The following is a 72,089-nucleotide window of genomic DNA, read 5'->3' as shown; positions in this document are numbered from 1 at the left end:
TATGCTGGGTTGCTCGTCGAGTGCATCTCTCACTAACCTTACTGAACACTAATGGCAGGAGCTCCCTGGCCGGCAGTGTGAAACATCTGCTTTGTTTCCTGTTTTAAAAGAACGTAATGCTTCCTAGTTTCCTATCCCTTGAGACGTCACCAATTGATTTATTAAATACCTTCATAAGAGGCACACATATAAATTCTTTTGTCTTTTTAAGTAGTTGGTGGAGCAGCCCATCTGGTCCTCATTCATACACTTTTAGTGCTCCCAGCGTTTTGCTAAGCCTCATATCCGAAAGGCATTGGAAATCCATTTCAGTCAGCTGGGGCAGGGGAGCAATATTTTTTTTTTCCTTTTAAACAACAGTCCAGGTTATTGTTCAAAGAGTTGGAAGATATGCAAGAGACCTTTTCCTCAAATACATCATATATATCATAGAGGGGGGTTTACTTACTTAAAGACCTTTTTCCAAATGATCCAAGCCACCATATCATTTTTTTAGTTTATTATTAGAGCTTTTGGCCATAAAGGAGGGTAATAAATATGGGATGCAATAAAGCGTAAGTCCCTCCAGTGTGAGATGTCCATCTCTCTTGTAAAATAATCTTGATGCCCCTACAGTGTCCTGGATCATGGACCACCTGGTCAACAAACAGCAGTGTATGAGGCTCCTGGACTAAGTGTCAGAGATTGTGATGCGTAACATGGGGCTCCTCAGGGAACTGTCCTGCCTCCCTTCCTCTTCACCCATCGACTCAATGGACTTACCAGGTTTTGCCATCTACAGATGCTCTGAGAGGACTCCTCCATCATAGGCAGGTTTACTGGGTCCTTTAAAAATGTATAGCCCAAAGGCAGCTTAAGAATAGAAAATGCCCCAATAAAAAAGAAAAAAATAGCCCAGTATCGACAGTGAGAAGAGGGAGGATTAGGTACTTGTCATTGAAGATATTTGAGAGTAATAGAATGAGTAAATACCACCATTTGAAAACAAAGGGATTGAATGCCAGATGGATGAAAAACATGGTAATAATGTGAAGAATATGGGGGTGAAAAATAGCCTAAAATACTGCATTGTTTTTTAAAAAAAAGTAGCACGCAACCTCTGAAAGCCAAGTTGGATAGGAATACCACAGACCTTGTAACACTGATTATAGGTTGTAGTGATAATCGAGTTGAGTTGAAATACAGAAGACTGGTATGTTTTGGGTCAGGAAGAACCAACTTCAGGTCAATATCAACTAGATAAAAGACTTGGTGGGGATCTTGAGGCATAATAAAGATCCTCTAAGATCAGCCACCATACAGGGGAGGAAGTGAAGTTGGTGCAGAGATATACGTACCTGGGGGTCAATATGAACAGCAAACTGGGCTGGTCAGACAATATAATGTGCTCTGTATAAGAAGGACCCGAGCAGACCGTGCTTCCTGAGGAGACTCGGGTCTTTTGATGTGTGCAGCAAATCACTAAACTTATCAGAAAGGCCATCTCCATCACAAGACTGACTCTGGGCACTCAGGAGGCTGTTGTGGAAAAGAGGATGGTGGCAAAATTGGATGCCATCATTAACAATTCTGGCCATCACCTCCTGGGGGTGCTCTCTTGGATTACGTTTAACCACAGGCTCATCCATTGATGGTGGACGGGTCTTTTATGCCTGGTACAATTTGACACTACTGTTATTTTTTAGCATAATATTAAATGTATGATATTATTTTATGTGCATGTATTCTACGTTTTTTATGTTATTTGCTTTGCTGCAGTATTCATTTGAATTTTCCCTTGGGGATTAATAAAGTATATATAATCTCATCTAAAAACATACCAATAAAATACAAATCATTCTTTTTTAGGTTCTGACCCTATGTCTGAAAAAAAACATTCTATGGCACTTATATGGTGAGGCTATTTTTACTTTTCTCTTTTTGGAAAAGGATATATTATACTGTAAAAGCTTGAAGAGCTTTCTAGAAGCAAATGGGAGAGGTGACACTTCAAAAATGGTTCCTATGATTGCAAACATTTTTTAGAGATAGCTCACTACTCGTTCTTTTGTCCGTTTCAGACCTCATTATCAGGAAATAAATGTAGAGAGTTCTCTAAAAAAGTTGCATTATGTGTCATCTTTTTCTTAATTTTCTTCCTTTTTTAGTCATTCTGGTGTATGTTCAGACTATTGTGTGTGTATATTGTTAGTGCCTTTCATTATCTATCTATCTATCTATCTATCTATCTATCTATCTATCTATCTATCTATCTAATATAGTGCCTTTCAATATCTATCTATCTATCTATCTATCTATCTATCTATCTATCTATCTATCCTTATTTTATATAGTCTATCTATCTATCTATCTATCTATCTATCTATCTATCTATCTATCTATCTATCTAATATAATGCTTTATCAATTGTTAATCAGTAATTGTACATTTATTACTTATTGCATCTTTTCACTTGTGGAAATCAACATTTGTAATCTCTCCAACTAAACTTGCTGAACAAACAGGGCATGATGTTGCCCGATTATCTTTACCTCCTTTGTAAGTCACTATGGATAAAAGTGTCTGCCAAGTAAATAAATGTAAATCTATCTATCTATCTATCTATCTATCTATCTATCTATCTATCTATCTATCTATCTATCTATCTATCTATCTATCCAGTTAATTGTACTATATATAGTGCTTTTCACTATCTATCTATCTATCTATCTATCAAAAAACTTAATGGGGACCGACACTCTGCTGCTGTTCAAAGTTTTAATTAAAAGTCGACTGAAACTTGAATTCATGTATCATAAACTAACGAACAATTTAGAAATGTTCAGCGACATGTGGGGGACACGACAGGTACTGTGTGCTGTGGAGGGGGGTGAACTGGTGATCAACTGGGAATGAAAAGTATTGTTGGGCTTCAACAATATGCTCTAATTAATGTGCGGAGTAGGAGGAGTGTAAAGTGGGGCAGTGGTGGTCTTTGTATTATAATGAGTTGTTAATTTTTTGATTATATTATTTATGTGCGGAGTAAATGGGTGAATGAACTCTTCCTCCTTGTGTCGTCCTTTGTCCTTTTACCTCACTCCTATCTTGGTTCAGAAAAAAAAACTCACCAGCAGGTTGCACTCGTTTCCTACCATCTTTCTGTTTGTTTATTCCTCCCAGGCTCCATTCATTCCTGTTCCAGTTCTCCTCCTCTTCCGACTGGATACCTTCTATCCGATAGTGCCCTTTTGTTTGGGATTTGCTTTCACTTTCGACGCCCTAAATCATTTATCGACTTTGGTTTTCTCCCTCTCTCACTCTCTGCGCACCAGCATTTTGCCATACATTTCTTTTTCCACTTTTTTTTCTTTACATTTCAATATGTTATAGATTTCTTGTCCTCATCAGAATTATGCTGCCAATTCTTTTCTATCGGTTTAGCGTTGTGTTAAAGCTGTCTTCTTGTACCTGTCTGTCTCCCTTCACCGTTCTGCTAAAGTTATCTTTTCTGCTCTTGCAGCGTTCAGCTCTACTCCATGTATCCTTCCTCTCCTCTTTTCACTTCCGTGTATCTCCAGTCTTTCCTTTTTCCTCCAAACCCGTCCCTGTATCTACCTGGCACAGCTTGAGGATTGACCAATAAGGGAGCACTTTCAGGTATTAGGCCAGGCTTTATGCCCCTGCTCTGTTTAGCTTTACTACTCACAACAACACTTTTTTTTTGGTTATGGGATTACCTTTATTGACAAAATACTTTCTGCCCTGTGTGTTTTTTTTTTCTCTTAAAATCTACCCTGGTTACATATCTATCTATCCTTAAGGCACCTTCATCCTCAGGTTTCTGAATTGCAGTAAGTGCCAGCAGTAGTTGTTTTGTTACATGCAGCTCATCATTACTGACATCAGACCACACGTGCATGCTGTAATTTTTAGTCTGTGCTGCTCCATTAGTTGCTGTGCAATCAGCCTTCATTACACTTATGAACAAACTAAAATTCTGTAAGGGATCATCTGTATCTATTACATCTGTCTTGCACTCTGCAGATCCAGTGATCAACAACTTTGAATGTTTTTCATCATAACATCCGTCAGTGTCTCCTATCTATGCTTCAGTACAACTAGAAGATATCATGCTGTCATTGGCTATTTGTGATGATCGTTCATTGTTATCACGTGATAAATCGCTTTCTTCTTCATGCCCTTTAGGCTCCGACAGCCCGTATTCAGCCCACTTCACTTCCCCGAGTGTTGTTCCAACAGTTGCCCTCCATCATTAGCTGCTGTTCACTGGAGAAGAGTAAACTCGGGAATGAGAGTGCGCAAGCGACTAACTGTGGACAAGTCACCTCAGCAATGGCGGTAAAGAGGTTAAGCAGGACTCGAGCATTCAGTCTAGTGGTAATTGGATTTCTTTGAATAAACAAAGAACACATTTTTTTTTTCATATTTTTTGACTAAATTCAGCCATGCTTTTGTATTTATAATATAATACCACAGCAGTGGCCATAATCTCACACACACTGTTTAAGGACTTCACACACGTCTGTTAGTGTGCAGCACTCGTGCTGATGAGGAACGTGACATGTGCTGTGAAAGCGTTGACAGTTCTGAACATTTACAAAGCCAGCCTTACGACTTTTTACTGGAACCTTGTCCTTCATACTTTTTTAATGAGGTTTGCTTTGCCGCTATTGCATATGGGTATGTATTTTTGTTTTATCTCTCCATTTCCTTTATGCTTTAGTATTGGTGTGTTTTTTTACATTTTTTGTTTCCAAAGAAGACCTCCATGCAGGTCCAGACAAGCAAAGCAGGCCCTTGGGGGCTTTAATATAGGCCTTCTTTAATGGGTTAATTTCTTGCCATTTAGGTTAGTTATGTCTCACCCAGGGTTCATCCCCTGACTGGGTTTCAAACTCCTATTATATATTCATTTTTTGATTCTTTCTATGTTAATTTCACTTTTGTTGATTATGTGCATTATTTTGTTGCTTTTACTTATATACGTAAGCCAATTTGCTCGACCTTGCTCTGGATTTCTCTACTGGGACCTTTTTTTGCACGGATTGCCTTTTCTTTAAGGCAACTCCATTTTGTCTTTGGTGCTCTATGGAGCTTACTTTTATTTCAGAGAAGTTTTTATTTTGTAAAGTTATGACAGTTTTTGTCTCTAGTGGATATTTTTGGAAGGGCTTTTTACTTGCTTTGGGACTACCAAGTCACAACCCCAGTGCTGGTATAGGCTGGCACCCACATTTGTGCCATCTAGTATTTCTTCATTTATTATGTTTCTTACCTGGCTCATGTTTATTTTCTATGTTGTTGTTTTTGAATTATTTTCAGTCACGTGTTTTTGTTTGTTTTCATTGTAATATTCGTTAATATTGTATTTAAGATGTTAATGGTCCCAAGTTTACAATAGCCTCATTTTGGGACTTCCCCAGGTGTTGCATCATGAATGAGTTTCATCGCTGGATCTTGGACTTGGTTGACACCTTAAATACTTGGGGATAAGTCATTTCCACCATGAACTAAGGAAGACACTTAGATAAGCAGCGAAATGTATATAAAAGAAATTTTGATGTCAAGGTGACCAAAAAAAACATAACCCTCTATCTAATGACTTAAGTATTTTGCTTCTATTTTATAATTATTTTAAGTCAACTTGTGGACCCCTGGATGTATACTGGGGCTGCAAACACCCTGGTTGAGGACCACCAGGTTAGGACACTTGGTTTTAAACCATAAGGACGCTGTTCAGTTTCTGTGTTCCCCTGAGAGAGTCAGTTCACCTGCCTGTGCCTCGTAAGTCACATTGGGTGGATAATTTGTGTTTTATATGAAATACTGTAAAGCTCCATATTATAATACATTCTGAGGGCACACATTGGTTGGATATGTAAGTAAGAATTTCCCTGAGTTGTGAACAAGCGACAATGCGACTGCTACACTGTAAAAAATATCAGTAAATTTAACAGTAAAAATGCTGTCAGCGGTGAAAGTAAAACATCTTTTCTGAAAAGAAGGAAAGTTACCTTATCTTCTACTGAAAATTACCTGTATATCTTAAACAATACATTTCATTATTTTTTACAGCCAAGTTCTGTAAAATCAATATTTTTTCTGCCTTCAAAATATGCTAAATATTGTTTACGGAAACATTATGTTTACACTGAAAATAATTGCTGTTAATTTTATGGTGTAAAACTGTTAAACAGCGAAGGTTAAACAACTGTAAAATGTAAAACGGTAAAGTGCTCTTTCAGTAACATCAAAGTTACGATATTATATAATATAATAATATTAGAGCATATAATATTAGATTAGACACCCTTCCTTTTATCATTGCAGAACAGTTTAAATACCTCGGGGTAAACATCACAAGTAAACATAAAGCTCTTTATCAACAAAATTTCGTCGTCTGTATGGAAAAAATTAAACAAGACTTGCATAGATGGTCAACCCTTCATCTCACACTAGCTGGAAGAATTAACACTGTTAAGATGAATATTCTTCCTAAGCTCCTTTTTTATTTCAAAACATACCAATATACATTAATAAATCGTTCTATAAGCAATTAGATTCAACAATAACCTCATTTATTTGGAATTCTAAACATCCACGCATCAAAAGAGCGACCCTACAAAGACAAAAGGCAGAAGGCGGCATGGCTCTACCTAACTTCCAGTTTTATTACTGGGCGGCAAATATACAGTCGATAAGAACCTGGACACAAATAGAAGAACATACACAGGCATGGACCGCAATAGAAGTAAAATCCTGCAGTACTTCTTTGTATTCCTTGCTTTGTGCTCCAATAAACACACGTTATCGGCAATACACTAATAACCCAATTGTGCTCCACTCACTTAGAATCTGGAACCAATGTAGAAAGCATTTTAAGACGGAGAAGCTTCTTTCTGTGGCACCCTGCAAAAGAACCACCTCTTTCAACCCTCACAAACATATGCAGTTTTTAATATCTGGAAAAATTTGGAATTAACTTGCTTAGAGACCTTTATATAGACAACGTCTTTGCATCCTATGAACAATTACGTTCCAAATTTAACATTCCAGCTACAAATTTCTTTCACTATCTTCAAATCAGGAACTTTGTTAAACAGAACCTTCCAGATTTTCCTCATCTTGCACCCTCATCCACGCTGGAAAAATTATTGCTCAATTTCAAGGAGTTAGACTCCATCTCTACAATATATAAAATCCTTTTACAATCCCTTCCTTTCAAAGATCCAAGAGGACACTGGGAAAATGACCTCTCAATTAATATATCAGAAAAGGAGTGGAAAGTAGCAATGCAGAGAATTCACTCAGCTCCATATGCAAAGCATACAATTATACAACTCAAAATTATATATCGAGCACATCTGTCTCGACTAAAACTCTCCAAAATGTTTCCAGGGCATGATCCAACCTGCGAACGTTGCAACCAAGCCCCAGCCTCACTAGGTCACATGTTCTGGGCCTGCTCCAAATTAACATTATTCTGGACAAAAATTTTAATTACCTCTCAGACAGTCTTGGACTCACAATCCCTCCTAACCCATTAACAGCTGTGTTTGGGGTTCTTCCAGAGGGTCTTAAAGTGGAGAAAGACAAACAAACTGTGATTGCATTCACTACACTGTTGGCACGCAGACTTATTCTGATAAACTGGAAGAACCCAAACTCTCCTCTTTTAAGTCAGTGGGAAACTGATGTGTTATATTATTTAAAATTGGAAAAATCAAATACTCAGTTAGAGGATCTGTGCAGACTTTTTTCAAAACATGGCAGGATCTAATCAGTAATATTTTGAAATGATTTTATAAAGCACAGAGAATTTGTTGATTTAGGTATTTTTAAAAGCCTTAAATTTTACACCGCTTTGGCTTGCTCTCTCTCTCAAGGGTGGGGATCGATCTGTTCTTAGCATAATTCTTTTTTTTTGTAAAAACTTGATTGCTATGTATTGATTGTAATAAAATTAATAAATAAATAAATAAATAAATAAATAAAAAAAAAAGTTACGATATTTGCATAAGGAAACGCCCCCTTTTTACCATATTGTTCCTGGTGAACCGCATACCTGTGCACAGTAGGGAAAAAAACTTAAAGTTAACAGACTTATTTTTCCCTGCGTGTTGAAGGTTTTTTGAGATTATGGAAGCTGTATTATGGTGGATTGTAAACTGGCACATCTGCAGGACACCATACACCACAAAAGCAAATGTTACTTCTTCACCAGATAATGTGCCATACCTTCCTTAAACTTTTAATCCTTTTTAGTGTAGGTAATTAAATGGTCCAACGTGTTTGTTATTGGTTGTTGTTGCTTTATTGATGCAGACTATGTACTGGTGTTTTATCCTGACATTTTTTAATGGTTTAATGATTGGTCTATTTATACAGTGCATGGATTTCAGGTTAAACATTCATTAAATATTCATTTCTGTTGTAACGTGTTGTAAAGAAAAAAGTTATCACTCTATTATAAAAAAAAAATCCTGGAAAGGAAAAGCAGGGCGACGGTACGTGATCTTTTCGGAAGTTCTTTGAAGACACTTAAAAGACCCGCGAGACGCAAACAGTATCAAATAACACTCACTCGTGTAAAGGCACGTAGCACACACAGATCCTGTGCTCTCAGCACATATAAAGCGTATATGGACAATGTGTTCCAGATGAAACGTTAACGAAAGAAGAGGAAAGAGCAGCGTGGAGAAAAGAGATCCAAAAGTGTTGGAGAGCAAAAAAGACAGATAAGAGATTATAAAAAGCAGTGGAATTCAAAAGGCTCAAACAAACGATGGCACGATACACATGCAGAGAAAGGTAAAGAATATGAAAGCAGTAAAATTCGAAAGTATTGTAGTGTCCCAGCCAGGTTGAAGCCTTTTTTGTTTTAAGTGACTGTTAGGTCCGATTGAGGGAGGGTGGAGTACAGCACAGAAGACTGATAGCAGCATGACGGCACCTCCTTAGCATGTATTCAGCCGCCCCCTTACAACGCGAGCAGCATTATACGTCCTGAGAAAGAGATTTAACAATGCCCGGAGCCGGAAATAAAGGACAAGCATTGTATTTACAACGTCACGCGAGACAAGGCAGTGAGACATCATTTAAAAGAAGTCCACGGACATCTAACCTAGCAGTTGTTGGATTGCTGCTGGCAGACACGCTTCATGTGCTCCCAGCTCTTAAAACAACAAGAGACAAGCAAAACACGCAGCTTGCCAGCAGCAAAAAGCCTGCCGATGATCAGAATGCTTCTCCTTAGCGTGCATTCAGCCAAACTAACCCTCACCCCCTCCCCACCCCCTTCACAACACGAGCGACAGAGATGCGGAGTGGCAAAAGGACGGCTGCTGTACAGGCTTTGAAATGATTGGGCATCGAGACAAGCAGAAGAGGCAGCTCGCCAGCTGCAGAAAGACAGCAGATGATCCAACAGCATCTCCTTAGCATGTATTCAGCCGCCCCCTTACAACGCGAGCAGCATTATACGTCCTGAGAAAGAGATTTAACAATGCCCGGAGCCGGAAATAAAGGACAAGCATTGTATTTACAACGTCACGCGAGACAAGGCAGTGAGACATCATTTAAAAGAAGTCCACGGACATCTAACCTAGCAGTTGTTGGATTGCTGCTGGCAGACACGCTTCATGTGCTCCCAGCTCTTAAAACAACAAGAGACAAGCAAAACACGCAGCTTGCCAGCAGCAAAAAGCCTGCCGATGATCAGAATGCTTCTCCTTAGCGTGCATTCAGCCAAACTAACCCTCACCCCCTCCCCACCCCCTTCACAACACGAGCGACAGAGATGCGGAGTGGCAAAAGGACGGCTGCTGTACAGGCTTTGAAATGATTGGGCATCGAGACAAGCAGAAGAGGCAGCTCGCCAGCTGCAGAAAGACAGCAGATGATCCAACAGCATCTCCTTAGCATGCATTCAGCCGCACCCCCTTCACAACGCGAGCAGCATTATACATCCTGCGAGAAAGATATGTAACCACACCCATGGCCAGAAATAAAGTATTGTTTTTACAAAAGTTTTAAAATTCAAGTGAAAATAATGCATATGTAACAATTCCCATTAAACTAACAATCTTTTTTAATTGTAACCAAACCCGGGGGTGGGCGAGCGAAGCGAGCAGAAGGCAGAGCCCCAGAGTTTACTATAAAGTTATACTGTAGATCTTAACATATTGTCACGTTATTTTTTACAATAAAATTCTGGCAACTACAGCTGCTGTTTTTTTACTGTAAATTTAGCATTTTTTTACAGTGTACTAATGATGTGTCTTGGCATGGTGTATCAGCGGCCTGGCCTTGTAAAAGATGTTCCAACTTAAATGTTAAACCCTTTACCCCCTGACACTGCGGAGTGGTGGCTCTGAGGCTAGGGATCTGCACTGGCAATCGGAAGGTTGCTGGTTCAAATCCCGTAAATGCCAAAAGGGGCTCTGCTCTGTTGGGCCCTTGAGCAAGGACTTTAAGCTACAATTGCTGAGTGCTTCGAGTCTTGAATAAAGCGCTATATAAATGCAAAGAATTATTATTACTGAAGTATTTGTTTAGCACAATGGAGACAGAGATTTGAACAAAAGCCCTTAAAAGATTCACAAAACGCCAGCAGCATGCTCTGACAGGAAAGTATTTCTTTAAAGAGGAGCATTAGTTATCATTCTGCAACATATGTGGTCGGGTGGAGGATCTGTGAAAAGTTGGAACACCAACCGAGTCTTCCTGTTCAATGCCACAAGTCCAAACCCCCCCCAAAAAAACAAACACACCTCAAGGAACCAAAGAAAAATGGCCACTCTGGGACAAAACAGCTAAAATGTTAAGTACTTTGGCTTTATGGAAAGGGTCATTCTTTGGAGCTTCATCCAGAAGTTCGCTCTCAGGAGAGAATGACGCCTCATTCCGGGCAGTTGGGTTACTTTATAGTGGCCCTCGCTGGGCGGTTTCTCTGTGCTGCAGGGAGTGAAGGAGAACGTTAGCAACAGCGCCCCATCTTGTCCTGGCAGGTTATCACACACCTTGATTTAGCCTGTGAGGAGATCCTCCAACACCCATGCGTGACGCTCATCTGTTTCTAAAATCCCAGCTACTTGCTGTGTATACTTATAAAACATCTAACACATGAAAGGTAAAATGTGTAATCAAACAGATAACACAAATCTGTAAAATATACTTACTAATCAAATAAAAAGCAGTGGCATAAGTCAGCATTATCCTCTTTTGTGTAAGGAGTTCAACTGGAAACCACAAAGTGCTTAGCACTGACTCACTGTGTGACTTTAAGGAAGTTGTTTAACTTGCTTGTTCTCAAAAAAGCACACATATCTTATTTGGTGCAAAGGTTCTGGTCTTGTGTACGTAACTGTGGCTGTCTGACAAGACAAATGTGTGAGGTGCCATCTACTTGCAAACTCTAAATGAAACAGAGCTCAGTGGCATGATTACAAACAAAATTGCTGCCCTCTGGAGTTCTGACAAATTAACTTACTGCCTATCAAGGCTTTTTTAAATGCTTTGCACTGAATATAAAATAAATAAATAAATGCTTTGCTCTGGGCATGAAGGAACTCCATCCCTTCTGCTCTCCAGTCAACAATTGATGCCTCCTTCCAGGCAGCTGGGCTTTTATGGTCCTGATACCGGAAGGGGCGGAGTCAGTTACCCTCATTGGGCGGTTTCTCGACACTGTGGAGGTAAAGGAAGATGGCGCAGTTACCAAGAACCAGGATGGTGATCCTCTGACGCATATGTGTGGCAGAAATTAAATAGGATGCAGTCAGTACAGATTAGTTAATTAATATTAATGAGCGAGTAAGCAAGCTTGAGATCAGCAAAATCACGGAAATGTCTGTAAACTTCATTGAACTCGATGTGAAGTGAAATGCATTGAAGTCGATGGGGAAGGAGAAATTGAACTAGGTTTGAGTGGAATAGAATGGTGCAATGGTCTTTTAAATGTTCCTGAGGGATAGGGAAGCATCTGCCAACTATGCTGGGCTGATTATTGTCACCAAAAATGTGACTTGAGCTGCGTGGCAGCATTTCTATTCAAAGTGTGACTCCTTAGAATTAAATATCAGACAGGAAGCATGAATTCACTAAGGCTTGCCCTCCTCAGATTTGATAGCAGGTAGTCCCCTCTCAAACCAAAAAGCACAGTGCAAGATGTTTCTCTGACTCTGCTACCAAAGAAGTGCAACACTAAAGCAGTGGATTCTTCCCTCCTTCCTGTTTGCAGCACTCTAGGTAATACTATTAAAGGGGCTCATGTATTACACGCAGGTCACTTACATGTCCATGCAAAAAGACATTACCTTTACGACAATGACTCATTTCCAGTTTAAATCAGTATTTTGTGTTTAAGTCTTATCACAAGTCACTACTCACATTAGCATTATATTGCTGCATTTGAGTAATTTCTCACGTCCATCTTGGAAAACAGAAAGGAGATGCACCACAAATTTGGAAATTCCTAGTTGCAAATTTGGGCCTGGTCTTTCATATCTGACTTCAGATTATGACATCAATCCAAAATGGTGATGTACACCATGAACAATTACATACAGTAAGACTTTATAGGTTTCATTTGTTTTTATTAGAAGTATTTCTACTAATAATTCTCAATGGGCTCTTTAGGTGTGGGCCTTGTGATGGATGGACTAGTGTCCTGTCCAGGCATGGCTGTTCCTATGTGCCCAAGACTGCTAGAGCTGGATTAATTGAGCTTAAGAATGTTATATATGTTAATACCTTCTGTAGTTTGTCGGAGGCAGAACCTTTAAGTATAGAAGACCCGAACTCTGGAATGATCTGTTTGCCAACATAAGTTCTTTGTTGTCATCCCATCCAAATACAAAAATTGTACATCTTCAGGACCTCAGTGCAAATATACAACATGTAGTGCAACAAGACAATGTGTACACCATTTAGTGCAAGCAGACAAGACAGTGTGCATTAAATTGACACTACGACGGTAGGACAAAGCAGAACAGATCAGTTATAACCGGATCAGTAATGTCTAAACAGATGCAACATCATTTTGTTAAAAAAAGGCACAGTAACCAGATTAACAAATGAACATCAGGAATGTAGCAACATGTGCATTTGATTTAGATAGTTTTCAAAGGTTTAAATAGTGCAGAGTTCACAGTTTAACAGCAAGTAGTGGGTGGTGCTAAGGCATTGAGGAGTCGGACATCATTTTCTGGATGATCTGGCTCGGCTGCTGCGATACTGTCTGCCAAATGATAGGAGCTCAGAAAGCCTGTCTGCTGGGTGTGAGGGTGCCAGTCACAATGTTGGTGGCATGTGCTATAGGTATCTTGTATGGAGAGGAGAGACACATCGATGATGTCCTCAGTTGGCTTGACAATCCTCTATAGTGATTTGCGATCCGTAGCAGTACAGTTCCCATACCACACCGTCATGGAGCAAGTCAGCACACTCTCTCTAACACCTTTGTAAAACATTGTGGTGATGGAGTTGGGGGAGACTTAAAGCTGCTTTTGTGATTTCTTGGTGACAGATGAGCAGTTGAGGCTACAGGGGAGGTCATCCATGATATCAACACTGAGGAACTCGAAATTTGCCACCTTCTCAATGGTGGAGCTATTTTTGTGGAATGGACTATGAACTGGACAGGATTTTCTGAAATCAACAGCCATCTCTTTTATTTTGACGACATTGAGAAGAAGGTTGTTGTCCGCGCACCAGACTGTCAGACGTTTGACCATATTTCTGTTTGCTGACTCATCATTATTACTGATGAGGCCTACCACAGTATAGCCATCAGCAAATCTGATGATGTGATTGGAGCTAAACTGGGCAGGGCAGTCTCGTATCAGCATGGATTGCTTCACTACTGACAAACAGAATGTAAGACTTTCGTATGCACAAAGCCTTAAACTTCATAGAGAGGTTGTGTTCCCTAAATGTACGTTGTCTTGTTTAAATGAAGGCACTGATTATCTCATCTCTGCTGCCTAATTTTCTTAAGTTCATCCACTTTACCTTAACATGCTTGTATCACTGATTGTAGGAACCTTACGAACCTGACAGAAATGCAAAATGTAAAGAAATGAATCCTGATTGGCCACTTTAAGAGGTCCAACTTTCCCCTCATCACATGCTGTTGTTGGCTGCATCATCATTTACACCATCCTGGGTTCAGATCATTTCATTTAGATTTGCTAGCCAGATTATGAGTATATATGCCATTCTAAAGCACAATACTAAAAGATTTAAATTATATTGAACACATTATGGTAGTAGGCAAGACCAAGAATAATGAGTTAGTAACAACATGTTGTGGACACATAGAGCACAGAGGACTATTGTGAGCACCAAAAAAAAAACCAGGAGAAGCAAAGCAATACTAGAATACTTGGAATACTAGAGGAGCCAAAACAAAAATGATTAACCAGAATTCAAAGAGCAAGACAAAATCGAAAGTCAGACACAGAAGAGATGCATAACCCCAAAATCGATAACTTGGGTTAAATCTAACTACCGCTATAAAGGTCAAGAGTTTTTGCATCCATCGATAGCTCATAGCACAATGGCCACCATATTTATATTGGAACTTCCGTAGTGCCAGCGGCGCAAAGATCAAGGTCATGTGACCTTCAAAATGATGCTTCATAAATAAACAAAAGTAAGATATTAACAAAAATCACCTTTTAAATTTCAAGGGGAATTATGAAAATAACACCAGATGTGGATTCCTCATGTGTCAAAAATACATAAATAAGTTGTGTGAATACTACACAGCAACCCTGCTGGAGTTTATTGGGAATGGACCACAAACCAAAAACATCTAGTCAACAGTAGTTGGGTACAGGCCATTGACCAAAGGGGATTATGGAGGCTAAAGAAACTCATGGAGCCCAACAGACTGGCTGCAGGTAATGAACAGCTGGTGCCAAGAGAGATGTATCAGAATGCACTAATTGTCCTAGTTTATTACAAGTTATAAGTGACTTTGGAGATCCAGAATAATGTCACTTCGTGTCAGTGAAAAACAAGAAAATACACATGCAATGTGCTAAGGAGTGCAAAGAATCAGAATCTGGAAGATCTTTAAATCACTGTCTGGTCTAATGGAAGAACCAGATCATGGTGAAAAGCATATGAATCCATGGATCCACTTTGCTGCATATTTACAGTGCTTTTTGATTTTACATCTGAAATGGCATCAAGTGTGTTTTTGAGACACACATTGAGTCATTTGACAGAGTAGAATGACCATGTGGTGCAGCTCCTCAGCAGCAGTACATGCATCTGCCAATAAGCATTTTCAGCATGATAAAACCCCCTGATTTTAGGAGGCAGATTAGAAAGTTCTGAAAGCTTTTTCCAGAATATGAACAATGATTTCAGACGAATAATGTAACCTTATTAGCCATCACATCCATAGGCATTTCAGTGTGTGTGAGATGAAAGGAACAAGCTATTTAGGTACGACAACATGTGTTTCAACTATGAACACACTGGAGTCAACGTGAGCCAACATGCCTTTGCTGGGTCCACTGGTGGAGTTTCAGGCTGGTTTGAGGATCAACAGGAGATCAACTCTGTAATAGGTAGGTATACCTAATAAAGTCATCACTTTGGTAAAGAATAAAGATCAGAAAAAGTCTTAGATGTGGACGTATCAGAAACAATAATCAGCAGAAGACTTCATGAACAGACATACTGAGGCCATACTGCAAGAAATCCACTAGTTAGCCACACAAACAAGATGGCCAGATTACAATTAGTGAGAAAGGACTTAGAAGAGCCTGCAGAATTCTGGGAAAAGGTCTTGTGGATAGACAAGACAAAGATGAACCTCATCAGAGTGATGGCAAGAGCAAAGTGTGGAGATGTAAAGGAACTGCCCAAGAGCCAAAGCAGACCACCTCATCTACTAAATATGGTGCTGGGGGTGTTATCACTTGAGCATGTATGGCTGCCACAGGTCCTGGCACACTTCTCTTCATTGGTGATAGAACTGCTGAGAGCAGTGGCACAATGAATTCTGAGGTCTAGAGAAACATCTTATCTGCTCAAGTTTCAGGAAACGCCGCCAAACTCAATGGACGGCACTTCATCATACAACAAGATGATGATCCAAACATACTGCTGAGACAACGCAGGAGTTTATCAAAGCTAAAAAATATACAGTATACAGTGACTTCAGAAAATATTCAGACCCTTTACATTTTACACATTTTGTTATGTTGCTCCCTTATGGTAAAATTATTTAAATTCATTTTTCCCTCATCAAGCAACGCTCAATACACCAGAATGACAAAGAGAAAACAGAATTTGGAAATGTTTGCAAATTTAATACAAATAAAAAACTGAAGTATTTCATTGACCCTTTCCTCAATACTTAGTTGAAGCCACTTTGACCACAATTCGAACCTGGAGTCTTCTTGTGTCCGATGTGACAGGCATCCCATACTTAGATTTGGGAATTTTCTCCATTATTCTCTGCAGATCCTCTTAGGCTTTGTCAGTTTGGATGGAGACTGTCGAGTGGAGCTATTTTCAGGTGTCTTCAGAGGTGTTCGATTGAGTTTGGGTCCAAGCTCTGACTGGGCCACTCAAGGACATTCCCAGAGTTGTCCCTAAGCCACTTCTGTGTTATTTTCACTTTGTGCCAAGGGACAAGCCTTCTACCCAGTCAGAGGCCCAGAGCGCTCTGGAACAGGTTTTCATTAAGGATAACTCTGTACTTTGTTCAATTCAGCTTTCCCTCAACCCTGTCTAGTCTCCCAGACCCTGCCACTAAACAACAACCCCACAGCATTATGCTGCCACCATCATGATTTACAGATGGAATGGTACGGCACATCTGAGGAGTGGTGCCTGCTTTCCCGCAGATGTGAGGGTTAGAATTTAGGCCAAACAGTTCAATCTTGGATTAATCAGAGCAGAGAATCCAGTAGGTGTCTTTTTGCAATTCCCAAGCAGGCTTTAATGTGTCCACTCTACCACAGAGCCCAGATTAAATTCCAGTCTTTCTGGAAGTTTCTCTCATCTCCACACAGGTTCTTTAGTGCTCAGCTAGAGTGACCATTAGGCTCATGGTTACCTCTCATACCAAGGCGATTTCTTCCTAATTACTCAGTCTGGCTGGGTGATCAGCTCTATGAAGTGTCATGGTTGTTCCAGACTTATTCCATTTAAGAATAATGGAGGTCATTGTGCTCTTTGGAACCTTCACATTTATGACTGACTTGTTCATATCCGTGCCTTAACACAATTCAGCCTCTAAGCATTGCAGGCTATTCCGTCAACCTCATGCCTTAGTTTTTGCTCTGACATACATCTGATATACATGATGCTGTAGGACCTTCCATAGATCAGTGTGTGGTTTCCTAATTGTGTCCAATCAATTGAATTGACCACAGTCACACACATGTGCTTGGGAGACAGCTTCAAGGTTCATATAAAAGTAATTACACTCCTACACTCCTAACCAGGGGTTGGCGCTGTTGCCTAATGCCTTTTCTCTTCCTACATCTGCAGAAGCAATGATTGACAGTTGTGTCCCTAATGATGTCACTTCTGGTCCCAGGTCATTTTAACCTGCCTCTAAACTGAAAAACAGCTCCACCGCTATCTTGGAGCCAGTTGAAAATAGACTCGCGTCAGAAAAGAGAAAACCCTTGTTCTTGTGATTATTTTGCAAACTTCCAATCATACGGGGATTACTATGGTGTCCCAACTCTTCATCTTTTTCTTTTGTTGCTCATACACCACAGAAGGACTCCAAAAAAGGTTTAATAAACATAAAATATCATTAAATAAATAGTTATGGAGAATCATAGCAGTGCATAAGTGGATTTGAGCTTTCGAACTGAAGGCAGAGCTCTTGACCAATGAAAGTTGGGGAGGCAGGTCTTCAGATGTATGGATTTAACAATGTTCTAGCAAGAAGTGCATGTATTTGTATATTTTGAGAATACAAATGGATAACTGACATGTGGATTATGAAACTTGATTATGTAACATGAAATGTTTTCATGGACAGTTAATTATTGTTTGCTGTTGGCCTCCATTGACCACACCGCCATCAACTGTATGAAAACGTTTATGATCTGCATTTTACTTGAAAACTTGAGATTAACATTTTTTTCAGCAATCACTATAAACAGTACAGAGTTAAAACAGATAATAGCATTATTATTTTTGGGTGTCTTGTTCTTTTAACGTTTAATGTTAGGATCAGCTTTCCTTTCTTTATATATTGAAATTAAGAAGTGTTGTTTAGACACACTAGTTTTAATTTGTACACTTATATCTTTAATCCAGATTTATCAATTAAGCCAAGTAACACTTTGTCATTTACTTAATTATGTCAACCACCCTATTAATGTAAAATGTTGGATAAATGATAATTATTTGTGTTGAAATTCAGAAAAAAATGAGACACCTTCCCTGGTGTCTCTCTCAAAATCAACCCCCATAAAGCTGGTGTCAAACCCTACAATAAGTTCAATGATGCTCCTCTCTTTGTGTTTCACTGTTATGTGTCCTTCTTGTTTTGTATTTATTTTTTTTCCATAATATATTTATAGCTATAGCTGGTGTGCTTAATAAAAATAAATGTTATGTGTGCAGGGCTTCAAGTTCTCTATTGGGAAGTGCACTCTATAAAAAGTATATTGAGTGTGACGGGGGCTTGGCGTCCTTACCCAGCTGGGACGCACCTGCACATTATATTCAGCGGGAGCAGCCATGGACATTGCAATACCTCCCCATGAACGCTAGTTGGCTACCTTCCTGGGGTGGAACAGTGCCTCAGGTTTCTGCAGGGCATCCTGGGAATTGGAGTTGGATACAGCGCTGTTGGTTCCCGCAGGTACCGCCAGGGGGCACTGTATTTGGGACTCCTGAGCCCGTGTGGGTAACCAATTCGTCACACCCGGAAGTGCAGCCTGAAATCGGGGATCAAATACCTGGAGCACTTCTGGGTGAACTATAAAAGGGGCCTCCTCCCTCCGTTCATGGGCCAGAGTCAGGTGGAGGAGGACACGGTTGCTAGGAAGGAGTGGTGGTGCCAAAAGAAGAGTGAATAATTGTGTTTATTGTGTGCTTGGGACTGTGTTGTGTCTGTGGGTATGGGGAAGGTGTAGCCCACAGACGAAGTAAATAAAAGTTTATTTAATTTTACACGTGCCTCCTGTTTCTAATCTGTGTTGGGTCGTGCACTATATAGGGCCTACCTTACATGAGTCAATCAGTTCGGAAAAATACAACTAAATGTATCAAATTCCATTTTGTATTACAAATGAGTGGTGGGTACTTGGAGACTCTTAAGATTTAAGAATGTCTACTGCCTTCAGAATTGGCTGCAATGCTTTTTTTGATTAACGGTATGTTTTTAACCTCTCTTGGGCTCAGATTTCTGTGTAAAAATGGTTAACCCAGAGCATCTCTCAGGTTAAAATATTTTGTTCCAATGTAATGTGTTAAGCCCGAATAACGCTTGGGATCAGTATTCTGCTGCCATCTGTGGATAAAATACATCATGCTAAAAAAAATCATGAATACAGTGATCCCTCGCTATATCGCGCTTCGACTTTCGCGGCTTCACTCCATCGCGGATTTTAAATGTAAGCATATCTAAATATATATCACGGATTTTTCGCTGGTTCGCAGATTTCTGCAGACAATGGGTCTTTTAATTTATGGTACATGCTTCCTCAGTTTGTTTGCCCAGTTGATTTCATACAAGGGATGCTATTGGCGGATGGCTGAAAAGCTACCCAATCAGAGCACGTATTACGTATTAAATAAAACTCCTCAATGATATACGATATGCTTCAGTGGTGCTTCGCACACTTCAAAGCTCTAACAGCCCGTATTGATTTTTGATTGTTTGCTTTTCTCTCTCTCTCTCACTCTCTCTGAGATTCTCTGCTCCTGACGGAGGGGGTGTGAGCAGAGGGGCTGTTTGCTTAGAAGATACGGATGCTCCTCTAATACATGCTGAAAGACTACCTTTACATTGATCCCTTCATTGCGGGCGGCTTTATTGCGGTGCTTCGTTTATTTAAAAGCCCAACAGCCCTATTGATTTTTGTTTACTTTTCTCTCTCTCTGATATTCTCTGCTCCTGACGGCACTCCTTTGAAGAGGAAGATATATTTGCATTCTTTTAATTGCGAGAAAGAACTGTCATCTCTGTCTTGTCATGGTTTAACAGTTTAAACTGTTGACTAAAGGGTGTTATTTCATGTCTAGAGGGCTCTAATAATGTTAAAACACGTATTTAGAAGGTTTTAAACAGGTTTTCTATGCTCTAACTGCGAAAATATTCGATTTATAAATAAAGAATCCTATTTCGTGGAAATTCATTTATCTGTCTGGAGCGGATTAACCGCGATAAACAAGGGTTTACTGTATAACTGTGCAGAGAATATTTATAAACAGTGTGGGAGAGTTTATAAGGGCTTAAAATATATAAAAATAACCATACAAACATATGGTTTCTACTTTGTGGATTTTCACCTATCGCGGGGGGTTCTGGAACGCAACCCCCGCGATCGAGGAGGGATTACTGTATTTATATGCATTTTACCACTCTTTGGTAAATTATTAATATTCATTAGTGGGGCAGAGCCTTCAACTAAAACCCACAATGGCGTTTAAAGGAAAAACCGTTAGCCCAGTTTTAGAACAAACAGAAACTGAACCATTAAGCGATAGTGATGACAGTGTGAATTGGTCATAATACGTCAACGCGGATAGTGACACTGATGCATGCAGCACTGTACATCCAAATTACCATGATATGCCTGGTGACTTCAGGCGCGTAACGCTCTAATGGAGTGCAGTATTTACATGGGAAAATGAATGAGATCAAGATGAAGGACAAGGAAGAAGTTAGCTTTCTAAGTACTCCAAGTTGGATTATGAAGGCCAAAAAAGGGGGTGAGATGAAATGTGTCACTTGAGGATTTGTGCCCGTATTCATCGCCATAGAATTACTCCTAGGAATTGTGTTAAATGTGTGACTAGATGAAGAATTTGTCCTAACCAAAAGTAGGACAATGAGAAGTTGTTATGTCACAACCTACACTTACACTCAGCAAGGAGTAAGAGTTCACTTTACACAATGAATGACGTCACGGTTTTACAACACATTGAGCCACAACATGGCTTTCATGAAAGCGCTTTGTGGTTTCCTTAGAAATCATAATAATGTTTTATAGTTTTCCAATACAAACATTAAGTCTTTGCTGCAAAGATAATAATAATAATAATAATATTCAAAGTAGTTGGGCAAGAAGAAGAAGAAGAAGGCTGGGTATTTCACTAAGCTGCATGTAATTGCTGCCATTTTGCCACCATATCAAAAATAATGCTGTAACAAGCACCGAAATGGAAGGAGTGAGGCGCACACACACACAGAATAAGAGTAAAGCCAGTTTATTTAATAATGAATGACCCACAGCTTTACTTACAGAAGAATCACTTTCTGATCATTGGAAACACCTCATAAAGTAACAGTTACTGAAACTAGCCACCGCTCTTCTTGCGCTGTTTCTGAACTTCTGTTCACTCTTCCACTGTTTCCTATCATCTTCCATAATTTTGGTCCTTCTCATTCTCCATGATCCTCCTGCCTCATCATCTGCAAGGATCTATTTTTCTGCTGCCCATGGAGAATCTGCCGGCCTTCTTAAACCTTCCTGGGCTTGTAAAGTGTAATCTGAATGTTTCAGGGGTTCCTGGAATGAAGAGCTCAAAGTACCTGTGTGACATTTCAGTAATTTGCCCATCCTTCTCCACATATCTTCAGGGTAATATGCTGGCTAATTCCATATAATTTGTATCCATGACCACTGGTGTGTTGATATTGTGTCATCACTTGGAGTTCACATATGCATGTTCATCCATGTCTGGAGAAATGATCTTCATGTGTGTGCCGTCAATCACATCAACATCTCCAGGAGAACCAGTGATTTGTATGGCTGCAGCCTGCTTTAATGTTACCTCACATGGAGTGGTGTGAAAATGTATAAATCTGCATATTACCCCACACATTTTGTAAGGGTGTTCAAAGTCTGGTGTGAAATGTAAGCAATGGTTGGTTGTGACATACCTAAATCATTGTAATTGTAAAGCTGCCTTATCCTGTGGCCAAAAAAAGCACATTCATTTCAACTGATAGCACATGCCTTCTTCACGTAGATGGATCAATCAAATGGCGTGCAAGGTTTGTTACTAATATTATTCCATCTCTGTCAAATTGACATCTTTTTACGAGTTCATTCAGGTCTGGCATTTCCAAAATATTCTACCTTTCCTGAAATGTCCATGCCGATCTCTTGTCAGAATGGCATCATCTGGCAGCTCCAAAAGAGTTAGGACAGCTCATGATGTCTCCTAAATCCTGGTGAAGTTAGGAGCAGATTCCTTAATTAGGGAAATTGATAAAATGCTATTACTGGAGTTGGACCAAATTTGCATCATTTTTATCAGCCAGTTAGGAGATGCTTGATAGATATGGGATGAGGTCATCCAAGTGAAGGAAGGTCAACAAAGCAGGAATATTTTGACATGCCAACACTGCAATCCTCATTTAGAAACAATGCTCAATGGCATTAGAAATAGAAACTACAAAAAGCATGTAGTGGAGTGGCTTCTAATTAATGGGCTGTCTGACTCAGAACTCCTTCCGTCATGTCGTCAACACAATAATAACGCCTCCTTCCGGACAGTCGTCCTTTTGAAGCTCCGGGACCGGAAAGGGTGGGGTCAGTTGCCCTCACTGGGTGGTTTCTCAGGGCTATGGAGGTAAAAAATGACAAGACAGTTGGCAGCAGTGCCCCCTCTCAGCCTGGGGTGGCATCACATACCTTGGAAGAGCTTAAGTGGTGATTCTCAGATGCGCCTGCGTGACAGGGCCTAGAAAATGTCATGACGGGTAAACTGCGAGGGACATTTCTATACCAGCGTTACCCAAGCAGGAAATTAAATTTTATGCCACCAACTGTTTCATAGGTCATGGGTTACAAACAGTAGGCCAGCCGGTAAATTGTAGAAGACAGCTTTAAAGAAAAAGGCTCTTGGGCGGGTTGTACCTAAATACACATTGTCAAGTTTTACAGAAATATACGCCACAGATTGGTGAGGAAATCTGGCCTTGAAATATTTATGAGAGGGGAAAAAATGAATGGCCCCAATCAAAATCAACAAGTATGTTAATTCTTGAGTGGATGGACAGGGTATGCAGGAATGGAGGCAGCAACCTGTTGCAAAAGAATGAAACATTGTGAGTCATAAATCCATTTTTTTTTTTTTGCTGGCCTTTAATATTTCTTTTTTTTAGACAGATTACATACAAGAAAGCAGTGATGAGGAGGGCAATGAAAATGGTGTTGCGGATGGGGTGTGGGGGGGGTGGTTATTGTTTCACTTGTTTCATTGTTCTGCATTTTTTAGGGCAGCATTTTGGTATCATTGGATGGGGCTGTCAGAGGGGAGGGAACAGTGTGACTGAGAACCAAGTGATTTGCTGTAACTAGTGGCACAGCTGAGACAGAGGCAGAGGCAGACGGAGCGAGGGAGAGAAAGGGAGACACAGACAGTGGGAGCCGTGTGAAGCAGGTCGATTTTGTAAACCCGGGACCCAAAGCCCCCTGCTCATCAAACAGACTGCCCGCCGTCCCTCAAAATGACCAACTTTGCTGGCATTTGGAAAATGAAGAGCAGTGAGAATTTTGATGAACTTCTTAAGGCTCTTGGTAAGGCTTTCTTTGGCTCAGTTCTTCTCGTTTTTCCCTCATTTCTCTTCACTTTACCTCACTTTATTGTCTGTACTTTGTATTTACGGCTGCTATTTGTTTCACATGTAATTGAATGTGCTGGCGACTTCTCTCTGCAGGGCTTAGCTACTAAGGGTTTTTTTTTTCTTGCTAAAATGTGACGCCGTTAACTTGGCAGTATGATTGTATCATCTAATGACCCCGAGGTGCAAAAGCTTCACTGGCTGTGGAAAAGAAATTAAAAGCAAAATTCACCTTTACGGAATTATATCAGTGCTTGGGCATAAATGGGCAAAAGCCCTCATGCATTCCTTGTCTGAGGCTTTCTAATCTCTTCATTTTAAAATGAAACTCTTGAAAGAAGCATGTGGCTTGGCAGGAGAAGCAGGAACTGCAAAAAAATAGGAATTGAGGTTTGCAGCTTGCTTGAGCACAGAGAGGTGAATGTGAAATAACTGTGGGGTGGGGCACCATGGCCATTACAGTCCTCTCAGACCTTTGACTTTCACTAAATCATTTTGAAAATGCTCATGCCAAATGTGCACAATTCCTTGGAGAATCCCAGCTCTACCATTGCCAAAAAAATCCATAAATTCTAGCAGTTCATCCGAACAGCTGCAAAACCAGATAAACCTGCAATAAAACAACACACAGGCTTATAAATGACTAATAATCTACACAACCATCAGCTCTTATCACGGGGGAAGGTGACAATCTGATGAATACCCCAGACCAGCATTGTTCTGCTTTACAGGATGATCTGATGTTTCATTCTGTGCTGAAGAGAAATTTAGCAGCCGGCGCTAAAATACACAATCAAGGAATTTCTACAATTAAAACCTGCATTTTAAAATGAACAGGCGCATTACTCTGCAGTGCTGCCATTTCTAATAACTTGTAATATCTATCCATGTTTCTACTTTTTTTTGTATTGCTTATTCTGCATATAACTCCTCACGAAAAAAAACAAAAAACAAAATTGTATGACTTGCAACCAAGTGTGAAAAAATGCAAAGCCTTTCAATTGGACAATTAGCAATTTCACCAATTTGCAATTAAAAATCAAATTACACCTTAATAATAGGAAGATTACAGGTTAGGCGACAATATTTAATGTTGCTGAATGTATCATTCAGAATGTAAAATAATATCATTATCATTCAAAAATGATTGTCATTATCTATCTATCTATCTATCTATCTATCTATCTATCTATCTATCTATCTATCTATCTATCTATCCTTATTTTATATAGTCTATCTATCTATCTATCTATCTATCTATCTATCTATCTATCTATCTATCTATCTAATATAGTGCCTTTCAATATCTATCTATCTATCTATCTATCTATCTATCTATCTATCTATCTATCTATCTAATATAGTGGCTTTCAATATCTATCTATCTATCTATCTATCTATCTATCTATCTATCTATCTATCTATCTATTTAGCATTTATTTGTGTGTCCATACAGTATATAATAACAGTACTCTATATATGTTCAAATGTATGAAACCATAAATGAAAACCTAAGTTTTCCTGACAGATAAAAGGCTGAAGTCAAAGTTAAAATACAGAATAATGTAACAGTATGCAAGAAAAAAAAAGCTTTATTAGTTGTCAAATAGTTCAGAGTATAAAAGTAAGACTAACATTGAATCCAGAATAGGTATGATAATGCATGAAAGAAATGATCAAGGTTGAAATGTCTGTGAACGAATGTAAAAATGAATCAAAAGAAAAAAGGAAAAGCAAAGCCTACAGCAGATTTTTACGGAGGTATATCCTTAGTAATAATGTGGTTAAAGAAATATTGGTGTGCGTTGTCACATCTGGTGGCTCTGCCGGGGGTGCAGTAAATCGAGTAAACAAAGCTAAGGAAGGAGCTCTGGAGTGAAGCTCTAATAGTCTTCCTCACTGCACGTTTCAGACAGAACAATTGGTGAACAGAACATTAACAAAGCAGATGCTGGATGGAAGATTAATGGCCACGCTAACATTGTGCTATTAGTGGAGGAAAAATCACGTACCATAAGACAGGCTTTTCTCTTTCAGCATCCTGCAGTGATTAATATCTATGTGTTAAATGGGACACGGGACATTTATTTGCAAGTTGACTCTTTGTTGTGTCTCTATACCTTTAAAGAATGCTGCATCTTTATTCACACATAAAAAAAGTCAAACTGACTTAAAATTGCAATTTTCCTTTACATAGCTAGAAACAGTTTGAAGTTTACTCAACAGCTTAATCCAATATTTGCAAATTAAAAACTGACAGAGTAGAAAAAAGTCACTAATCTAATATAAGTAACTCAGTTTTGGGCCCATTTTAATTCAGTAATAATCATTTTGCTGTATGTGTTAGATAAATTAATCCTAAATTAAAAAAGGGCTTAGCACCTACGAGATAAAAGAATCAAATAAAACAAAGGTCCTCATTCCACCCTTTTAGAGGAGCCCGTACTGTAGACGGTAAGCTGTAATAGGGAAGGCTGCAAAGGCTTACTGTCTCCTCTAACAGTTTTAGGGACTGAATGGGGTTTGGTGCTTTTATTTGATTCCTTTTCCTTCTTGTCATCATCTGTTTATGATTGTTTCCATTGACAGTTTTTCAAAAAGTAATGCCATTCAAATTTGTTTTTATGTTGTTTTTTCATCAAATGTATCAATTCTATTATGGACTGTCTTTCATTACTTACTAGAAATAATTCATAAGTACAAAGCAAGAAATTCTGCTAGGATCAACAGTTATTTTGGTGACTGATTTGCGCACCGGACGCTGCTCATAGCAGAGCTCCTATACGGTGTGGTGAGAGTGAGAGTTCCTTTACTGTGTGCAGCACAAACTAAAATGTCAATATTCTCACATATGCACAATGTAGTTTCTTTAATAAGTAGATTTTACTCTGTGCGCTCCATACCACAGACACACAAAATATTGTAATGGTGAATATAAGAGGTTTCTGCTTTGCAGCGCATACTATACACGGTACAGTTTCTTTACTCTTTGCAGCACAGTAGAATTTCTATTTATTGCACTCAAAACAGTAACATCTTCCCTAAATAAATGAGTTAATACCACTGTACGCAATTATATTTCTATAACATATTTTACAAATGACACATGTGCAACACTATGTCTCCCAGACAATATTTCAATTGAATAGTTGGCAGATTCTCTTACCCATGATGACATGCAAGATCAGTAGATATTTTAATAGTTTTCACATTTGTTTTTGCAAATGTTTAAATGACGCTAAGTTAAAAGCAGAACAGAGGTGTAAAATTCAATGGCCTAACCCCTAAGCCACTCTCCTGCCTACTACCCCTCTGTCCTTTACGTGTTTTTTGGTCACGTAAATAAGAATATGTCACAATACTACTAATAAATGTTACACATTACAGGCACAATACGCTATGACATTTTTACGGTGGGTGCTATACGAAAGCAAACTCCAGTACAGTTAACCTAACACATTGAAAAATGCAGAGTTTCCCCCACACTATCATATGCGAGGTTTATTGTCGGCCATCTCCTTCCTCAGCCACAATCCAAACCCACTGCCACTGTTCTGCTCCTTTCATGCCACTTCAATGATCTTTTCCCTGCCACATTATGTGCCTGCACATTCCTGCTGCCACTCACTTTGGGTCAGAGGCAACACATTCTACACTCATTGCCCAATATAGCCACTGTGAATGACACAGGGCACTCCAGCTCCTCAAGTCCCCAACACAAACAGGCTCGAACACAAGTATAAAAGTAGGAAGAGTTTTTTATTGTGGGAAGCTCTTCTCGCTAAGCGTTTCCCATGCTGCAACCACCATACAATACAACTACAGTTACAATAAAGTACTCTTCTTCTCTCTTTTACTTGGTCACTGCCAACCTCCATTTCCTCTCACAAGCTTTGTCCACCTATTCCCAACTCTTCCTCTTGGAGCTGAAGCAGCCGGCCTCATTTATGTAGCACCCGAGAGTACTTCCGGTGTCCCAAAGGACTGGCCCAGGAGCACTTCCAGGTGAAGCGGGAGCCTGACAATATAGGGTCCCCATTTTCCACAGCATACCCTGGCAGCACCTGAGGAACCCAACAGTCAGCTGAGTCAGCAAACTACAAGTCCCATGATGCCCTGTAGGAGGCTGCTACCTAAAGGTGCAATGGAAACAGTGCCCTAAGAAGCTGGCTTCCCCCATCCTTCCACTTCATGGGTGTCCTGGGTGGGTAAGAATGCCAGCCATCCCTCACGAGACTGCAGTACTGTTCATAAACAGTCTGTAGCAGATGACAAAGTACCTAACCAGCTACAGACATTTATAGTTCCTACACCATATAATTACATATACTAAATCCCTACATGGGGTGGTGTTTCTGGCATGAAAATTCTAATGGGGACATCCTGGCCTGGGAGATGCTGTCACAACATGCAGGACCATTCCAAGACTCCATGCAGTATGAGTGTGTTTGTGTGTGAGTAAGTGGGCAAGTGAATTAGAGAGAAAGAGATGATCATGCACTTAAAGAGAAGCACTTGCTAGACCTGTTTCTCGGTTTACATCCTTTGGCCTGGGGAATGGCTTCTAACAACCCTAGAGAAGGATCGGTGAGTGCAGAATGTGTTGTCTCTAACCTGAAGTGAGCAGCAGCAGCAGGCACGGGATGTGGAAGAGAAAAGATCATTGGAGTGGCATGAAAGTAGGTGAATTGTAGCAGTGGGTTTGTATCGTGGCCGAGGAAGGAGATGGCCGACAATAATCCTCATGTGAGAGAACAAGGGTGGGTACTGGGTTTCACAATGTGTTACTTATCTGCACCAGTGATGAGCAAATTTCAGCCTAAAGTGCTAGTGCTATAAAAAATAACTGAAAGCAAAGATTTATTAAAATCATGTCATACAGTTCAACTACCAAACGACATATTTAAAAGATATTTCACAATCAACATCAAATACTACACCAGCGTCTCTCAAACTGTGGGGTGCGCTCCCCTGGGAGGGCGCTGAAGCTGTACAAGGGGGGCATTGAATAAATGAACAAGACATCAAAATTAATTTTTTACATTTTTATTTCAAATTTAAATTTGCAAGCATATAATCACAACGAATGCATTATAACTAAAATTAAAATAAAACATTTCTAAGCGATAAATCTAATGACTAATTACTGACGAGAGGCACCGCTGCTGCTGCTTTTATAGTCACGTATTTTCAATCCAGAAAGTCCGAGACGTATCAGAATCTGTCGTGAACATTCAGGTAACAGTAGATCAGGTAATAATGTGGCGCAACTGCACCACATTGGCAGCGTAGCCGATATTGCCAAATTGAGTTAAATAATTTACTGCGTATTGGTTTATTTTCATAATACAACTAACAGCGGTATAATATTTGTCGGACGAAAATACGTTCGTCTCGCTCAGATTGACTTCATCGGTGTCCTCGTTTACGAGATTTTTAAAAATTAAAACATATTTAATCGTTTCTTTACATAAAAATCAATTAAATAAGAATAAATCATTTATTCTTTGTTTTTGGGATTAGAATTACTACCAAAAACCAAACAAGGCATTTTAACAGTTATTAAAGCACTTTAAAAAAATAAATTGCAAATATTTCATCAAAGTTAGCTGAACACATGCAAATCTTATGGAAGTAAAAATGATAGGATACCACGACACCGCACGAGTATCATACCTGTTAGCTGTATCTTGGGTTATTCTCATCTATCTTATATTATGCAGGGGGCGCAGAATTATTCCAGGTAGAAAAGGGGGGGGCTCTAAATACGAAAGTTTGAGAACCGCTGTACTACACTGAAAGCAGAAACCCAAATAAATATGCACAAATTTTCAACTTCTGCTCAATGAGCAAATTGTTACATTGTATTCTGTATAAGTAATCAACGTGATTGATGACAATAATGAAGGCTATTCTAAAACAGCTAGATGTACAAGCTGACATTCCTTTTAAACTGCATCACAAAAAAATGAACCAATTGACCACTTTAAGGGGCTTTAGTCTTCAAGCTACATGGCAGATCTGAAAGGTTAAGGCTGCACACTCGCAAACCTAAGAAAAAGCATGGAGAGAACACCGCAGGGTCCCGGGCCAGTGCTGCCAGTGCTGCCAGGCCCAAGGACAATTTCATATTCTCAAAACAAAAACATTTTCTAGATAAGGAACTGTATTTTGCATATGAATGGAAATTGGAAACATGTGTCTATGATGAACAAATTGTTTTCTTTAAAGACTAATTCAGTTCTTTAATATTATTTATTTTACAGTGAAAAAAAGATTATAATAAAATATTCAGTTATTGAGGAGAATTTACTACTTGTTTCATTTTTGCGGGGTAGATTCATTGCTGAGAAACAGAGGGGCAATGTCCTACTTACTCTTACACTGCCTAGATTACGAGTATATAACATAAAGAGCAGAAATTCCAAACTATATCCTACAAAGAACAGATTTGAACAATACAATAAAACTGTTACATACAACAGACTTCGTGCACCATATGCTTCTCATTGAGTTCCAACTCAAGTTTAGTACATGCTACTAAATGACCTTATACTATACATTAGTTTATAAGATCACTAGCTGTAAAACATAGGACTGAAATCTAAGTAATCAACACAGACCTTTAGCTTTAACACTTGCAATGCCATCAGTTAGAATATATTTTGTAAGTAAAATGCATTGCAATTGTTATTCCAGCAGATGGCACATCACAATATTTGTAGTAATAAAAAGCAATACCACAAATGTTATTCATGCACCATCTCTTGGAATGACAAATGCAATGCATATATATCTGTTATATGCCATTTGGTATGGGATTTGTATAAGCAGTGGTAATGTTTGTGATACGCCATCTGTTGGAATGACAAATGCAATGCATATGTCTCTGTTATATACCATTTGGTATTGGATTTGTAAAAGCAATGTTAATATTATTGATGTGCCATCTGTTGGAAAGACGAATACAATGCATTTGTTGGGGGGCACGGTGGCATGGTGGCGCAGTGGGTAGCGCTGCTGCCGCGCAGTTAGGAGACCTGGGTTCGCTTCCCGGGTCCTCCCTGCATGGAGTTTGCATGTTCTCCCTATGTCTGCATGGGTTTCTTCCGGGCGCTCCGGTTTCCTCCCACAGTCCAAAGACATGCAGGTTAGGTGGATTGGCGATTCTAAATTGTCCCTAATGTGTGTGTCCTGCGGTGGGCTGGCACCCTGATTGGTTCCTGCCTTGTGCCCTGTGTTGGCTGGGATTGGCTCCAGCAGACCCCTGTGACCCTGTGTTCGGATTCAGCGGGTTAGAAGATGGATGGATGGATGGATGCATTTGTTTCTGTTATATGCCATTTGGTATGGAATTTGTATAAGCACTGCAGTGGGTTGGCGCCCTGCCCGGGATTGGTTCCTGCCTTGCGCCCTGTGTTGGCTGGCATTGGCTCCAGCAGACTCCCGTGACCGTGTGTTTTGATGCAACGGGTTGGAAAATGGATGGATGGATTTGTATAAGCAGTGATAATGTTTGTGATGTGCCAACTGTTGGAATGACAAATGCAACACATGTCTCTGTTATATGCCATTTGGCATAGGATTTGTAATAAGCAGTGGTAATGTCTGTGATGCACCATCTGTTGGAATGACAAATGCAATGCATATGTCTCTGTTATATGTCGTTTGCTATGGGATTTGTAAAAGCAGTGGTAATGTTTGTGATGTGCCATCTTTTGGAATGACAGAGACATAGCAACTAGATGAACACACAGACAGATGCACAGACACTTATCCTTTTACTAAAGATTATTGTTACTACATTGTATATGCAATAGAGTTTCAGCATCATCAGTTTAACTTGACAGATTCACACTGACTGCAATAATTTTATTCCAACGCAAAAAAATTGTATTAAGGATATATAGGAATAAAACTAATTTTCACTTACAAACAACATATATGATCATCTTTGGAAGGAGCTGAAAGCAGCCTCCCCATCTTATGAATAGGCTGCCGTTTGTCACAGCTTTTGTTAGCGACAATATCGCAGTCGCTGTGTCGCACTTTATCCTGTTAGCATTTCTTTCATGGCTCTTACTGTACTTTTTATGTTTCCTCTGCCAGTTAGCCTCGGTGTCTAATGGTGACAGACTGTCTCCCAGGCTTCTGGCAATTAAATCTCAGCTCCGCTCTGTGTTCTAGCAAACAAAGAAAGAGGACATCAGCATGATACTGGCTTTGAATGCCGCTCCAACCCTAATTTCTTTTATAGTCCAAGTCCACCAAACACCCGGCGCACTAATGTAAGGGCAGCTGGTCACCAGGTGTGAAGCAGCTGAAGCTGGATCTGCTCCAAGTCATGGATATGAGTCTTTTGCCAGACCATTAAACATGGAGGCAGACAGTATCTGAATGTCGTGAAAAGAGACAGACGAACGAGTTTAGGGAAATTGGCGAAGATCATCTGATCAATCTGATTAAAATAGAAAAAAGAGCTCACTTAAAGTGTGCACCTTGTGCTCATTTTAGAATCCCAGAAAGACCGAAAGAAACAAAATATAAATTAATTTCCTGTTCTAAGTGAGCAATTCCTTTCAGTTTTGATACATGTCAAATGTTAAAAGCTGTGTCGTTCGGGTTTACTGCTGTTGAAATGCTCTATTTGTCCAGCGATTCTCATTTGAAGACATGACAGGATTTAAAGCTGTCAGCATGCGTTAAAAGGGAAAACCTACCCGAGTCGAGAGTGTGCCAAAGTGCTGCGACAACCTCGGACGGCAGAGCAGCATTGATGGCTTCCTCTTCTCCTTTTTTCTTTTGGTTTTTCTTTTAATGAGATTTAGCAGGACACACATAGGAAGTGGGTGGCATGGTGGCACAGCAATCCTTTCATGGAGTCTGCATGTTCTCCCTGTGTCTGGGTGGGTTTACTTCCGCTGTCCAAAGACATGCATGTTAGGTGAATTGGTGTGTGGGAGTGTATGTGGGTTTGTTTGCCTTGTCCAGGATTTGTTCCTGCCTTGTGCCCTATAATAGGTCGGACAGGCTCCAGCCCACTCAACACAACACAACCCTGGCCTGGATTAAGTGCATTAGGTGGTGACACATAGGAGGCACAGCACTGCAAACCCCGGGAAGGGCACCAGCCCACCACAGGGCACACACACACACACACACACGGGACAGTTTAGAATCGCCAATGCACCTAACCTGCATGCCTATGGACTGTGGGAGGAAACCGGAGCACCCAGAGGAAACCCACGCAGACACGGGGAGAACATGCAAACTCCACGCAGGGAGGACCTGGCAAGCGAACCTGGGTTTCCTAACTGCGCCACCGTGCTGCCACCTCTCTCAGCCTTGGTGTGTAAAAATAGTCAGTCAGTAAATCATCGTCCAACCCGCTATATCCTAACACAGGGTCATGTGGGTCTGCTGGAGCCAATCCCAGCCAGCACAAGGTGCAAGGCAGGAAAAAACCCCAGGCAGAGCACCAGTCCACCACAGGGCACACACACACCAGGGATAATTTAGAATTGCCAATGCACCTAACCTGCATGTCTTTGGACTGTGGGAGGAAACCCATGCAGACACGGGCAGAACATGCAAACTCCATGCAGGGAGGACCCGGGAAGCGAACTCAGGTCTCATTACTGTGAAGCAGCAGCACTACCCACTGCGCCACCGTGCCGCAGCATATGCAATTGCTACACAAAATTGTGTAATAAAGTTCATCGCTTTCTATAAAATTAAACAATATATATATTTTGCCCACACAGGAGCTTTACACTGGAGGCTATGGGGCATGGAGTAAAAACTTTAAACTCACCAGTGTAACCACCAGGGGGCGCCACTAACCCCTCAACCTCAGACACAGCAATGTCCTGCACGCTTTTAGGTTCAAATAAAAGATATTTATTTAAACACAGCACTTCCCCAATAATCACCCTTAGAAAGATTAGTCAAAATACACAATAGATTAGGTTTAGGGTTAGGGTTAGGGTTAGAACAAATTCTTCCTCCTCTCTTCCCATTGAGTGTTGCCCACTGGCTCCTGACTCTGACTCCCTGGTGTGAGGGACGGGCACAATGTTATTTTCCAGTCCAAGACTACGTCTGTCATTCCACTCTGAATCTCCCGGCCCAGCCGGGATGCCCGTTCTCCTCCAACACAAGATACATTCATTTTTCAAGCTGTTGAGAGTATTGATCTACGTCTTGCAAATACACGCACATTGTAAAATACTTTATGGATGTAATTTTTGAACAAAAAGACACCAATATTAAGAGATTCAGCCATTTTCAAAGAAGGCCAGTTGTGTGTGCCATCCGGGGGGCGCAGATTCTGTCCAACGGGCCAAATTACAGTAAACTGTTCATACCATGCAGTTGGCTTTGTTTTGATTTACTCTCATATTTAAGTGAGAATTCGCACAAGTCAATAGACTTATATAGAGTACCAGGAATATGAAATAAAAACAGTATTTCCAGACCCCTGATGTTGTCACAAACATGCGTCAGAAACATGGAAGGCGCAGATCAATACTCAACAGCTTTCTTGGTTTGGAAAATCGACATATTTGGTACATGTAAATTTTTTAATCTTTTCCTCCATGCCCCATACCCTCCATTGTAAAATGCCAGAGCGGGCACAATATTTTTATACATTTATAGAAAGCAATAGACTTTAGAACACAAATTCAATGCTTATATGAAAGAAAAAGTTTAAATTGAAAAATACCAAACTTATCCTTGAAGTATGAGTGCCACTTCTTTGGTCAGCTGGGTAAGTGCCACTATGCCCATCTTCACAAAGGTCAGTACTACAGGCCGGCTGCTGTGCAGAAGAGCCTATATTTGAAAGGGTAATTAGTCAGACATTAAACAAACAAGAAGTTCTTGAAAAGTGTAAATACTGGATAGTTAGACCCCATGCTAATAGTCAGACATTTCTGCCAAGTTGTAAACAAAGAGCATAGGAGATGGTAAAACTGTTGGATTTGATGAGGAAATCTCCATTTACGATAGGGTCAATTAGAGTGAAGCGCATATGCACACTAGTGGCAGCCACTTTATGACTTCACGGGTAAGCGATGGACTGGAGAACTGCTCTCCTCTAAGCTCACTTTGTAATGGCTGCACCGCAGGACATAGACACAATGGGGGCAGAGGTCATTTTCCAGGTCAGCGACTTCCAGACTGTGGAGGAAACAGTCGGAAACTTCACGGCACCGGCTCCAGCCACAAAACCTTTAAACCATTCCCTTTTAAGCCTCCCAAAACTCCCCGTAAATCCAGAAGAATGATCACATTCCGGAGAATTTGTTCTTAACTGGTAGGTGTAAAGCAGAGCCTGATTGTCACTTGGCTGGGAGAGACCATGTTGAAAAAGACTCAAAATTCACAGCCTGTTTTTGTAGACCTGAGGGTTAAATTGGTCAGTCAGTCAGTCAGTCAGTCATTCTCCAACCTGTTATATCCTAACTGCAGGGTCACATGGGTCTGCTGGAGCCAAACCCAGCCAGCACAGGGTGCAAGGCAGGAAACAAACACCGGGCAGGGTGCCAGCCCACCGCAGGGCAGGGTTCAATTAGTGTTGTCTAGAATTTCACACACACACTTCGCTCGCCAACCTCCGGGCCTGCGCTACACGCCAGCCTCTTTGCAGTTCTGCCACTTGCATATGGGGATGCGGATGTACAATTTAAACAGTTTTTTTATTTTCATGGGAATTGTTACATATGCATCAACACAATGTATAACTGCTAGTGATTGAATTTCGTTTCTTTCTCTCTATTAAGTAGAACAACTTTTTTGAATGTTTGGCTCTGAGATTTGTTAATTGTCTTTGCAAAAGCTGTTCTAATGGGAATCTGTTAACGTTTTAATATGAATGGCATATCAAGATCTCCTTTGTTGTCTAATGTTATCCACTGAAGATGTGCTACATTACCTTTCTTGGATGCATCCTTCATTCTACAGTAATTTGTGCGGTGGAAGATCAGACAGTGTTAACATTTGTAGATATTCTTCATGATACTGTAAGTTGATGTTTTCATCTTCTGCACCATCACCACCAACTGTTTCTGCATCGTCTATTGATATGCATTTAACCAATTTGCAGTGTAGCTGATCGACATTTTGGTGTTAATTTGTTTGACTTCATCGTTTCTCAGTGCTAGGATTGCCCGTGTAGTCATTTCTTCTGTTGATAACCCTTCGTGATGAAATTCTTCAATAAGATTTGGACATAATACGTCTTCTTTAATTGGGAACTTAAAGTGAGGAAAATGTTAAAATTTATAAGAGCTGAGAGCACAGGAAGTGTGACTGACAAAAGCATTCACAAGACTGAGAGCTGAGAGGACTGTGGTCTTGTTTGAAAATGTTTGAGTGGAGGGCGTGACTTGAAAAAATCTCGTGCCCAAAGTCTCGTCTCGCGGGATCTGAAAAACTCTTAAAAAAGTATCATCTCCCAAAAGTCTCATCTGATCAAAGAATGTTTTTGTACAATAGAGATATACATTATAATAAAAGTAATCCTGACATATATATGTATATATACATACATGTACACTCACCTAAAGGATTATTAGGAAGACCTGTTCAATTTCTCATTAATGCAATTATCTAATCAACCAATCACATGGCAGTTGCTTCAATGCATTTAGGGGTGTGGTCCTGGTCAAGACAATCTCCTGAACTCCAAACTGAATGTCAGAATGGGAAAGAAAAGGGATTTAAGCAATTTTGAGCGTGGCATGGTTGTTGGTGCCAGACGGGCCGGTCTGAGTATTTCACAATCTGCTCAGTTACTGGGATTTTCACGCACAACCATTTCTAGGGTTTACAAAGAATGGTGTGAAAAGGGAAAAACATCCAGTATCGGCAGTCCTGTGGTCGAAAATGCCTTGTTGATTCTAGAGGTCAGAGGAGAATGGGCCGACTGATTCAAGCTGATAGAAGAGCAACTTTGACTGAAATGACCACTCGTTACAACCGAGGTATTCAGCAAAGCATTTGTGAAGCCACAACGCGCACAACCTTGAGGCGGATGGGCTACAACAGCAGAAGACCCCACCGGGTACCACTCATCTCCACTACAAATAGGAAAAAGAGGCTACAATTTGCACGAGCTCACCAAAATTGGACAGTTGAAGACTGGAAAAATGTTGCCTGGTCTGATGAGTCTCGATTTCTGTTGAGACATTCAAATGGTAGAGTCAGAATTTGGCGTAAACAGAATGAGAACATGGATCCATCATGCCTTGTTACCACTGTGCAGGCTGGTGGCGGTGGTGTAATGGTGTGGGAGATGTTTTCTTGGCATACTTTAGGCCTCTTAGTGCCAATTGGGCATCGTTTAAATGCCACAGACTACCTGAGCATTGTTTCTGACCATGTCCATCCCTTCATGACCACCATGTACCCATCCTCTGATGGCTACTTCCAGCAGGATAATGCACCATGTCACAAAGCTCGAATCATTTCAAATTGGTTTCTTGAACATGACAATGAGTTCACTGTACTAAAATGTCCCCACAGTCACCAGATCTCAACCCAATAGAGCATCTTTGGGATGTGGTGGAACGGGAGCTCCGTGCCCTGGCTGTGCATCCCACAAATCTCCATCAACTGCAAGATGCTATCCTATCAATATGGGCCAACATTTCTAAAGAATGCTTTCAGCACCTTGTTGAATCAATGCCACGTAGAATTAAGGCAGTTCTGAAGGCGAAAGGGGGTCAAACACCGTATTAGTATGGTGTTCCTAATAATCCTTTAGGTGTATACATATACATATATACACAAGTTGAAGTATTCTGCACAATATTTTCAAGGGGATTTCTGAATGTGCCAGTAGCTAGAATCTCATTGCACTTTTTGAGTGAGATCTGTCCTGTTGAGTGGCTGCAAACAAAAGGAGAGCAGACACAGCAAATGCATCAAACACATGAACAAGACAGTAATCAGCAAGAAAAGGGCCCAGGGTGAAAACCGTGGTCAAAGGGAAAGAAAGTGCATCCATCCATCCATTATCCAACCCGCTTTATCCTATCTACAGGGTCACAGGGGTCTGCTGGAGCCAATCCCAGCCAACACAGGGCACAAACCCCAGGCAGGGTGCCAACCCACCACGGGGCACACATACACCCAGGGATAATTTAGGATCGCCAATCCACCTAACCTGCATGTCTTTGGACTGTGGGAGGAAACCTACACAGACACGGGAAGAACATGCAAACTCCACGGAGGGAGGACCTGGGAACCGAACCTGGATCTCCTAACTGCGAGGCAGCAGCACTACCCACTGCACCACCGTGCCGCCCAAAAGAAAGTGCAAATACAAGAAAAAGGAAATGGACTCTCTGGCCAAGGGAGTCAGGAGTCGGTTTACATGGAATGATGAAGAGGGTTGGAAACAAGCTTGGGAGTTGCCATCACCAGTCTAGTGGGTAGCACGGCTAACAGAAGGGGGGAGATGCCAGCCTTAGGAGTGTCTCCATGACAACAGAATGCAGCACCTCACCGGGAGATTTCAGAAACAGCCAACTTTTTTAAAGAGGATAAAGAAGCCTTCTTTTATAAGTCTGTGTCTTTGATAAGGGTACAGAGTTATCATTGTTTTTATCTCTTTAAGACATAATTATACATTCTAATAAAGTAAAACCTGATAAGAGTGAGCAGCTTTAAGAAGGGATTGCGTTCTCCAGCACACACATGAGAGCACACAGAGCAGATTCTCAGGTAACTATAATGAGGTCTGTGAGGCCTTTCATCATTGCAGCCTGACTGCACTTGATGGTGCAACAACACATAAAAAAATATTAAATTACACCAAAGATAGAGGCCCACTTAAGCTCTGCAGTTTAGGGTGCCAAGAAGAGAACTCTCCATCCATCCATCCATCCATTCATCCACTTGTGTGCATGAGTAGTGAAGAGCAAACAACCCTTCAAATGGTATCTGGTGAAATACCAAAAGTGGATGACATTTTATGTACGATATCACTGAGTCGGACTCTGAGTTGTCAGATTTTGATGTAAGTGATCTGGAGATGACCTGGGTTCGTTTCCCGGGTCTTCCGTGTGTGGAGTTTGCATGTTCTCCCCATGTCTGTGTGGGTTTCCTCTGGGCACTCCGGTTTCATCTCACAGTCCAAAGACATGCAGGTTAGGTGCATTGGCGATTCTAAATTGTCCCAAGTATGTGTTGGTGTTGGTGTGGGTGTGCCCTGCCCGGGGTTTGTTTCCTGCCTTGAGACCTGTGTTGGCTGGCATTGGCTCCAGAAGATCCCCGTGACCCTGTATTTAGGATATAGGGGTTTGGATAATGGATGGATGGATGATCTGGAGATCGCAAACGAAAGTGGAGGACCAGCATAGGCTGATCGTGGTGCTGAACATGTCCGTTTGGCTAATGTACCTACACCAACGTTCACCTGGGAGGACCATCTCTGTATGATGTCAAGAGGTACAAACCAGATTGCGTCACTCTGCTACTGCTATGTGGAGTTTTTTTTTGTTTTTTCTGTCCCCCCCAGCCATTGGACCTTACTCTTATACTATGTTAATTAATATTGACTTATTTTGTTTTCTTATTCTGTCTTTTATTTTTCTCTTCTTTATTATGTAAAGCACTTTGAGCTACTGTTTGTATGAAAATGTGCTATATAAATAAATGTTGTTGTTGTTGTTGATGTGTATTCCTGCTGGTCACTGAGCTGCCCCCCGCGCAGCCGTTGCTACCTGAAACACTGAACAGGCGCCAACAGCAGCCATGGCATGCAGCAAACAGATATTTTATGCTGATTTATATGTGAAACCATTGCTGTGTGTGCTTTTCAGAAATCTGGAAAAAAAATATTCAGCCCTCAAAGAGTGAATCTATCTATTTTATTTGTTGCTTTATCTATGCATTTTATAAAGCATCTTATCAATCAATTTATTGCCATTGAGCAGGAGAATAGCATAGTCCAAAAAAAAAGAAAGAAATGTTGGGAAGCCAATCTGGTGGCCCGTTTTAATTCCATAAACTATAAACAGCACTGTGCACAATGACACATGAAGAATTAAACATTTTAAAGAAGAGCGACCGGATGGTGTGCTTCACATTCAAGGGATCACAATACTCAGCCTCCCTGGAAAAGTCTATGCCAGGGGGTTAGAAAGGAGGGCTCATCTGTTGGATGAACCTTGGATTCAGTAGGAACAGTGAGGAGACCGATTCTTTACCCTCACAAGATTTCTTGGGGGTTCATGGGAGTATGCCCAACCTGTCCACATGTGTTTTGTGAAGTGTGTAAGCTGTGAAATGGACACCACACACACACACACACACTCTCTCTCTTAGAGCCAATTCAGACACACATCTTTGGGATCAGGGAGGAAAACGAGAATATTAAAAGAAAAACTTCAAACAGACAACAGGAGAACAAGGAAAGTCAGAAAAGACAGGGTCAGGACTTGCGTTTTGAATATTGTTTGCCTCTTTTGGGGGTTTTCATACCCTTAGGTATCCATTGGGTTTATTTATTTTTGAAATATTATTTTCATTTTGATTTGTAATTTGGGCCACTATTTCAGCTCCATTCTAACAGCGGTATTGTTGATTACCGTTGCTTGTGGTTACAGTCCTGGAGTGGGCGTGTCCTCAGAGATCGTGGATTGTCAATTATGATGCAACGGGATAAAAGGTCATCCAGGGGTGTGCCTCCCCAATCTTTTGACTTCATCCTTGTCTTCTTCTTGCCCTCTGAATTCTTAAGCCTGTTGGCCATAACAGACAGTGCCCAAGCTGAGATTTATTACCAAGAATATGGATCTATGAAATAGCAACACTGGCTACTAACCATGGCTGGAATATGTTGTAAATAATAACAGTAATATATTAATAATAATAAAATGATGCATCAAAGTGGTTATACCTTTTGCATCACAGCCTTGACAGATGGCTTCCTGGTGTGGTCATCCAAGGTAATAACAGATCGATAACTGCAATCTATGTTGGGGTGCCAAAACACAAACAAAACTGAGCTCGATTACACGATTACAAACAGAAATGCCACCCTCTGGTGTTTTAACAAAAACAATGCTACCCATCAAGGCTTCTAGTATGGCTTCTTGTTACGGCTCAAAGAAACTCCATCTCTCCAGCACTCTCATTAGCAAGTGACGCCTCCTTCTAGGTGGCTGGGCGTTTATGGTGTGTGGCCGAGAGGGGCGGAGTCAATTGGCCTCACTGGTCAGATTCTCAGTAGTGTGGAAGGGTAAAGGAAGATGCCACAGTTAGCAGCAGTGCCCCCTCTAGGCCCACAGTGGTATTCCATACCTGGAAGGATCCCGGATGATGACACTCTGACATGCAATCATGACACTGGGCATGTTGCTGTAATGTGGTTTATGTTTTACATGTATATTTTTGCTAATTAAACTTTTATACAGTGCATCCGGAAAGTATTCACAGCGCATCACTTTTTCCACATTTTGTTATGTTACTGTCTTATTCCAAAATTGATTCAATTCATTTTTTTCCTCAGAATTCTACACACAACACCCCATAATGACAACGTGAAAAAAGTTTACTTGAGGTTTTGCAAATTTATTAAAAATAAAAAAACTGAGAAATCACATGTACATAAGTATTCACAGCCTTTGCTCAATACTTTGTCGATGCACCTTTGGCAGCAATTACAGCCTCAAGTCTTTTTGAATATGATGCCACATGCTTGGCACACCTATCCTTGGCCAGTTTCGCCCATTCCTCTTTGCAGCACCTCACAAGCTCCATCAGGTTGGATGGGAAGCGTCGGTGCACAGCCATTTTAAGATCTCTCCAGAGATGTTCAATCGGATTCAAGTCTGGGCTGTGGCTGGGCCACTCAGGGACATTCACAGAGTTGTCCTGAAGCCACTCCTTTGATATCTTGGCTGTGTGCTTAGGGTTGTTGTCCTGCTGAAAGATGAACCGTTGCCCCAGTCTGAGGTCAAGAGCGCTCTGGAGCAGGTTTTCATCCACGATGTCTCTGTACATTGCTGCAGTCATCTTTCCCTTTATCCTGACTAGTCTCCCAGTTCCTGTCGCTAAAAAGCATCCCCACAGCATGATGCTGCCACCACCATGCTTCACTGTATGGATTATATTGGCCTGGTGATGAGCGGTGCCTGGTTTCCTCCAAACGTGACGCCTGGCATTCACACCAAACAGTTCAATCTTTGTCTCATCAGACCAGAGAATTTTGTTTCTCATGGTCTGACAGTCCTTCAGGTGCCTTTTGGCAAACTCCAGGCGGGCTGCCATGTGTCTTTTACTAAGGAGTGGTTTCCGTCTGGCCACTCTACCATACAGGCCTGATTGGTGGATTGCAGCAGAGATGGTTGTCCTTCTGGAAGGTTCTCCTCTCTCCACAGAGGACCTCTAGAGCTCTGACAGAGTGACCATCAGGTTCTTGGTCACCTACCTGACTAAGGCCCTTCTCCCCCGATCGCTCAGTTTACATGGCCGGCCAGCTCTAAGAAGAGTCCTGGTGGTTTCAAACTTCTTCCACTTATGGATGATGGAGGCCACTGTGCTCAATGGGACCTTCAAAGCAACAGAAATTTTTCTGTTACCTTCCCCAGATTTGTGTCTCGAGACAATCTTGTCTCGGAGGTCTACAGACAATTCCTTTGACTTCATGCTTGGTTTGTGCTCTGACATGAACTGTCAACTGTGGGACCTTATATAGACAGGTATGTGCCTTTCCAAATCATGTCCAATCAACTGAATTCACCACAGGTGGACTTCAATTAAGCTGCAGAAACATCTCAAGGATGATCAGGGGAAACAGGATGCACCTGAGCTCAATTTGGAGCTTCATGGCAAAGGCTGTGAATACTTATGTACATGTGTTTTCTCAATTTTTTTTTTTAATAAATTTGCAAAAATCTCAAGTAAACTTTTTTCACGGTGTCATTATGGGGTGTTGTGTGTAGAATTCTGAGGAGAAAAATGAATTTAATCCATTTTGGAATAAGGCTGTAACATAACAAAATGTGGAAAAAGTGAGGCGCTGTGAATACTTTCCGGATGCACTGTATTTAAGTAAATGATTATAGACTAAACTGGTCAGTTTAACACAGAATTCTTAAACACAATACATTCATAAATCAAGAGACGTGCTGAGCTATGCTTAATGAGTAAAGTGTGAATAGCAAAGTAAAAGTCCATGTTCATAGGCAGTTCATCGCAGAACATCCAAACATCCTGTATGTCAGGCAGATTGCTTTAAATATGGTGCCTGCAGTCCAATTGTGCATCCCATAGCACATACACTGACCCAGAACTCTTTTAGTAGAAGACATTGTACCCTCATGTCTTATTCTTTTAATTATCTTCCTTGAATGGTAAGTGCAGACACTCTGTCATCCAGGAGACATTTTGTATGAAAGTGCATCCTATCTGCCAGCAGCCATCACACATGCACTTCTGAAGAGGTCATCCACCTGACGCTAAGCATGTTTGGGCCTGGCCAGTACTTGGATGGGAGCAGGACCATCTTAACACATGGGCATGCTGGGCAGTTGCCATGGGGACCCACGAACATAGGGGCCCCTTGCTAATCTAAGTATGTTGTCACTTGCTGAGTGGTTGTGTAGGTAGGGGCCCCAGTGCAGTGCTTTGCCTGGGGGCCTATAATGCTGTTAAGACGGCCCTGGATGGGAGACCACCTAGGAAAAGCTTGGGTTGCTGCTGGAAGAGATGTTGGTGAGGTCTGCGGGTTGACTGTCCACTATGTGGGTCTGAATGTGGATTCCATTGCACCAATGCAGTGACAGGGACACTATGCTGTAAAAATGGCACTGTCCTTCGGATAAGATGTAAAACTGAGGTCCTGACTCACTATGGTCTGTATCCAGTAGGGGGCACTAGCTCCATTGTTGGAATGAGTTCTCTTTTAATTGCGGCATGTTACATAATGCAAAATGATGTAGATATAATATAAAAAGGTGATACCCCTCCCTTAGTGATACAGTGGTAAGAAATGACATAGGAGAAATAACTTAGCTTTCTTCAATGACGATTCACGTTGCATAACAGACGAAGGAAGCCATGACAAGAACCCAGTTCGGGAATGGGGGCCTGATATATAGTGTCTGCCACTTTTGTCGCTGCATTGGAAGGATTTTCAGGATCGGATGACAAAATCTCCCATCTGTCTGTCAGTTTCAAAGGTGTGCCGGGCAATGTTCCAAGGCTTTATACTCTTTCTTCATGTGCAGGCCCCCACTTCGGTGAATCATGCCATTCCAAACAAAGAAAAGAAGATCCAATGTCATGCTGACTCCGACACCCAGAAATAGTATACAATGCCCATTTCGCAGTTGACCCTGTCTTGTCTTCTAATGCTTGCCAAGCAGTTCTAAATGATGAGCCCTTGTGCTAAATCTGCCTTTGTGTTAGTTGTGCATGTGAGTAGATGTATAAAATTATATTTGTAAAGAGCACAGTGATATATTAAACATATACACTTATTACATGGTCATAAAAGGTTCCTGGGGATCCTTTGTAGAAAGCAGGGTGTAGCCTAATGTCCAGGCTAAATTGCCCACCACGGCCTAGTCATTCTGGTGCCCAATAATGCCCTGTCTCTGATTAGCTAACTATCTCTCACCCCTACACCACCTAACGGCTAATGTGTGGTGAGTGCACTGGTGCAAAATGGCTGCCGTTGCATCATTCAGGTGGATGCTATGCATTAGTGGTGGTTGAAGTGGCTCCACTCTCACTATGAAAAGTGCTATATAAATGTAATGAATGATTATTATTGCTATCTTTATCTTTAGAGCTGGTAATCTTGTCTTGTGTTCTTTTAAGTCACGTTGAGAACAATTTTTTTCACAACTAGGTGTGAATGCCATGTTGAGGAAAGTGGCTGTGGCTGCTGCATCCAAGCCACACGTGGAGATCCGGCAAAATGGTGAAAAGTTTTACATTAAAACATCGACCACTGTGCGGACCACAGAAATCAACTTCCACATAGGTGAAGAATTTGAAGAAGAGACAGTGGATGGCAGGAAGTGTAAGGTAAGGATACTTTACATCAGAAATGTTTTTTAACCAGGGTGACATGTTATAGAGGTGGGTAGCGCCGCCGCTTCACTGCCCTAGGGAATCACTGAATTCACAAGCCAAGTCAAATTATCTGTCAAATTATTGCCTTCTTTCCAGGTCTTCTTGTTTTCCTCCCGTTCTTTAGTTTCCATTCACATGCAAGTTGCACCAACTGGGGGTCTCTATAATGAGCCTGTATGAATGAGTGTGGCTGTGTGTCATAGACTGGCATCTCAGTATGGGCTTTTTCCTGACTTGTATTCGATGCTTCAGGGGTCCAGTCTGCTACATAAGCAATTTCCAGGCAGGAGAACATGGGTGAACATTTTGGAATAATAGTTTTACAATGCAGAAGCAAAAATCCAGGAATGGGAGAAGTCATGGAGGTCATGGAGAATGACTTTCAATAAGTCTTAAAGCGAATCTGGCAAACTGTCAGCCAATTCCAGAGCAGAAAGTAAGGCTTTACACAATGCTGTGTGATATAGAAACAATATATACAGTACAATGTGCAATGAAATGCTTACTGTAGTTATCCAACTCCAATGAGACAAATGTAAAGGGACAACAGCAATGTATACCTTTAGAAATTAAAAAATCATTTATAGAATTAGTTAGTCAGTCATTTTCCAACCTGCTACATCCTAACACAGGGTCATGGGGATCTGCTGGAGCCAACACAGGGCGCAAGGCAGGAACAAACCCAGGGCAGGGTGTCAGCCCACCGCAGATTTATAGAATTATAAATATGTAGTTAAACAATGATAATTAATAAATAAAACTAGTAACTAACTAGATGACTTAAGGAACGTAATGTGAGAATGGTGACAGTAGGACGTCCTGTATTTCTTGACACTTTCCTTATTCAAGATTGGTATGGACTGTGGACACAAGTTCCTCCTCACTCTCTCTGAGCTGGACTTCAGGCAGCAGTAGCATTGACCTGACTGCAGTACAGAAAAGAGGCCATTGTTGGGATGGCTGGTGTCACAGATCATTTTTCTTGCCCTGGTTTGACATCACCTGATGTAGACGCCCCTTGGAGGTCAGTGAGTGATGTGTTCAGCTGACTCTCTGCAGAGTCATGGGGTCCTGCTGCATGGTGTTCCCAAATCAGGCAGTGGAAGTGTAGAGGTTCAGTTCAAACTTGAAGTCAAAGTGAAAGAAGTGGGAATTCACGGTGTGGTGTGTAGATGGGTGCAGAATTGGCTCAGACACAGGAAGCAGAGGGTGATGGTGCAGGGAACCCAATCAGAATTGGCTGATGTTAAAAGTGGTGTTCCACAGGGGTGCTATATTTAATATATATAAATGATTTCGATAGTAATATAAGTAGGATAGGGGTGTGTTCTTGCTCCTACTCTGTTCAAGGCTTGCATGATGGGATGTTGGGCAAGGTCATGGGGTCCAGCAGCTGTGGGGCATCTGTTGGTGAAGAAAGATTCACAGATCTTGACTTTGGTGACGATGCTGTGATCTTCACGGAGTCAATGGAGGCTCTGACTGGGGTGCTCAAGAGACTGAGTGAGGAGTCTGAGTGTCTGGGCTTGCGAGTGTCCTGATAAAAACCAAGGTCCAGGACTTTAATGACCTCTTGGGCATGGCCATCAGCAGTGTGTCTGTTTGCGGAGAGAGTGTTGACCTTGTTGAGAGGTTTACTTACATTGGCAGTGACATTCATGTCTCTGGTGACTCTTCCTATGAAGTCAGTAGACGGATTGGGACAGCATGGGGGGTCATGAGGTCACTGGAAAGGGGTGTGTGGTGCTCCCGATATCTATGCAAAAGGACGAAGGTCCAAGTCTTTAGAGTCCTGTTGCTTCCTGTCTTGCTATATGGTTGTGAGACATGGACATTATCCAGTGACCTGAGATGAAGACTGGACTCCTTTGGTACTGTGTCTCTTCTGAGAATCCTTTGGTACCGTTGGTTTGACTTTGTGTCGAATGAGCAGTTGCTCTTGGAGTCTCGAATGAGGCACATTACCTGCATTGTAAGGGAGCGTCAGTTACAGCACTACAACCACGTGGCGCGTTTTCTTGAGGGTGATTCGGCTTGTAAGATCCTCCTTGTTGGGGACCCGAGTGGCTGTACCAATGCAAGCTCCCCAACTTGACTTGACTTGGTATATAAATAACAAGCTGGATAAGTTTGCAGATGATTGAATTGGCAGATCATCAAGAATCCATTGAATCATCACAGAGGGACTTGGACAACCTGCAGGCTTTATGCCAGATGAAACTTATGGTAAGTAAATGTAAAGTATGACATGTAAGAAGGAAAAATGTTAGGTTTGAATACACAATGGGGTGTTTGAAAATTGAAAGTACAGCTTAGTAGAAGGATTTAGGAGTCATAGTGGACTTGACACTATGAACTGCCAGAAGCCGTTAAGAAGTCTAACAGGATGTCCGGTTATATAGCTCTCTGACGTGTGGAGAACAAGTTCTGCTCAAGCTTTATAACACACTGGTGAGACCTCATCTGGACTACTGTGTGCAGTTTTGGCTATAAAAAGGACATAGCAGCACTAGAAAAAGTCCAGAGAAGAGAGACTAGGCTCATACCAGGGATAAGGGGATGAATTACAAAAAAAAAACATTAAAAGAACTGACCCTTTTCAGTTTAAGCTAAAGAAGATTAAGAGGAGACCTGATTGAAGTGTTTAAAAATATGAAGGGAATTAGCACAGTGGATTGAGACTGTGACTTTAAAATGAGTTACTTTCCAGTTTACAATTTTGATTCTTATCTCATGTTTCTGGTTTGACGAAAGAGCAGCTTGTCTCTTTGGTTTTGACCCCAGCGCACACTCCGCTTTGTTCTCATTCCATGTTCTCATCCTGAATTTAAAAATCATACCGCTTCAGCAGAACAATACAGTATGTCTCTATAACATGCCATTTAAAATGGGATTCATAAAAGCAGTGCTCATGTTTGTGATGCATCATCTATTGGAATGACAGAGGCATAGCAAGTGGATGAATCCACAGGCAGACACACAAACACTTAACCTTTTATTAAAGTGGATGAACTAAAAGACCATGAGGTAAGAAATGCAAGGCAAAATCACTGATGAGGACACACAAGGTGAGAACCAGAAGATCACAATGTGAATCAAGCCAACAAAGCCTAAAGGCAAAGCAAAATTTAAAGTCAAAAATCATTCAAATCCAAAACAAAACCTAACACTAGGCCTACTTGTAATAAAGTTAACTGTCACTAAAGGTTTTTATCGTTGTTTATCCAACTGAGGGGTAACCGGAGCCACCATTATATTCATACCATCACTTTCTGGGATTGTAACAAATGTGATGGTCCCAGTCACAAGGTGTGTCTTCCACGTCACATCATTAAAAGAACAGGAATAAAAATATAAATGTGCTATAACAGTAGCTTTAGTAGCCTGTAACAACATATGGACTCAAACACAGTTGGGTGGACTTTTCACTTTATTTTACACTTCTCTAACGTTGCTCTGAGATTGGGTGACATTGCCCCTATAACTTTAAGGCAGAAGCCGCTCCTATGGCTCGCCTAGAGACAGCACACAAGCCTTCAGGAAAACTCACATCAGAAATCACCTACTTGCCTTTGGGCTGTGGCAGAAAAGTGGGGCACGTAGACTTCTGCCTTTTAATCCATCCATCATTGTTGGAGCATCATGAAGCTCTGAGTAGGTGGAGGTGGCGCAGGCCACCACCACAAAGAAACCGGAAAAAGAAACAGAAGAGAGAGTAGGGGTCAGTACGGATTTTAGAGCCACCATGAATAGTTATTATGATGAATTGAACATATTAGAGTATCAGGATTAAGTTAAATTGAAGTTATAGAAAGGCCATGTTAAAGTAATGTGTTTTCAGCAGTGTTTTAAATTGCTCTACTGTATCGGCCTGGCGAATTTCTATTGGCAGGCTATTCCAGATTTTAGGTGCATAACAGCAGAAGGCCGCCTCACCACTTATTTTAAGTTTTGTTCTTGGAATTCTAAGGAGACACTCATTTGACGATCTAAGATTACAATTTGGAATATAAGGTGTCAGACATTCCGATATATAAGATGGGGCGAGATGATTTAAGGCTTTATAAACCATAAGCAGAATTTTAAAGTCAATCCTGAATGACACAGGTAACCAGTGTAGTGACATCAAAACTGGAGAAATGTGTTCGGATTTTCTTTTCCTAGTTAGGATTCTAGCAGCTGCATTCTGCACTCGTTGCAAACGATTTATGTCTTTTTTGGGTAGTCCTGAGAGGAGTGCGTTACAGTAATCTAGTCTACGGAAAACAAAAGCGTGAATTAATTTCTCTGCATCTTTCAATGATATAAGAGGTCTAACTTTACTTATGTTTCTTAAGTGAAAAAATGCTGTCCTAGTGGTCTGATTAATATGCGATTTAAAATTCAGATTACAGTCAACAATTACCCCTAAACTTTTTACCTCCGTCTTGACTTTTAATCCTAATGTATCCAGTTTCTTTCTAATAGCCTCATTGTATCCATTATTGCTAATCACTAAGATTTCAGTTTTCTTTTTATTTAACTTGAGAAAGTTACTATTCATCCATTTTGAGATACCAGTCAGACATTGTGTTAGTGAATCAATAGAATCAGGGTCATCAGATGCTATTGATAAGTACAGCTGTGTGTCATCAGCATAGCTGTGGTAGCTCACGTTGTGCCCCGAGATAATCTGACCTAACGGAAGCATGTAGATTGAGAAGAGCAGCGGACCCAGGATAGAGCCTTGTGGAACACCATATTGGATATCATGTGTCTTTGAGATTTGATTACCACAACTAACAAAGAATTTTCTCCCTGCCAGGTATGATTCAAAATAATTTAAGACTGTGCCAGAGAGGCCCACCCACTGACTAAGGCGATTTTTAAGAATGTTGTGATCAATGGTGTCAAATGCAGCACTCAGATCTAAGAGGATGAGAACAGATAAATGGCCTCTGTCTGCATTTACCCGCAAGTCATTTACTACTTTAACGTGTGCTGTTTCTGTGCTGTGATTTGTTCTAAAACCCGACTGAAACTAAACCTACTAATGTGTTTTTGTATTTATTCTATATTTATTAAATTAAAACGAAACTGAAAATAATCCACTAGCAGAATTATGTTTTAAAATATTTGTCCCACTTTTTTCAATTTTTCTCTCACTGTATAAATAGATAGTTGAAATATATTCTTTCTGTTCTTAACATCAGCCATATCATACATTTTGCACTCCAGGGACTTTTCCTGCCTTGCAACCAAACCTGCTGGGGTAGGCTCCAGGTTTCCTGCCATCCTGCTCTGGATAAACAGGTTTAAATACTGTCTATATTGTTTCTAATCTCAGATGCTGTCTCTGTTGTTTTCTGCCTGTCCGCACTCCTATTACCTGCTCTTGCTCTGCTCATTATGGGTTTACTGTTCTTATGTTGGGCTATTCAAGTCTCACTGCCCTAACCTTCACATTACATGCTTGTTTTTCTTTGTTTCCATCAATACAGCCCTGTTCTTCCTAAACCCCCATGATTTTCATGATCACACCTGTCAGAACACAGTAGAATCTATTTTCTGATTTTTGATATAATAATAACAATAATAATAATAATACATTTTATTTATACAAGGCGCCTTTCTGAGAATTCCAGGACACCGAACAAACAATAAATAACTAAATAAAAAGACACATTATAAACAACTTAAAACATCAGAAAAAAAACAGAAGATATAAAAATTAAAACCAAACAAAGCCATTGTAATCATAAAGAAAAAGCCATTTTAAACAGATGCGTTTTAAGTTTACATTTGAAGGTTGAAGATGATTTGATATTTCTAAGCTCGGTAGGTAATGAATTCCAAAGCCTGGGAGCAGAACGGCTGAATGCTCTGCTCCCCATGGTGGTTAGACGGGCGAGAGGGACGGTCAGGTGGATGGAGGAAGAGAACCTAAGGTTACGGGAGTGAATGGCAACATGTAGAAGGTCAGACAGATATCGAGGGACGTGGTTATGAATGGCCTTAAATGTTAATAGCAGAATTTTAAAATCAATTTGAAACTTAATCAGGAGCCAATGAAGCTGCTGAAAGACCAGAGTAATATGGTGAATAGATGAGGTTTGAGTAATGATGCGAGCTGCAGAATTCTGGACTAGCTGAAGCTTATGGAGAGATTTATTAGAGAGGCCAAAGAGGAGTGAATTGCAATAGTCCAGACGAGAAGTAACAAGACTGTGAACGAGAATGGCAGTGGTATGGGGAGTGAGGGAGGGGCAAATGCGATTAATATTACGTAGGTGGAAGAAAGCAGACCGGGTGGCGTCATTAATGTGAGATTGGAAAGACAGAGTACTGACAAGGATGACACCCAGACTCTTGACCTGAGGTGATGGGGAAACAACGGAGTTATCAATCACAAGAGAAAGATTATCGGCTTTGGATAATGATGGTTTTGGGCCAATGAGGAGAACCTCAGTTTTGTCACTGTTTAATTTAGGAAAATTTGAAGAAAACCAGGATTTAATTTCAGAAATGCAGTCAATAAGCCAAGATGGTGAATAGGAAGTGGTAGGTTTACTAGCAAGGTAGAGCTGGGTGTCATCAGCATAACACTGAAAAGTAATTTTATGTTTACAAAAGATATTGCCAAGGGGAAGAAGGTAAATAATAAAAAGAAGAGGCCCCAGGGCTCTGAAGTAACAGCGGTGGGTTGGGATGTGAAAGCTTTAAGCTGAATGAACTGAATGCAATCTGAGAGGTAGGATCTGAACCAGTCAAGTGGAGTGTGGGTAATGCCAATCAAATATATTCTATTAAGGATAATGGTATGACAAATGGTATCAAAGGTCGCACTCAGATCAAGGAGGATGAGAATAGTGGTTAAACCAGAGTCAGCAGCCATAAGAAGATCATTGGTAATTTTAACAAGTGCCGTTTCTGTACTGTGAAGGGGGAGCAAATCAGACTGGAACTTTTCATATAGATTATTATGAGATAAGTGGGAGTGAAGTTGGATGGCTACTATTTTGTCAAGAATTTTGGAGATAAAGGGCAAATTAGAAATAGGGCAAAAATTATTGAAGTTAGTAGGATCAGCACCAGGTTTTTTTAATATTGGAGTTATTGCAGCAGTTCTAAAAGAAGAAGGAACAATACCAGTAGTGAGAGAAGAGTGAATTATGGCAGAAATGAGAGGGACCAAAGAGGGGAGGCAGGCTTTAACCAAAACTGTAGGCAGGGTGTCCAGCTGACAAGTAGGTGACTTGGATTTACAGATGAGATCTGAGATTTCTGAGGAAGTGGGAAGCTGGAAAGAAGAGAAAGAGTGAAGCGAGTGCAATTCAAAAGAAATACAGAGAGAATCTGGACCGAGGTGCTGATGTATCCTCTGGATTAAAAATCTCATTAAAAAAGGACATAAGAGTATTACAGAAAGCAGCCGAATAAAAGGTGAGATGGTAAAGAGTCTGGAGGTTGCGTAACATTATTACATAATGAAAACAAAGACTTGGTGTTACCTTTATTACAAGAAATTAACTGAGTGTAATAGTTAGATTTGGTTTATGCTGTACAGTCCTGGTAATAAAGTAAATCATTTTTATGCATCTCTGGTAGACAAAGAGTCCGTTTTTTTCCTATAACTGTTCAAGTTGCCTGCTCTTTGCTTTCAGAAGCCGAAGTTCAGACATAAACCAGGGGTCAGAAAAAGAAAAAGAAACAGATCAGGTTTTTATCAGAGCAAGAGAGTTAAGAATACCATTGAGACCAGTGTTATAATATGAGACCAATTTTTCGGGAGTGGATGAATTATAAAAGTCCATTTGAGAATCAATTCTAGAAGACAGAGAATTCAAGCTAATATTCTTAAAGTTACGAAAAGATATGAGATGGACGAGCTTAGCAATAGAAAAAGTAAGTTTAGCATTAAATGAAAGGAGAAAATGATCAGTTATAGTGAGTTCATCTGCTGTAAGATTGAGAGGGACAACAGCAGAGCAGCAGATCAGGTCCAAGATATGTTCTTTACAATGCGTGGGAACATCAGTGTGCTGCTGGTATCCAAAACTCTCCAGGCAAGATAAAAAGTCTCTAGTGAGAGGGATATTGATATTGTCCAGATGTATATTAGAGTCCCCCAACAGAATTTGAAGTAATTGTAGATAAATGGGTAAGAAAGTTAGCAAGATCGTTCAAAAAATCATTGTTAGATAGTTGCAATGACGGTAGGAATAGGCCCAGACAATTGACACACAGTTGATTCAAAAGAGCTAACAGCAGGACAGGCAACGGCAGGACTTTTCATTTCTCGCGATAAATTATCGCAACATCTCCTCCATGGCCAGAGGCACAGGGTCGACAAATGTAAACAAACCCTGAAGTGGTGGATTCATTAAGTTGAGAAAAGTTTTGAGGTTGCTGCCTAGTCTCGGTTAAACAGAGAAAGTCAAACTTACGGTCAATGATGAGATCCTAAATAAGACGCCCCTTGCTCATGAGTGAGAGGATGTTCAGTAGACGAAAACTGACAATGTTGCTGTCACTTTTGACAGTGGTGGTAGCCAACCGAGCTAGGCTGGCCAACACGCTGTGGTTAGCATTCCTATCCGTGTTGCGTGGAGGATGCCAAGAGTTGGACCAGAAGGAGTTAATTAATTCCTTTTGAGCCATCTATTCAGAATTTCCGGTGGGATCCACGATGGATGTATCTCCGACGAGGGAGAAATATGATGTCCGGGTCAAAATGTAGCACAGATAGCAGAGGCACTGACTGGTGGAGACGCAGTCGAAGAAGCTCAGCAGCTGAGTACTGGAGGAGGCCCGTCGCAGGTTGGATAGCGAGCCACAGAAGACACCAAACAAACATTAACCAGGTGAATATCCTACCAATCCACATTGTAGGCGAGGCCACAAGCATCTCAGGCGTCCAAAGAATAAACCAGGTAAGTTTCGAAACGGGGTTAGGCTGATGCTAATGCATAGACAGCCATGCAAAGATTTCAGCAATAACAGCAATATCACCATCACAATCACTAGTCATAGCTAAAATTAATAGTCTAGTTACCGGCGAGCAGCGGCGACCAGTCCCGCCAGTGTTCACTCAAACCGGAAGTCAAAGTCTAATAATAATACAATATCTTTTCAGGCCTGCAGGTGGCAAAATTCAGTCTATAAACTGCTTGTGCCTGAGATGGAATCAGTGATCAATATGGTAGAAAATAGCAAAGCCCAGTATGGGAGATTTTTGAATGCAATATTGAAGGCATTCTTTATAAGCATATTGTCTTTGAGCAGGATATATTGTGTGCTTAAAAAACCCTCAAACCTTAAAATTCACCTAAATTTCATTACAAATTGGCCCATTCTGAGCAAGAAAAGGAAAAGATGAAAAGTGTTGACAGTCAGCACACATTTGTCCAGCACAAATTATAAAATTGTATAAAATTGTTCATATTCGGTATCTGGTTTTGATTTTGCTGGTTTTTATCAGGCAAAAACAAAACCAGATAGTAAACCACATAGTGTAGTAAGATTCCACTAACATTAAACTAATATTATATCCAAATCCATTAAGTATACAGTTCTGTCTGATTGTGACACAAAACTAAACTCCATAGCAGCTCTTTAACCATACCATAATTACTACTAATAGATATAGCAATAAAATAGAAATGTCTTTGAGAAATAAAAACTAAAAACATACAATGAAGAACAACTAAAACTACATTTCCAAGTAGGGTCAGAAAAAAAAATATAGAAATAAAAACTAATATAAAAAGGCAAAACTATAATAACCCTGGCTTGTCAGTGCCTCTTTTTCATTTCATATGGATTTGAATGTTTCGGTCATAGTACATCATCATCTTCACTCTCATTCCATGCTTCAGTGAGCCCAAAAGCTGAGAAGCATCCAACTGCAGAGCCGCACCCCAAGTCAACACCCACAGTTTCAAGGAGGAAGTGACATCACCACACATCTATACTACACACTAACGACACAGACCCTTAACATTAAACTACCCCTAATTAAAATAAGTGCTTATACCACATGATCACCATAGTAACCCCTAACTTTAAGTTACCCCTGATCCTAACCTTTTACACCACATTATAAACAAAATAACCCCAAACGTTACCTTATGCCATGAAACTGCTGATGTAGACCTGCTGTGATGTATGGAGCTGCAGCTCTTGTGGCTCTACAGGTGAATATTATTACAGGGCCCAGAATGCACTACATTTGATGCTGATGAAAGTGTTTCTGTCTACTAATACTGGTGTTTAAATGAAGCAAGTGCTATAGAAGTACGTAACACGTACGCGTATGTAACATTATGTCCGGGGAAAATGGGTTTCATTGCACTTTCCCCACAGCCAATTCTCCACTAACCCTTATGATATACTGCTTTTAAATATTAGCTATGCCTTCAGAATAATAGAAGTGAAGCATGCGGTAGTAATTTGAGCATACTGGCTTAGTATTATGGGGTGAGTGAACATGCCATTATTTCAGATTGTTTAATTTGGTGTGTGACAGTTGAGTTTTTTGTAATTCTAGCCAGATGTTTGTAGGATTTCTGCCACCTCTCTTATCGACAAAGAGGTGTGTGTTTGCACTCAAGGGTCGTAAGCAAGCAATTAAGTCGTCTTATCGGTCACACGCAGGTGTTTCTTATTATGTTGTATTGTATTTGTTAAATTCCTTTGTTCCTCCTCACCTGCATGTAGGAATGAATAAATGTATTAAATGAAAGAAAGAGGAATATGTGGTTACAACTCTCCCTGTGTCAACCTTTATGCCCTTTTGACTACTGGTTTTTGTTAAAAACAGTTCCTTAATAATTAGCCAACCAGTTTATCCAAACAAAAGTGATGGCACAGCAGCATTTATAATTTCTTATAAATGTTTACCATGTTTGAATAAACAACGTCACTTCCACCCTTTCAATACATTGCCATGCATGGATGCCAGAGGGTCGCCTTCCAGGCTCACCTAAGGTATATGGTACCACCCAGGGATGATAAGGGCTGTTCTTGCAAACAGTCTTTTCTCCTTTATCTCTCAGAGTGTTGAGAAACCACCCCTTGAGGGCGAAAAAGCCAAAGAAGCTTCTGGTCCACTTGGTATAAAAGGAAGAGGCTCCCAGAAAATGGCATCTCATTTCAGACCTGACCACAACAGCAAGTAAACTGAGGGACAAAGTGCTGTTAAAGAGAGCACTAACTAAAGGGGATTGTCCCAAACAGTGAGCGCATAATTTGTGTTGTTTTCTTGATTTTTATTGGAACTGAATGGGTTTTTGTCCAGTTGGCACCCCAGACATTTGGCTTTTGCCCTGCTTCATCATTCACCCACTACAATGTTTATTTTACCAAATACTAAAGGGCAGTCTAGTGATGGTGCTCTTAGCATGTCTACCTCAAGTCTTTAAAGTGTTGAGTCTGATTCATGACCTGCATGCTGTCTGTGTGGGCATTGTACACATATATATACAAATCTACATATATATATATATATCTCTACATATATATATTAGGGGTGGGACTCGATGAAAAAAAATTATCTAATTAATTAGAGGCTGTGTAATAATTAATCTTGATTAATCGTATGTAATCACACATGAAAATTTGCCCCAAATCACAATTTTTTTTTTAATTTAAAAGAGTTTTAGTGGGCAACAGAATCAAATAATAGACATGGACATGAATATTGTAAACTCAAGCTGTTTTAATTTCTGAAAAAAAAAAGCTTTTAAACTGCATTTGAATTCAAAACAGAAACAAAAATATTATCCCTGGTTAAAATTGGGCAGACTTAAAAATAAAGTGGTATTTTAGGTACTTTAAGTACATTTTCAGAATGGCATTGTCTTTAAATAATAATAACAAAAATTTCAACATAAAGTGCAGTTTTTCATCTTAAAAAAAATAAGTCAGAAACATAAAAGGTAATTTGACCAACTTAATCTTTAAACTCTGAGTAACCTTAGCCAAAATTATTTTGTACATTAGGCTAAAACAGTGTGATCATTGAACATTTTATAATTAGATGTAATTAGAATTACTAACGGTCACGGAAGTCCAACAATCCCCAGTAAGAGCCACAAAGTCCGCTTTCTGTAATGCATCTAATTTTGCTTGCTTTTCAGTGTGCACAAAACCACGCTTTTATCAAGGCTTCACTCGGGTAGTCGAAATGATCAGTCGTAGGAACGCGCTTTATTCCGACTCTAACATTTTTGTAGCTCTGATGTGTGCATTAATGTAATCGATGTACCAGTAAATCATGCATTGACAAAAGTTCCCCTTTGCTTGGAATGCAAAGTGTGATTAAATGCGTTATTTTTTTTTACGCGTTATGGAGTACATGCATCGAAGCTTCTCAGCTGTGCTTGTGCTAAGAAAAGGAAACATTTTAAAAATAACGTAACATGATTCTGCGTTAACCGCATATTTTTTCATACGTCTCAAACCAAGGGGATGCGAGGGTAAAATGAATCGGGAAGCGCGCGTACATAGTCAGTACATCCCCTCTCGGGAATCGAACCTCGGCGTTAGAGGCGAAGACTCTACAATTGCGCCACGGCATGTGGCTTGTCTATTTGAGAGTATGTAGATCGGGGTATATATATATATTCGCAGCGGAGAAGTAGTGTGATAAAGAAGTTATGAAAAAGAAAAGGGAACATTTTAAAAATAACGTAACATGATTGTCAATATACAGTTTTGTGAGTGTTATGAGTGTTGCTGTCATCAAGGATTTGATTATCATTATTTCTTTCAATCAGGTTCGTATTTGGAGGATGTGTTGTGTTCAAGTTACATTCCGTGTTTGTCAATCGTTGTAAAGATAACAGGTTTCATTCATCGATTCGTTTCTTACTGCATCAATAAACAGCTCGCCTTCTTCTTTATCTGAGACCTGACACACTGCATGCACGGGTTTTTTTTTTTTACACTGTTTTCCTTTAGCGGGACATTGACTTTTTCCACCGTATGCTTTGTTTCCGCAGTAGCTGCACTGATGAATATGCTTGTATGTATCAGACGCTTCATATTATTTTGCTGCCTTCTCAATTGTGTAATTCGGTTTTTGTTCAGCGCTCTTTGGAACTGTTGCTATTTATCTGTGCACTGCGTCAGTTCACATGAGCCGCTCGGTGTACATGCATCGAAGGTTCCCAGCTGTACTGGTGCCATCTTGTGTGATGTCCACGGCTGTATTTAATGTTAGCTAAGACCCGGCACTTAAAACTTTCTCTCGCAGTTTCGCTGAGTTTGTGCCAAACACCACCCTGACCATCTCATCTTCCTCTGCATAAGCACAGTCCTTCACCCGTGAATATTTAGTGGCACTGTTTTTATTGGATTGCCGCTGACGGACGGCCTTATATGGGCAGGCACTAAATTACAAACGCCAGCGGCAGCCTGTCTATGAACTTAATTTAAAGTGTAGGTTTACATCGTGCTTTGTTTCCGATGTAGCAGCACTCATCAATATGGTTGTATATGTCACTCGCTCGCTTCTTATTGTTTCGCTGCCTTCTCAATTATATAATGCATGTTTTCTTCAGCACAGGAGCTCTTCCTGGTTTTCTACGTACTGCGTGATTACGTGGGAGGCGTGATGATGTCACACGAAACTCCGCCCCCCACGGCTTTCGAGCTCAACTCCATTACAGTAAATGGAGAAAAACAGCTTCCAGTTATGACCATTACGTGTAGAATTTCGAAATGAAACCTGCCCAACTTTTGTAAGGAAGCTGTAAGGAATGAGCCTGTCAATTTTCAGCCTTCTACCCACACGGGACGTTGGAGAATTAGTGATGAGTCAGTGAGTGAGTGAGTGAGTGAGTGAGTGAGTCAGTCAGTCAGTCAGTGAGTGAGTCAGTGAGGGCTTTGCCTTTTATTAGTATAGATTACGCTGTGCATTCTATGGTTTGATTAACTATATTTGTGCTTAAAAACTTAAAAAATATATATATTTACATACAGTCCATATGGTCTGGAACGGATTAATTGTATTTACATACAATCCTATGGGGAAATTGCTTCGGTTCACGACCAAATCTGTTTACGACCAGAGTTTTGGAACAAATTATGGTCATGAACCGAGGTTCTGCTGTATATATACTTTTTTTTGTGTGAAATTTGTATTCTTTTTATTATTTCATTTAATATAATTATTCACTTAAATTTTACATATCTGCTTTTGTATGTTTAATCCATCAATTATGGGAAAAAATTTATTTTTTAGAGGTACAGCTTGATTTTAAAAGATTCACCTCAGTAATTTATCCAGGCCACAGGTCTTGGAGGTGTAGCTGCCGGCTGGGTAAGGGGTCGGCCGTTACACAGTGGTCACTGCTGATTTTATTTTCGCTTTGACCCTGTGTTGTTTGTGTAGTAAGTGAATTTAGCTTCATTACACAATAGTTGTGGATATTTCATGTAAAGCACTGTAATTTTGCATAAACCTTTATAAATACTATAGCGTCTCTGACCTGGGAGGAATCATGCAGGTGAGAAACTGCAGTCAAACAGAGCTATTGGAGCTCAAGCAGCTGAACAGAGTATCAAGTTAAAATGTAAAAGAGTCAGAAGATGGATTGCACCATGACAAGAGCGCATGAAGATGGCAATCCCCCTGAGGAGTTTCACATACTTCTCCAGGATCGGGCATCCCCTGAGGTCAACAGTGTGAGTTAGACTGGGTCCTCATCAGAAAAGATCTAATAAGCAGTGTTTCAAGAGCCACTAACCATTGATTGTATCTGTGGGTCAGTCCTTCTTCCACCACACATCAGGTTGCCCCAGTATGTTGTAAATAAAAGAGAGGAACACAGAAAAATGTTTGGGGTAGCCACCCCATATACTTGAAGATTTACCTGGAAAAAGAGAGCAAAAAATCATCAACAGGTCTTAACAGAGTTGAGTCCAAAACAGAACTGATTCATTGTTAACAAGATGGCACATTGACTTGAGGAAGTGACATCATCAGTCCCAGTACCGGAAGCGATGTTGACAGGCCCAGGCAGAATGGTCTACAGGAGAAAGAGAGAAAGGGTTTGTGCACACTGGCACCCCCTGGTCCGGCGTGGGGTTGCCATATTTCAAGCCCTTACGCTGCCTCCCATGCACACGTGTGTGACAATGTTGAATCTGGTGAGGATTCAGATTGTTGGAGGAAGTCAATAGTGCAATCATATTCAGTTTTGTCAATAGTATAATAAAATATCAATTCATTAAATGATCTTTATATCATTTGAAAATAATCTGGCTGATTCTATAAAAGCAATTTTTGCTAGCGAGATTTGTTGTCACTGCACTGTTTATTGGGATTGAAATGAAGGTATAGCTTCACTGGGGGAGTGAAAATCAAAATATCGCTAACACTATTAGATGTTTGAATATCAGTTCCTTTCTAACTAGTAAAAGTTACAAAAAATAGATTCAATCATTATGGTTTCATTAAAAAAATATGAATTTAAATGACTGGCCTTGTAATATCACCAGAACTACATGGACTTGATGATTCCTTATGTGCTTAGTCATGGACAGACTGACAACCCAGCTGAGATGGACCTCATTCCCTTGCCAGTAAAATGGATAGTCTGGAAGTGAGTTAGTGTGGCTGGCATAGAATGCCAGTGTTATATTAGAAACATATGGAAAGGCATCCTGGTGTGGGGTGGATTGAACTGTCTTACCTACCTGGAGCACCAATATAATAGATGGACCACATGGATGGTCAAGCATCCTGACCAGGATGAGCAGCGTTACCTTTTCCAGTCACAAGGCTAAAAGAAGTGAGAGACAGTGGCAGACTGCCTTCTGCCTTCCGTCTACATGTCGCTCCCCAGTACACTGGGCGGAAGCATCCTCCTTCTTGACCAATCCCCATTTAGATACCTCCAGGGCAGCATGAGAGTTGTGGTTCCGTAGGGTTGCCCTTTTGGGTTCGGTGGGTGGTGCCGGGGTCAGTTATCGAGAAGAGCATCACCTCTCACAAGGTGGTTCCACCTGACATGGAAGTGCTTCCTGGAGACAATGGTCCCAGATGGGCCCTCTATGTCATCCAAGGAGTCAGAGTTGAGAAAGGAGGAGGAGGATGAAATTTATCTGGCAGTAACGAAGAATAGTGAAGGAGATGAAATTGTGTTTGTGCTAATTTTGAGAGAAGAAGCCTTTGTTAGAGTTATTTACTTTAAAATAAAACACCTGGAACTGGAGTCAGAGTGGTTGTGTCCAGGGTTGGGGGTATGTGATGATGACCATAGCACCCATTCTGTTCTGTAGATATAAAATTGACAGGTTTGAATTGACTTTAACGTGTTAGATGTGAATGACCTGGGGAATTAGACCAAGATGTTCAGGTGTAAATGAGAGAGTGTGTCTGTTAAAATGTGAGAACCTTTTCTACGATGCCATGTTTGGTGGCCCAGCTCGGCCTGTCCCAAAGTGTATTTGCTGTGTGAGAATTTGGCCCGGCCAGATCTATTTGATGACCCCATCCTAGAGTTTTCATTTCATGTTCCTCTCTTCACTACCAACAGTATTGTAAATGTTCAATATCAATATAGAGATTTTTTGTTTATTTTATGCAAGCTGAACTATGACTGTTGTGTCTTCTGTTATTTGATAAATTGTAAGTAAAATGTACAATAATAAAATATGAATCTTCTGGTCATTCTTTTTGCCTGCAGAGCCTGGCCACTTGGGAAAAGGAAAATAAGATGTATTGCAAACAAACTCTGATTGATGGAAATGGCCCCAAAACATTCTGGACAAGGGAATTGAAAAATGATGAATTAATCTTGGTAAGGCTAACCGTTCAAAATAATTGAATTGAGCTTCTGTTTATGTCTGGTGGTCATGGACAGCCAGCTTTGTTTTTCTATTGCAACAGATATAGATTGTGTTTCTTTCTTGTTATTTGGTAGCAGGAACACAATTATTTTTACGTTAGGATTTATTAGAATATTGACTGTTGGATGCTGAGAACCTACATTCATATGTATTCATTATTTTGTTACTTTGAGCCAAATATAATTTTGAGTAGTTTTGTGTAGTGATCCAGCAGATTGGCAAAACTGTTTGCAAAATTAGAGTTCAAATCAAAATGAAGGAGCCACTCATGCTAAATCACTCATCATAAGTCCCATGCATCTCCATTTCACATCCTCACATAGAGAAGCTGACGTGAATCGCGGGGACCACCAGTGGCACCAGCTGAACAAGAGGAGCTCTCCTTTGGTGCGGTGGCAAGAAACTACAGTAGAACTGACAAGTGAAACCATAATTGCTAAGATAAATGATATAAAAATTAAGTAATGGGCTGAACACAAGGCTAAGATGTTTGCTTAAAACCACAAGAATACATTCCTTCTTTGTATGGTAACTCAAGTACCATGCTCTGAAATAATTAGGTAATTATTTTAACATTAGATAGATAGATAGATAGATAGATAGATAGATAGATAGATAGATAGATAGATAGATAGATAGATAGATAGATAGATAGATAGATAGATAGATAGATAGATAGATACTTTATTAATCCCAAGGGGAAATTCACATAATCCAGCAGCAGTATACTGATTCAAAGAAACAATATTAAATTAAATAGTAATAAAAATGAAAAAAAAATTAAAAATATTAAAATAAAATTAATGTTCGCATTTACTCCCCCGGGTGGAATTGAAGAGTCGCATAGTGTGGGGGAGGAACAATCTCCTCAGTCTGTCACTGAAGCTACTCCTCTGTCTGGAGATGACACTGTTCAGTGGATGCTGTGGATTATTCATGATTAACAGGAGTTTGCTTAGTGCCCGTCGCTCTGCCACAGATGTTAAACTGTCCAACTTTAATCCTACAATAGAGCCTGCCTTCTTAACAAGTTTGTCCAGGCGTGAGGCGTCTTTCATTTTTATGCTGCCTCCCCAGCACACCACCGCGTAGAAGAGGGCACTCGCCACAACCGTCTGGTAGAACATCTGCAGCATCTTACTGCAGATGTTGAAGGATGCCAACCTTCTCAGAAAGTATAGTCTGCTCTGACCTTTCTTACATAGAGCATCAGTATTGGCAGTCCAGTCCAATTTGTCATCCAGCTGCACTCCCAGATATTTAAAGGTATGCACCCTCTGCACACAGTCACCTCTGATGACCATGAGGGGCCTGGGCCTCCTAAAATCCACCACCAGCTCCTTGGTCTTGCTGGTGTTAAGGTGTAAGTGGTTTGAGTCGCACCATGTAACAAAGTCTTTGATTAACTTCCTGTACTCCTCCTCCTGCCCACTCCTGATGCAGCCCACAATATCAGTGTCATCAGCAAACTTTTGCACGTGGCAGGACTCCGAGTCATATTGGAAGTCTGATGTATATAGATTGAACAGGACCGGAGAAAGTACAGTCCCCTGCTTTCTAAGAAATGTTTCATAAATGTAAGTGAAAATAAAATTAGAAAGAAGGAAATATTAATTATGCAATTAAAAGCATGTCTTAATTATGTATGTTATTAGTTATTAACCTTAAAAAGAAAAGAAGTATTACACCTGTCATGCACAGGAGTCCGGACCATAATAAAAAGGAGTTGCGACCTCCAAAAATTACCTCAAAAGCATGCCCGGATCTTCACTGCCCAAAATAGCTTCACCCCAAACCAGTCAGCACCCCAACTACTAGCTGCAGGCTTCGGCCTAAACATGGCCTAAAATGGGGGAAACTGGATTTAAGTTCAAAAACAGAGAGTCCAAGTGATCTTAACAATGTCCTACAAGGAAGAGAAACCTTTAAAAAAAATTATAACCAATTTGATTAAATCATCTTTATAAATAAAGATATTTATTTGAAAATCACAAAAAGAATCACACAATTAGCAAAAAGGGTTTTTTTCTAAAAAGGAAACATGTCTAACATGTCTGATCTGTAATCCAATAATCAGCAATCCCAAAAACAGAAGCAAAAAATCCAGAAAGCAGAATAATCAAAGAAATACTTACCATATTTACTTACTTACTTACCATTATCTCATCAGCGACTTTAATATGTGTTAAACGGTTATGGTTCATTCTGTTTCATCGTGGCTTATTCGTGTCATACTTAATAATGACATGCAGGTACACAATAGTGTTTGCTTCTTCAAATCCATAAGGTTTTGCTTTAACAGAAAGTATTGTCACCAGTTCCTTACAGAGTTATTGTCACGTGTACACAGTACCGCCGTTCCTATACGCAGAGTACGCAGTCTGCGTAGGGCACCAACTCCCAGGGGGGCACCATCCCAGCTGCTCAAAAAAATCATTTTTATATATTATAATAATAAATTAATATTAATAATATACATATATAAATTACCAAAAATATAAACGTATATATTGCATTTTACGGTGAACACAGAGTAGGCTAAGCACACGTGATGACGCGCGCGCCCTCATGTATTTACTTTTATTTGAATAAAGTTCTATTTTGGCCCCTATAGTAGGTGTTTTTTTTATTATTTTATTTTTACTTCCGTAATATTTCGGGGAGGGGGCACAAAAGTAAATTTCTGCTTAGGGCACCCATTTGGCCAGCAGCGGCCCTGTGTGTACACGGTACAATGAAATTTATATCATAGCAGGCCATCAGACAAGGACAGTCAGGCAGCCTGAGTCTCACTCCATTGCTTATGCAAAATATCCATCCATCCATCCACCCACCTCTTTCTAAATCCACTATGACCTGTAAGGGATGCAGCTGCACCCCAAACACCCAGACACAACCAAACCACACGGTCATGGGATCCAGGAAAGAAGTTTTTATTCAAACAAAATACCTTTTACTGGTTTTTATCACCTGGTACCTCAGTTACAGTTTCATTTCATTTCTTTCCTTTTCCACCACCATTCTCTTTCTGACCAAGCCTCATCCTTCTCCTCTCGACTCTGACTGCTGGATGAGGTGGTTAGCTGCTTTTTAACATGAACCCTGGAGTACTTACGGTGCACCAGGATTGTTACCTGATAGCACTTCCGGGTCTGTTGGGACCTCTCCGTAATAGGGGAGCACGCGATTTTCTCTCCTACATTGCAGTAGGCGTTTGTGGTGCTGATTTTCAGTTGAAAGCCGAAAATGTAATAAATATTTCCAGCAGCCAAAATTAAAGCAACAAAAATCAGAGACCAGTCCAAAAAACGGCAAACCACACCTGCTAAAAACTTCCTGCAACTAGCTTTTGAAAGCAGCCCAATTGAGCGAGAAAAACGCGGACCTGGCAGCTCTGGAGGGGATGAGGGGGACTGCATTATTGTGGAATTGGTGAGACCTAGCAGGTAGTTTACGAGGTTCATCTACTGCCACACTTGAAGATTAGCACACACAGATAAACACATAGTGGTCTTAACTTAACAACATGCCAGTTGCCAGTTACCCCTCAATATTCCACTTAGGACCCCCTCCACATAAATACGTGTAAGAGTGACGCCAAATGCCTGTCACTCTTATTGCTCTACATAGGGACTAACAAACATGCGGAAAGCCTTGTGACCCAAAAAAGCTCGATCACTTTGTCGGTAGGGATGCTTTGTAACCAACAGTGTCTTATTTCTGTCGTATTTGTTCTAAATATCAAGGAGCAACCTCTCGGCTTTGATAAGCCTGTGGGGAAGAAAGTGGCCATCTTTCCAGACAAGGTAGCCTTATATTTACTTCATTCACTTAAGATATAAAGACAAAGTATAGAAATGTAAAAGCAACATGGCATTTACTAAAGTATAAGAAATGCCTAACTGAAGAAGTTTTAATAAAAAATAAAATAGATAGCAAGGCCCGGATGTACTGTATATACCATAGTCTTAGAAAAGCTTACAGAAAAATTATCAACGTCAGAGGTGGATGTTGTCCATGCTGGCATTTTGATACAGCGATCCATGTCATTCACAGGTTTCGTTCTCCAACATCCAGATGAAATGGCCACACGTGACTTGATCTCTGATGTCACTTCTGACATTTTTGCCCCCTTATGTCATTGTCTCTTTTTTTGGTCTCTGGGATGAGACATATTTATGTTAAAAAGCACATTGGACACTTCTGATTGGCTGGCTGTCCTTATGATTGATAACTCTGCTTAAACTGTTTGATCTTCAAACTTATTTTTTATTTCCAAGTTATAAACTAATTGAAACAGCTTTTGATCCACACTTACTGTCTTTTCTCAGATTATTAAATAATTGAAACAGGTTCTGGTCCGTACTTAATTTCCGTTCTCAGGTTATAATCTAACTGGAAGAGTTTTTAATCCATATTTATTTTCTGTTTTTAGGTTATAAACTAATTGAAACAGCTTCTGCTCCAAACTCATTTTCCATTCTCAGGTTATAATTTAATTGAAACAATTGCCTTAAGGTTATAAATTACTAGTGCAATACAGAAAGAATGCATGACAGAGAAATGCTCTCAATGTGAATTACCTCAGTAATTAAATTGCTTTAAAGACTCCTGTAAACTCCGCTCATCCTGGTTCATTTGACCAATTATTAAAAAAAATTGAAATTTTTCCACTCTAGGAAAGGGCGAGGAGTCTGAGTGTCTGGGCTTGTGAGTGTCCTGTTAAAAACCAAAGTCCAGGCCTTTAATGACCTGTTGGGCACGGCCATCAGCAGTGTGTCTGTTTGCGGAGAGAGTGTCGACCTTGTCGAGAGGTTTACTTACCTTGACAGTGACATTCATGTCTCTGGTGACTCTTCCTGTGAAGTCAGTAGACGGATTGGGAGAACATGGTGGGTCATGAGGTCGCTGGAAAGGGGTGTGTGGCAGGTTGGATAATGGACGGATGGATGGACTTTCACAGTCACCTGAGAAGAAACAGCGAGAACAAAACTTTACAGCATTGGTAATCGTCTTCTATGTGTTAATGACAGCCACCAAGCCCCTGTGGAGTCTGACAGGAAGGGTCATGGCTGCTATAACATGTGAGAATGTCACTCTACTCTGTATACACAGTAGCGAGAAGAAAAAGAAGCACTTTCTGTCTTTTACAGGCTAAAACATGATGAGAGAGTTTGTCAGCCATGGATTGTGCCTGACTTGACACGTCACTTACCATCCTCGTCTTTTTCTTCTTGTTGCAGACCTTCGGCGCTGATGATGTGATCTGCACTCGGATTTATGTACGAGAATGAAGACGGCATTTTGTTTTCTTTTCATAGAAGTCATTCTTGTGATGGTGAGAAACAAAAATCCACAGAGCTAATCCAGGCTTCGTTTTATTGTCATTTAATCAATCGGTTGTTTAAATGTAAAATTATGGTGCCAATTATTGAACAAACCTAAAAAAATAAACATCTTGTCCAGCTCTACCAGATCATTTGTGATTTTATATACCCATTTGTGATTTTATTCTTTCATTTGAATTATTTAGTCTTTTAACTGTACAATTATGATCTTTCACTATTGCAAAATAAAAAAAGCAAATAAAAGAACAAAGGTGTGTGTCTGTGTTGTTGTGGTCTGAATGACTTTACTTATGTAAGGGACACTTTAGTGCGTTCAAATGTCTCAAATGAGAATCCATCCTGTGTGATGTGCGACCCTGCAGGGAATTTAATTTGACAGAGCAGCTAAAGATGGAGACTTTCAAACATGAGAGAGCACAAAAGGAAATGAAGCGAATATCATGAAGAAGTAGAACAATCCATTGAAATGTCATTACATACAGTGCCCTCCATAATGTTTGGGGCAAAGACACATTTCTCCTTGGTTTACCTCTTTGCTCCACAGTTTAAAATTATAAATCAAACAATTCAGACATTGTGATTGAAGTGCACGCTGCAGAATTTGCACACATTTCATTCACACAACTCTTTTTCTAAATGGTCCCCCTCATTTCAGGGCACCATAATGTTTGTGACACAGCAATGGCGGGTCTATTAAAGCCGACATATTTAGTCCTTTGTCATTCATAGATATCAGCAGGTGCTGAGGGTCTTCTCTAGTGATGTTCTGCCAAGTCTCTAATGCAGCCATCTTCAGCTCCTGCTTGTCCCCTTACGTTTCCTCTTCAGCACATGGCAGTACTGCTCATTTGGATTTAAATCAGGTGAATGGCTTAGCCATTCAAGAATTGTTCATTATTTACCTTTAACAAATTCCTGTGTTGCCTCAGCAGTATGTTTGGATCATCATCTTGTCGTACAATGAAGCGCCGTCCAATGACTTTGGAAACATTTACTGGGACTTGAGCAGATCAGATGTTTCTCTACACCTCAGAGCTGATTGTGCCACTGCAGTCAGCAGTTCCATCATCAATATAGAGAAGTGTGCCAGGACCTGTGGCAGCCATACATGCCAAAGCCACAACTCCCCCGGGCATCATGTGTAACAGATGAGGTGGTCTGCTTTAGATCTTGGGCGGTTCCTTTTGATCTCCACACTTTGCTCTTGCCATCACTCTGATCAGGTTCATCTTTGACTCGTCTGTCCACAAGACCTTTTCCCAGACTTCTGCAGGCTCTATTAAGTCCTTTTTAACAAACTGTAATCTGACCATCCTGTTTGTGTGGCTAGCTAGTGGATTTCTTGCAGTGTGGTCTCTGTTTTCTGTTCATGAAGTCTTCTGCAGACTGTGGTCTCTGACACACAGACACACACACATGTGCCTCCTGAAGACTGTTTCTGGTCTGTCAGACAGGGGTTTGGGGCTTTTTCTTTACCATAATGAGGATTCTTCTGTCTCAGCAGTGGAGGTCTTCCTGGGCCCACCAGTCCCATTGTGATTACTGAGCTCACCACTGCATTCTAAGTGATATTCCAGGCAGTTGATCTATCTATCTATTATATAGTGTCTTACATATCTATCTATCTATCTATCTATCTATCTATCTATCTATCTATTATATAGTGTCTTACATATCTATCTATCCATCAATCTATTTATCTATTATATAGTGTCTTACACATCTATCTATCTATCTATCTATCTATCTATCTATCCATCTATCTATTTATCTATTATATAGTGCCTTTCATGTCTATCTATCTATCTATCTATCTATCTATCTATCTATCTATCTATTATATAGTTTGTTATCTATCTATCTATCTATTATATAGTATCTTACATATCTATCTATCTATCTTTATAGTGCCTTACATATTTATCTATCTATCTATCTTTATAGTGCCTTTCATATCTATCTATCTACCTATCTATTCTTATAGTGCCTTTCATGTCTATCTATCTATTGTGACAGATTGGGAGCGCTATCGCTCCCTTGAACCCTTGTCCAAGACGTCAGACACCAGGTAAAAGTCCAATAATCTTCTTTATTTGGACAATACAGTGCACAAAGCACCCTCCTCTCCACAATACACATAAATCTACACAATAACCAATAATCAATAATTCCTCCACTCCCAGCATCCTTTTATAGTCCCTGACCCGGAAATGTTTCCCATCCTTGATTCCTTATCATTTCCGGGTCAGATAAAAAGTCCTTTTCTTCACCCCATGTGGGTCGTAAGGCAAATAATCTCTGTTCTTCCCTGCAGTGCCTCCTAGCGGCCCCCATGGTATCCAGCAGGGCTGTGAATAAAGACTCCAATGTCCATGATGCCCTGCTGGCATTCAGGGCACCTCCATGCTGCAGGGAGGGCTCCACCTGGCGGCGTGGGGGTATGAACGGCCGGTCATATATCACACTATCTATCGTGGTTCAGTTAGAGAAATTGCTCTAAATACCTTTAAAGTCATATAAACTAACCCATAAAGCACTGACATGAAGACCCCACACATTTCATGAAAGTAAGATGAATTCATATCAAGAGATAAATACAACTAAGGGGCCCGGACAAACATTTAAAAACAAGAAAGCTGCACTTTAGCTAAATGTCAACATGACCTCCCTCACAGGATAGCTTTGCTAAACTCATTTACTTGTCAGGGTTTCATTTTTAGTACATTATCCTCTGGTTAATTATGTATGTTCCTCTGCTAGTTTACAGCAGTAGCCAGGAAGGAACTCATTTGGAAAACAGACACTTATGAAGACCACCACAATCCAGCTGTGGTAAGAAATGTGAACTATAAGAAATACTTATGATAACTGAAGACATAGATAATTGTATGTAGAGTCCCTGTACTCGCTGTGCTTTTCTAACACTATTCAAGATGGCATCGTCATGACATAGTGCTGCTGCTGCCTCACAGTTCCACTCTGACCCACTCAGCCCCTGTGTTTTTTCTTTTTTAGACACACACATATTTATGGACAAGTCTGGTATTTTTCAAATCAATGTTATTTCTTCACAAACATGCATTTGCCATTTAAAATTGTGTTCCAAAGTCATGCATTTTGTATATATTTTAAAGAATATCTCGCCCACACTGGCATATTAAACTGAAGTTAATGGGGCACTGGTAAAGATGGAAAACAAACGTTTTGAAAATTACTGAACACAGTACATCCATTTCTTAAGCCAAAATATTTGTTGAGTATTGAACCTCATCTTATGATTACACACCCATTGCAAAATTGCTTATATATGTCATTTTTGAACAAAAAACCATCCAATATTCTGAGATTCAGCCATTTTATTTTATTTATTTTTTTATTTATTTATTAATTTTATTACAATCAATACATAGCAATCAAGTTTTTACAAAAAAAATTATGCTAAGAGCAGATCGATTTTAAAGGAAAACAGCTGTGCATGCTATGTCAGCACTTGTGGTCTTCCACTAACCTTGGAGTGGTTTACTCCTAATCAGATCAAATGCCACAAGTTTGGCTTTATTTAAATTCACTTCCAGGTTTATGTGCAAACACACACAAGTGAACAGAATATGTATCCTTACCTCAAGAAAAATAATACCAGAAATATGTGATGAAATGATTAATTCCAAATCCAACCTGTTGTTACAAACATGCATTGGACACACGGAAAATGTGTTTTCTTTTATCGAAACTCAAAGAAGACATATTTAGTCAATTTTAGGCTTATATTTTCTGTTGATGTTTTGTGCTCAAATTAATCTTTATACAGCTTTCAGCTAATTCAAAACACTGCTGCAAGAATTATTACAAGAACAAGAAAATACGAACACATAACTCCAGTTCTCAAATCCTTACACTGGCTCCCGGTTAAGTTTAGGGCAGATTTCAAAATCCTCCTTTTAACATATAAAGCATTAAATGGCCAAGGTCCGGCTTACTTGTCTGAACTTATCATGACTTACAAACCAGAGCGCACATTAAGATCTCAAGATGTTGGTCTGCTTAGGATTCCAAGGATTAATAAAATAACAGTGGGAGGTCGAGCTTTTAGTTACAGGACCCCCTAAACTGTGGACTGGTCTGCCTGCTACTATAAGAGATGCCCCTTCGGTCTCAGCTTTTAAATCCCAGCTGAAGACTTACTACTTCAGTTTAGTATACCCTGACTAGAGCTGCTGATTAACTGCATCTCTGTGGTTAGTCATTAGTGCTAAATTGTAAGTAATATCATATTTACAAACTGTTATTAACCCTCCCCTATTCTGTTTCTCTTCTCATAATCCTCACGTGGCACTTGGTGCCACTGCCCTACTGCCAAGTTGTTTGTCTGCCTATGGAAAATCCAACTCAGGTAGAGGAGCAGTGGAATCATCAGGTAGAAGGGTCCTTTCATCAGATTGGCTGGCCCAGCACTGATTCAGCATTAGAGTGGCCAATAGGAGGAGGTGGCTTGTTGGCTGAGGTCTCCAGGACTCTGATGTGTCTAACTTAATCTCTGACTTCTTTTCTATATTCTGGCTGTGGTTCTACAAATAGTTGATGAAGAGATGTTGTTGTTTTTCATTTAGTTTCTACTTTATTTTTGATGTATTTGAACAAATCTGTATCCTCATCTCTGATAGTTCTATATTTAGTGAGTGATATCATCTATTCTTGCATTTTGCCTTGAGAGCTGTCTCCATGCTCTGCGTCTGTGTTTGGCGAGGAGTGCTGTGCGTAAGAACAAAGATGTTTGTACTGCCTTATTGTATTTCTGAAGAGGACACAATAGAGTGGCCATCTAGCTCTGTGAAGACAATTGCTTATATTCAGTTTTGTGTGTTATATTTACCCTGTCTTTGGTTATCCATTTCACACCCAACCTACCTGGAAGGGGGTCTCTCTCTAAATTCCCAAGATTTCTTCCATTTTTTTTTTATCCTTCAAAGACTTCTTAAGGAGTAGTCCAGAGGGCTGTCAAAAAAACA

General features: G+C 40.3%; 1 protein-coding gene across 1 annotated transcript; it reads left to right on the top strand.

The window, feature by feature from the left end:
* The first annotated feature begins 23,535 nt into the window (after positions 1 to 23,535).
* crabp1a (cellular retinoic acid binding protein 1a) lies at positions 23,536 to 67,206 on the top strand. Its single transcript, XM_039773565.1, has 4 exons — positions 23,536 to 23,753; positions 44,670 to 44,848; positions 61,573 to 61,686; positions 66,979 to 67,206. The coding sequence occupies exons 1-4, from the start codon at positions 23,684 to 23,686 to the stop codon at positions 67,027 to 67,029; spliced, it is 414 nt and encodes a 137-aa protein (XP_039629499.1). The 5' UTR covers positions 23,536 to 23,683; the 3' UTR covers positions 67,030 to 67,206.
* The last annotated feature ends 4,883 nt before the right edge of the window (positions 67,207 to 72,089 follow it).

Source organism: Polypterus senegalus, chromosome 12 (assembly GCF_016835505.1).
Source record: "Polypterus senegalus isolate Bchr_013 chromosome 12, ASM1683550v1, whole genome shotgun sequence".
Classification (NCBI taxonomy): Eukaryota; Metazoa; Chordata; class Cladistia; order Polypteriformes; family Polypteridae; genus Polypterus; species Polypterus senegalus.
Note: the sequence above shows the minus strand (reverse complement) of the source record. Positions and strands in the feature narration are given on the sequence as shown.

Coding starts and splice junctions, on each gene's coding strand:
- crabp1a (XM_039773565.1), top strand. CDS start 23,684: ATGACCAACTTTGCTGGCATTTGGAAAATGAAGAGCAGTGAGAATTTT. Junction 44,849..61,572: donor TGGATGGCAGGAAGTGTAAG/GTAAGGATACTT, acceptor TTTTGCCTGCAG/AGCCTGGCCACTTGGGAAAA. Junction 61,687..66,978: donor AAAATGATGAATTAATCTTG/GTAAGGCTAACC, acceptor TTCTTGTTGCAG/ACCTTCGGCGCTGATGATGT.